This window comes from Dreissena polymorpha, chromosome 5, assembly GCF_020536995.1.
Source record: "Dreissena polymorpha isolate Duluth1 chromosome 5, UMN_Dpol_1.0, whole genome shotgun sequence".
Taxonomy (NCBI): domain Eukaryota; kingdom Metazoa; phylum Mollusca; class Bivalvia; order Myida; family Dreissenidae; genus Dreissena; species Dreissena polymorpha.
Window position 1 is genome coordinate 85,544,163 of NC_068359.1, and position 67,400 is coordinate 85,611,562.

General features: G+C 34.2%; 3 protein-coding genes and 1 long non-coding RNA gene across 4 annotated transcripts in view; 2 read left to right on the top strand and 2 right to left on the bottom strand.

Annotated features, from left to right (window-relative positions):
- LOC127881126 (uncharacterized) overlaps window positions 1-7,750 on the bottom strand; it is a 13,676-nt gene extending 5,926 nt beyond the window's left edge. The window contains exons 1-4 of the mRNA XM_052428821.1: window positions 7,384-7,750; window positions 6,787-6,959; window positions 6,433-6,570; window positions 5,854-6,083 (exon numbers count right to left, since the gene is read on the bottom strand). Coding sequence (XP_052284781.1) covers window positions 5,854-6,083; window positions 6,433-6,570; window positions 6,787-6,959; window positions 7,384-7,473 — 631 coding nt within the window. The 5' untranslated portion in view covers window positions 7,474-7,750. The remainder of the gene's footprint in view (window positions 1-5,853; window positions 6,084-6,432; window positions 6,571-6,786; window positions 6,960-7,383) is intronic.
- A 469-nt stretch (window positions 7,751-8,219) lies between these two features.
- Window positions 8,220-9,500, top strand: LOC127831419 (uncharacterized). Its single transcript, XM_052356404.1, has 2 exons — window positions 8,220-8,225; window positions 8,679-9,500. The coding sequence occupies exons 1-2, from the start codon at window positions 8,220-8,222 to the stop codon at window positions 9,498-9,500; spliced, it is 828 nt and encodes a 275-aa protein (XP_052212364.1).
- Window positions 9,501-20,802: 11,302 nt separating this feature from the next.
- LOC127881124 (gamma-aminobutyric acid type B receptor subunit 2-like) lies at window positions 20,803-32,062 on the bottom strand. The gene is made up of 6 exons (XM_052428819.1): window positions 31,941-32,062; window positions 31,404-31,539; window positions 30,081-30,188; window positions 22,959-23,078; window positions 22,010-22,345; window positions 20,803-21,196 (listed from the first exon to the last, which is right to left on the bottom strand). Exons 2-6 carry the CDS (start codon window positions 31,527-31,529, stop codon window positions 21,053-21,055), a joined length of 834 nt encoding a protein of 277 aa, XP_052284779.1. The 5' UTR covers window positions 31,530-31,539; window positions 31,941-32,062; the 3' UTR covers window positions 20,803-21,052.
- A 5,901-nt stretch (window positions 32,063-37,963) lies between these two features.
- LOC127881146 (uncharacterized) lies at window positions 37,964-49,814 on the top strand. The gene is made up of 3 exons (XR_008049930.1): window positions 37,964-38,076; window positions 49,119-49,164; window positions 49,568-49,814. It is a non-coding gene; the product is annotated as an uncharacterized LOC127881146 (long non-coding RNA).
- Window positions 49,815-67,400: the final 17,586 nt, after the last annotated feature.

The window sequence follows — 67,400 nt, forward strand, 5'->3', positions numbered from 1 at the left end:
GCACTTGGCGATAAAGGCACTGAAATTTAAATGCCTAAATTATGAATAAGGACTCAACAGAAAAATGTACACAATAAAGATAGCGCTCATATTTTACTAGCACGTAGTTCCGTAAAGCAAGTTAAAACGACTTTTAAGAGTACATCGGATTTACTTCAACATACCAATCACGCCTTCTATCTTCGTGTCTTTACCATCTCATTTCTTACAAGAATTTTCTAAGAAATAAACTTGCCAAAACAAGTGTGTGTGTGTGCGTGCGTGCGTCCGCGTGTGTGTATGTACATGTGTCTATGTTTGCGTTGTGTGTGGTCGTGTGTGAGTGTGTGCGGGTGTGCATGGATGTGTTATATGCCACGCTTTTCTATTGAATAACAAGTGTTCACTATATTGTTAGACTTGAATTTGTAAAAGTAAATACGCACCACATAGCCTGCCTGGTAGAATCGAGCTCCGACGGTTCTGCCTCCGCAACCGGATTGTAGAAGTAAGTTATTTTTTTCTCCAGATCGAGAACCTTAAAAAAACGTGATTCGAATATAATATCTCGTTATTTATATTACAAACAATATCGTTTTTCTTTTACAAACCTAAAAACTCGAAATTTGATGTTTAATATTTCATACATCGATTAACATTCATAAGAACAGTAAATGGAAGTCCAGATTTTAGTGGTGGAGGAAATTCCTTAATGGGTTGATAAATAATTACCCAGAGACATCAATACAAATACTAGTAAATAAATAAATATGCAAAGGATATGTGTTGCTTGTTGTATAGTATCACTTTAAGTTCACGAGTGAACATAACAATTAATATTTTACGAGTGGCGCAGTTACGATTGAAAATGTTTATTTTCTACGATAACGAGTGGATTAAGCGATTATCTACCACTAACAGAACAAATATTTTGATTGGATGGACTGAGCAAGTTCTTGATGTGAGCTATTTTTATCAACTTAGGTCCGTCGTCCGTCGTCGAGCGTCGAACTTTTAGCGCGTTGCCACTCAAGAGGCCACATTTTTAGTCCAATGTAGATTAAATTTTGTCAGAATGTTCAACTACACGATGTAAAGGCTCATCAAAATCTGAGTAACGTGCGTCAAAAAACTAGGTCAACACGCCAAATTTTAGGGATAAAAAAACGTGAGCAATAGTACAAAAACAACACTTTTGGACGATGCTGGAACAGCAGCGTCCAAGGTTTGATAATCAGTAAAAAAAATCTTCACAATCGCGCCCTATGTAAAAGACCGAGCCAGTCCGATTGAGATAACTCGATTTTTCAGTTACTTCCCTTGGCATTCGCCACTGCGTAGGAGATTGCTCGTTGATTTTCATTGATAACATTCTCCTAGCAGAGTTGTCGTTCGTGTTGATAAAGGTAAATATTAATAGAACAACATATCCTGGGGAAACAGATTCAATAAGTGAATTAAAACGTTAATTTCAAATAAAAATTTTACATCCATTTTATTTTTATGGACCAATGAAATAACTATTTATTTTCTCTATTTTGTTTGATATTTGTTCTCGATTTAGTAAATAAATTGCGAATAAAAACATGTAAAATTAACTTTTTACGTGATCACAAAACTAAAGAATGCGAACGATTTCGAACCTGCAAATTGTAAACGCTGCACTGCTATGATATATATAGATAAAACAACATTATGTTTGAGTAATTGTCCGTCCCGCTAGCGCGGTGGTAAGGACGTTCGCTTTTTCACCTTTACGACACCGGTTCGATTCCCGCTCCCGGCGCAATGTTATATTTTGTATGTTTTGTGGTCACCATTCCTGACAGTTGTTTATTCCGGAAAATCTCCCCCCCCCCGCAGCATTTGACCATATAAAAAATTAAAAAGTATTTCAGTACAAAACAAATAGCTGGAAATTGCAGCTATCATTCAAAATTCGTCCCAACTGTCGTCAATCTAATCGTATGAGGTAGTAGTGCTGGACACACTCCGGGTCCCAACATTATGCAGCCTCAGCGCGGAGGTAACTCATTATCTTGGAAAAACACAAATACACACACTGGGTGCAGCCTAGGCGCGTATAGACGCAAACAAGGCAACAAACTCAAGTGCGGGCACAATCATTTAAAATTTACATATTGAATACGATATTCTAACAGAAATTACACAACCACCTAAGTGTACATACCATGTTTGATATTTCGTTCGATTGTTAGATTTCAGCATATACATGTATAAGGTCATTTCGCTATTAGTTAACTTATCCATATGTTCGTGGGCGAACTCGGATAGTCAAGTGCTCATATGATTGAGCTCACATGGTCCGGCTATGTGCTCATACCTACTTTCGAGAATCATCATGAATGTATTGCCATCCTTAATGAACAAGAATGTGACCCGCCTCCCAGTTTCGCTCAATGGGTCAAGTTACCCACGGGTACTACTTCCCCGTACCCCTAAACTTTTTTTCGTACCAAAAATGTTTCGTACGCAAATTTTTTTCGAACCAAATTTTTTTCGTACCCAAAATTTTCGTTCCCAAATTTTTTATCGTACCCAAATGTTCGTATCAACATACACAATTGTGGTGATATAGATAAACTTAAATTGATGTTTTATATCCATCCTCTTCAAAAGCATCGTCACACCAGTACTGCCAGTACTTTGATTACCACAAGCGTCTAATGTGAACATCGAGTGTGTGCACCAACAACAAATTTATAGCCTTCCAACTGAAATTGAACAGCACCGTAACATAAACTGTCTACGTATATAATCGACTTAAGTCATTGAACTCGTTGCAAATAACGGGGAAACTTTCAATAAAAGTACGGCTGCTCGTCATTACATTTTTTTATTTTTTAGCATAAATACAATATCATAAAGGCGGATTACCAAAATTCTCTTGAAGTTTTATTTTAAGGCACCGTAAACTGCATGGTAAACACTCAATTATATCCCAATATACTGGTACTGTCATTTAAAACAAAGCACTTGCATATGAATTCTATACTATCTACGATATAATTCAATTCCGTATTTTGTTAATACACATACTTAACTTTCATTACAATGTTTATAAAGTCCCTTCACTCACTGCTCTACAAAGTAAATACTATACAAAATAGTCTGGGCACCTCGTAGGATGGTGTGCATTGTGGAGCTCACCAAGTGCAGGACTTTTACGCCTAGAGCGGCCAGTTCACAAACGAGGAGCTTAAGGTATGAGTCAATGACCTTAAACGAAAAACATGATTTATATTATAATATTGACGTTGTCAAATACTTCAATAGTCACATGTACTAAACTGTATTCTACTGTTAGTTTTTTTCGTTATCATTGATAGTCGACCAGACAGATGCGTCATAGATAAATTTGAATTATTAAGAAAGATATAAATATAAAATCAATATTATATAAGTGTATTATTGTTATTTGTTAACATTCGCAAATATATGGACTCATTAAACTTTTCATCGAGTCAATTATATTGGTTCTGAGATCAACTAGACATGGTTTAAAAAACGAGCTCAATAAGATCGCATATATCCGACCGTAATTGTAGCAGAAAAAAACTGACTTAATGATAAAATATTGGTGGGTAATCAAAGTTTATATCTTACATTGTCTGTAAGCCAGCCAGCTTCATCGAGTGACCGGATGTCGGTGTCGGTCACAAGTGTTCCGCACACCTTCGCGACGGGCACGTCACAATCCCCTGGCAAATTCCACAACAATTGGATGGCTTCAACTGTAATTATGTACAACACATATGAACTAGTTTCTTAGTGTAGATTTCAGCACAGTTGAATCGAAAACAAGTTATCATCATATGTTACGATAATATTTTTCATATATTTTAATTAAATAGCATTAAATTAAGATTTTAACTAAATAAAATAAAATGAACTAACATATACATGTATAAATATTACGTCTCTGCGAGCGAATTGTTCCCGTATTTAGAAATAATGAAGCACACGTGCTTGTTTTTAAATATCGCAGCCGATAGCACTACGATGATATTATAAAAGAGTGTGCTTTTGCATTTTGGTTAAAAAATATACCTTCTGCATTAACACTGCACTTTGGTTGCGTAAATGATCGCCCTTCGGTGTCGATTGGAGCATCGTGAACTCGCATGTCTTTGAAAATAAAGATATTATATTATTTAATTTGTTATTATACGATGTTATAACAGTTGCATATATAGACATTGTGTTATGAAAGCAAAACACTGCGCGTAAATCGATTGAATGTCTTTTTGTACGCAAATTTTAGCTTGTACTCTTATAATGAGAAGACAAACCAACCATACATATTGACGACAGAATCAAGTGGTATAATGGTATCACCTTTGGATATGGGTACCTCGCGCATGGGCCCCTCTGAGGATAGAAATCATTACATTATTCCTAACAATACTTGATGCTCAAATATAAACGATATAAAAAAAAATCACAATTTATTTTTCCATTTGCCTTCACTAAATATCAATCGACCGTTAAACACAATCCACAAAGAGAAATATCAAGCGTACAACATACCTTTATATATCTTCCTATTCTTTGTGGGTTTGCGACGCAATTTCAGACTTAAAGTCCTTTTAAGCACTGGTCTGTCGGTCAAGGTGCTTGATTTTGGAATAGCACTTATGACTTTATCAAAGTCATTGATGACATCTTCTAGGACGTTACGTTCTTGAATAATGTAGCTCTGTTCTTTAAGAACGTCCAATTTTTCCCGCAGTGACTTTTAGAGGGCATTTGTCGATACTTCTGCAATATATTAAATATTATCTGCATCCACTTATTATGCAGAAGTTCAAAGAGACTAGAGCGGTTTTGTTTATTTACCAAATAAAACAGGATATATATCAAACCAACGATATATACAGCGTTCAATCTAGGGTGTATATTTTATTATTTTAAAAGTGTTTTTCATTTCCAGGTGTAACTTGGTTAAAGCGTTATTTTCCGTCACTGTTATCGAGCAAATTTAACTTTGAAAAAGTGTGAATCAACAATGCGCAATAATTTTTAATTTGTAAATAATAACTATAAAATATTATAGTTGTTAATGCAAATAAGACCGACGGACAGACCGATAGTTAGCTAGTATACCTTTCTGGTGTACAGCAGTCTGTGAGGGGGCTTCTGAAGAGCTTGCATCATTCGTCCCATACAAGGATACTAATGCCGGCTTATCAGTTTTGTTCGTATAACATGCCGTGTCAACTGAAATATAAATTAATGTCAAACATGATACCAACCGTTAAAATGTTACATTAAAATGGTGATTAAAGCATCCGCGTTAAAATGGTGGAAATAATTCGGTTGATAGTTTTACGTTTTGGTCGTTTTAATCGCAAATGACACGTGGAAAATATACAGAGGGAAAGATATGTCAGTTTAAAATTGATACATGTAGTCGAAAAAGGAAAAGTAGTTCAGATGATATTAGATGATTACATTATATCAGATGATACAATACCAGGGGAATTAAAAATTGTAGTTTCCTTTTACAAACTCATTTTCGAGTTATAGGACATTACATGTATATTGTATATTAATCAGTCAGGTGATTAAATTTGTCAAATAAAAGTCATTGGCTGACAAGTTCCAAGTATGAAAAAAATTACAAAATACAATTTTCGTTTTGCGATACCGACGCTGTTATATAATATCTTTCAAATGGTATTTGTTTCAATTCAAAGACAAACATTGAAATAGACATATGCATGCTTGTGCAAAGAAAATTGTGTGATTTTTTACAATTTTAAATTGTTAGCTTCTGTGAACAGCAAAACTGGATCAAGGCTTACATATTGGTGAAACATAATTTGTTATTTAACATAACCTTAAACATACCTGCATTTGCGTAATCGACATTCAAAAAGGGTGATTCTCGGACGCTTGAGCCTAAAGCATCCCAGTTGTACGAATCGCCGGATCTCAATATAGAAAACATATGTTTGCATGGCAACATATTTTTCCCCCAGGCAAAACATGAACACTTTGCAAACTGTTTCGTGTCACCGAGGAAGACACTGTGTTTTCCTACAGAGAAGTAGCCCTCATCATTCCTCACGATATCAGTCCTAAAACACATCATATCGAACATTTAATCAGATGCTATATACTGTAAAGAAGTATGATACTATTAATCATACAATTTCAATAGCATTTTTGCGCTGTTATATTTGAAAATGCTTTGTTATTTATTCCGACTAATTGTATCATTTCATTTCCCAGCGCACTTTAGTATACATTGTGTACCAAAGTTGTTTTAAAGGGATCATATTAGGTAAATGAGATATGGACATATTAGTTAATTGCGTCGTTATATTCTGCTTCCGTATTTTAGCGCGTTGACCTTACTGATTATGCAGTTGATGCATACACATCGATTGATACATAGTAGTGTTTATCATTATAATAGAAACAAACTCTGGTATTTCCTTGGACATCTCCATCATCTCAAAACACGTCTTAATGACATGTGTAGGCCGTTTGTGCAGAAAATCTGGAATGTCCGGGTTAATACGACTGAAGGTGCCAATCATAGCCTGATTCTCTGCAACGTAACTGTAAAATGAAAAGAGCCCAAATGAGTCCTTTCGCACTTCATTTTACTTGATTAAAACATATCCGTACTTGGTGATCATGGGAGGTTTTATTAATTCAGTTATATAAGCATGCCAACACAGCAATTTATTTGTGAATACCTTTGCTTTTGAAACGATTTTATGTAATGGCATATTATATAAAATAGAAAAGTTTTGTACAGGAGTCTTCCATCACCTGCGATACTTATCCGGAAAGAACTGTTCTATGAGGGAATTAACAGTCCGGGACAGTGTGGTCTGAGTCTTTCCCTTGAGGTAAGAGCGCTTGAAGGACTGGTGTAACCTCTCTAATCCGTTGTTGGTGTGAACATTGATGTTGAGCTCAGCGCGGTAGCACCTAGCCCATCGCTGCATAATAGTCAAGTTTTAAATATACATGCATAAACATTTATATGCTGAAAAGCGAAAATAAGAGGAACGAACTTGTGTTTCGCTAATCTTTACAAAAAATCGCTATAAAAATGCTTGATGGATGAGCACCTAAATTAAATATTATTTTTATTTAACCACTTGCTCCCTTAACAAAAGTGTACGTTCTAAAACTACGTCCCTCAAAGACACCAAGTACTGGTTATTTGCCCAGGAAACGGACTCGAAAGCGTTTATATAAGCCTACGGCTTTCGATGCAATCGAGCTAAAATAAATAGGTTCAAACTTAACTAAAACTACTTTAAGGAACATCTCATAACTCAGTGTCGGTAGCTTGTAGTTTGAAAAGAGCAAATGATGTTGATTTGCATCAAATTCTATTTTACTACTGCAAGCAATCACCTCTTTCACTGGCAACCAAATCCTAGACATGTAAGAAGAAAATCTGACATTTCCCCAAAATGCTGATTCTTGCAATTTCCCCAATGCCATTTCAGACTTGATTTCAGATGTTGCTGGGGCTAAAGAATGCAGGTGTTTCAAAACACTGTCTGTATCCGAGACTTGGTTTTCTCTTTTCTTTAGCCACCGACTCCACGCTTGCTCCCGGTGGAAGTCGCAGATCAGCACTTTTGCATCTGTTGTGCAAAAGAAATAAAATGTTCTGAATGCATTAAGTTAAAGTTTCAAAATTACTTAACATTGAATCAACATGGTGATGTCAATCCATGGCTTTGTTAATAAGTCTGAAACAAATTATACATGTATATCTCATTGCTCTTTCTTTATGTTTTGAGCTATATAAGTATACGTACTAATTTGCGGGTATCATTAGCGAAAATTGAACACGTCATTTCGGTAATAAACGGTGCCGTACACAAATTGTATACCCAAGTGTATCGTAATTAAAAGCATTCATGCACGTCACATTTGTTTCGGACCTTTTGAGCTATATCTTTAAAATACATTCGGATTATAGTATGAACAATCCTAAAATAAATTTACTTATATATATTTTAAAATTGGCATTAGTAATACGCATTTTTATTTAAGATAAACCGACACCTAGATATATAACATTTAAACACAACATATTATGTAATATAACATGTTTTAGAAAGAAGAAGGGTATGAGGCGTTTTTATACGAAGAAAAACATTTACAAACATGAGCATGTTCCCTTGCCTGGATATAGATATTCCAGTGCTGAAATTTCTTTTTCGTCGAAGTCGGTCATTATGAAGGTAGGCACCCATTCAGAATTATTATCCTTAAGGATGCGAAGAGCTTCGCTTATGGATTTGGTCGTTTCATCTTCTGTAATAAAACAACCAACGACCTGAAGGTCCACGTTGGTCTTTACGGCCAGAACAAATAGCGGCAATGTGATCTTTGTTGTCCTGTAGGTAGCGTCCAATAGGGTGATGTAGCCCCCATACCTCTTTAGTAAACCCTTCAAGGAAAGGTCACAGGCACAATCACTTGGTCACGAAAACATGCAGCTGAAGAAATGCATTGAACGGTTGGAGACAGACAGGCAAATAGCCATCGCAGAGGCTAAGCAGCAAGTTCATGAAGAGAAGGAGAGAAAATAGCGAGAAATCTTAAGATTAAGGTCAGAGGCACAGTCACTCGGTCAGGAGAACACTCAACTGAAGGAACGCATTGAAAAGTAGGAGAAAGTTTCAACTAATCAGTTGGAGAAAGCCCGTGCAAATCAGTTGGCGAAAGCTCGTGCAATCTTCAAGCGTTTGAAAGCAGAGAAGTCGGAGGCGATTGCTAAGAGGAAGTCGAGACTGAAGGAGAACAAAATGAAAGTGGAGAAGGAGAACCTGCAGAAGCAGGGCAATGACTTCCAGAATATGGAACGAGAAGTTAACCAACTGCAAACGAGACTGGCACAAAGTGAGGAAATTTTCAGAAAGATGAATGAACAACACAACCACACAATTCTGAAGAGAAGTGAGTTGGATATGTTGATCCATCAGATGCAGGTTGAGGCTGATAGACAGAAGGAGGAATACGAGAGACCGGTAGGTGAAGCTGGTCACATGTCAGATGCTAGGCTTGCCCAGTTGGCTGCGTACCATGAGAAATACGAAGCTGAGATCCTGACCCAGCATCAGACCAGTTTGCTGGAGAAGGCTGAAGAACATGCAGCAGACCATCAGGAGGTAGTCAGTGGATACAAGGCTCAGAAAAAGGCTGCTTGTGAAGACCAAGCGAGGGTCAGTGAGTCAGCCAGTCAGGCCACTGAGTTACAGAAGGCTCCGGAATGGGGACAAGTGCAGATGGACAAACTCATCATCACACTGAACACTCCCAGAGTTGAGCAAGAGCTGGAGCAAAGTAGCATGATGTTCAGTACCAAGATGTTTAATCATAAGGCAGGAGCAAGGAACGGCAAACCTGATGCTTTGTGCAGGAAAAACATCGAGGATGATCGTAAAAAGTATAAACTTGGTCATGATTTGGAGGACATAGATGATGTGCTCCCCATTGGAAACAGTTTTGGATAAAGGGCATGAGAAGGCACGGGAAGTATGGGATCCGGGTATAGTCAATACGGAGGTGGTTATAAACAAGGTGGATGATCCGGTCTATGCTGGATACTTCACACTAGAAAGCGAAAAAACACAAACTTTCTGTGAGAGATCCGGTCTATATGCTGGATACTTCACACTAGAAAGCGAAATAACACAAACTATCTGTGGGTGATCCGGTCTATATGCTGGATATCGCGCACTAGAAAGCAAAATAACACATACTATCGGTTAAATGGGACGGACCGGGAATGGTGACACGGCTAATATCTCCTTATCTGTACATCATAATGCATAAGAATGTGGTCAAAATTAATCCCCAAAATGGGCAAGTTAAGAAATTAACCGACTGACTGGACAATTAGGTGTTGACAGTGATGAAACCTTTTATTGTATGTGTGTAGATAGCCAGATGACAGTTTTATGACCAAGTGCGATTGGTGAGATATTTGGTTTCATGGGAGATGTGTCGATGTGAGAGATGAGGAAGGTGTGAGGATGAAGTGTCCAAATTGTTTAAAAATGTAACTCACACTTTGGGCTGAAATATTTGAAAAAGTGGTTATTTGTTTTAGCATGTCTGACTCCGGCTCGGCAACTGATAGTCCTAAAAGAGGGTGGAGGGAGTATATGGAGAAGACTGCCCGGGTGGTACAGGAGATAGAACAGGCTAACGCAGAAGGCCGAATCCAGTATGGCAGGGCAAGATAGCTGGTGTTTGCATGCCCTGGGCCAAGTCCACTCTTCAAGGTTGGAGCAAGACAAGCGTCATGAGCTACTGAAAGGGCAATATGACATTGCAGTGAAGCAGCTGAAGTACCGTTTTGTTGCTGATCTACGCTACAGAGCGGATGTCATTTGCTCGAAGGAATTTGTTTCGAAAGCATTCGGCAAACCTGCGGCCAAGAAAAAGTATCTAGGATTGTCACTGAATGCGCGTCCAAGAGGTGGTAAGGTGTTGCAGACAGCTGGACGGCTGAGTACCTTCTCGAGTCTACAGTCCGGGTTTCCAGCCTTACCCACTACGGCATCAAAAGTCCCGGCAACTGTTTCGCTGGGAGAGATCAAGATAGAGAAGGCTTCTGGGGACGACGAAGTGCTGCCCATGGAAACCGAAGTCCTTTCGGTTATAGCGCAGGAAGAAGATGACCCGTCAACTACTTCTGTCTTCAATGCGTTGGACGAAGTGGGACAGTTCTCCGTCGTTGATGAAGTCGGGCAGTGTGAAGACACCCCGCTGATCATGACAGAAGTAATTTCTGTTTCAAGCGACTCTGATACAGAAGGACGTGCTCCGGTGGAGGGGACCCCGACCTTGGTTGGAGTCTCTAATACTGGGGTAACTAGGGTCCCGGTCGAGGCTGGGAACCTGGCACCATGGGTAATCTCAACACAGGTGTTCACCAATAGTTCCTATGTTGCGAGGGAGTGTATTCCGGCAAGGAAAGTACTAGAAACCATCGGTGTGGACCAGACTAGGAAGTCGCATGGAACAGACCACGCTAAAGAAACGTGCGTTCCGTTGTCCGTTGATGGGATGTACGTCAGATTCTCGCCATTTAAGCCGACATGTCTACCAGAGGCATCTTCCTGAGCGATTTCAGCTAGGTAATTTGGCGGATCCGGCTTGGCAGGTAGCTCGGTTGCGAGGGCTTAGATTGCTCGCTCTACAGCTCGTCGAAGACGATCGGCTTGGTATCCTGTTAGACTTTGCCCAGAATCATGACTTAGGAATCAACGCGGAGGTATCTCTATCTGAAGTGGATAGACAGTGGTTGTCAGAGTTCGCCCGTCAATCAGGATGGCCGGAAGTGGACTTCGACATTCAACGTCTGAACTCGCAGGCTCTTCTTGCCCATTGGCGTGTCCTTGTCGGTCTGCTGAAACACATTCCAAGGGATCGACAAGTTTACTTCTTCAACCTGGACAATCAGGGTACCTCTAGTACCGTCCCGGCTGTGGCTGGGTTACATGTTCAAATCCTGGACGTGGAGCATCAAAGTACCCCGACAACCCCGGTTGTGGCGGTGATTGAACCTGCAGGAAGTGGAACGGCTCATGTTGTTTCTAATGTATGGAACATGTCTGTCAGGGAGTATCTGCTAGTATCTGGACAGGCAAACCTCTCATTGGCTAGGGGGAAAACATCCCAGGCGTAAGTGCGACCAGTAACGACCAGGATTTCGGCCTTCGATTCCCATTTTCACCTGGACCGGTCTCTAGTGAAAATGGGTATGCCGTATTACTCTGATATCCGGACAGTACTGGATGCAGATGTAGGGATAAGACCCCAAGTTAAAGTGGATGTGGTAGGAGGTGTCTTGATCTATTGTGACCCCGAGACCTACCCTACATCTTTCCCGGCTCAGGCTGGGTTTGGTATTGCGGTGGGATTACCTCACCGGAAAGCGGCACGATTAAATCCTGAGCTCTTACGTCATTTAAAGCAGCTCCTGAGGAACGAGAGAGTAGTGGCAGTGGGAGAGGTTGGGTTGAACCGAACCGAGCCATCAGATACTTGGGAGCTACAGGAGGAAGTTATGATAAGGATACTAGAGTTGTCATCCCCTTGTCAACCAATCATCCTTCATATCCGGGATGGGGAGGATCGGCGGTCCGGAGTGCTGTATCTGGAATGTCTTGAATTGTTAAAGCCCAATGTTGCTCGGACGCAGAAAGTGGTGCTGCATTGTTTCACCGGCGCGCAAGAGGTTGTGGTTAGCTGGTGTAAGGCGTTCCCTTATTGTTTCTTAAGTTACTCAGGACAAGCCCGGCTTTTCACGGAGGCGCAGAAACAGGCAGTCCGGAGGGTCCCGGCGAACAGGCTGTTGATAGAAACTGACTCGCCATACTTTCGACCAGCTGGGGCTCGGATGTGCACTCCATCCTTTTTAGGGGACGTCGCCAACATTATTGCGTCATATCGGGACAGCGAGGTCAGGGACGTTTGCCAGCTGACCTTGAGGAATTCTACTCAACTGTTTGGGCTAGAAATAGCATAATGTATATGTCATTTGTTTGGCCAATTATCGAATTTTCAATGCGGAGTTTTAATATTTTAATGTCTAGGACAATAATTTTAATAGAAAGGAAACACAACTAAAGTGTATAGACAATGAATTGAAGTGGAAGTTTGGAAAAACTCCGTTGTTAAATATAAGTTTAAAGAAAAACTATATGCTGGGCCCAATTTACTAATCTATTCTGTTCTAGTGGACAATTAATGGAGCATTGCAGAATTGAATACAAAATAAAGTATCACCAGGGCCCGGAACTTTAGTGTAGGCCAAACTTTTGATGAAGTAACAAGTTACCAAGTTGATGACTGAAAAAGGACTCTATGTGTCTTCCCCGTTGGATAAAATGGGGGGGAGTGTGGTAAAATTTACTGGTATGTAACCGGAACAGTAGGCGGAGGCTAATCGATTGACCGGAAAACAATGCAGAGAATGGACAGTCATACTGCAGCCTTATTACAAGACGGACGTCTAATATTGAATCTGTATTCATCCTATGTTTTGTGTGTCTACGTTCCTGGCCTGAGGGATCCTGGAACAGATACATCTTTATTTCAGGTAAGTACTACCAGTATTTACTTCATCGGTTTGTGCTTTTAGTTACAACAGAACACACGACACCTATGACACTATTCACAACTCCATCTACGAACAGAGGCATTTTTTCTTCTCCATCGACGGAAACATCAGGAACCGATTTCGTTGTGCACAAAATCGATCACAATCTGCATTGAATGGGACAAGCGTATTTATATAAGAATGTCGTTGTGGTGATGTTTCTAGAGATTCATTTTTACTGCTTGTCTGCATTATAAGCACATGGTTAAGAGTTACAAAGAGATAAATGAGACGATCAACTGTGATATCGCAGTCCGTGCAATACTTGTTGTTTAAATGCTTCAAGCATGTTTTTGTATCGTTCTTCATTTAATCCCCTTTGTAAATATTATTCAAATAAATATTCGCAAGGCGTGTATAATTAGCACTTTCCATGTTTTGAGCAGGACATATTGAGCTGTGCCCGAGCAACGTCAAGCGTGACGTAAAATTATTCCACGGCTATCTGGGCCAATATTAGAATTTGTGTTTGGAGCTTGTTATGGTCAAGACACAGTGGCACAACGCTCAAAGACACTGTATGGTCGCCGGCCATGGGGATCTTGTTGATATTAGAGACCAATGGAAACAAGACTATGTTGTGCGATGTTCGGCCAATCACACAAATGTTCCATCCATCTGGCTCGGATTGACAGATAGCGAGAAAGAAGGGGCGACAGCCGAAGGACAAGTGACTTGGGTAACAGGCAGGTATAAGTGGGAACGGGCATATTACAGTCAATCTTGTGGATGCGACCACTTGTATTAAGCGACCTTTGTCTTATGCGACCAATTTGAAATCCCGCGGAGCTTTTTCGCTATGTAATGATATTGTATTAAGCGACTTTTGTCTTGCGCGACCAGCGACCACTGGTTTTTGTGTATTTTGATGTCCGAATCTTGAATTAAGCGACCACTAGGAGGTAAAAGTGGTAAATCTATTGATCTTTCAGGGACAAATCCGTGTTAATTGTTTATCTAAGCCGATAAGACGTACTGTTACACCTCTGCTTAAATATGTACACACAATTCATTTATAATCAATTATAATTTATAATAAGTGAAAAAATAAAACACATTATAAGTAAAATATTGTTTGTGAATTGTGTTTATATTCATTTTATTATAAAAGTTAAAATCATTGTGGACAAAAGAGATTATCCTTCATATAGATTAAAATTGAGGGTAAGCATTCTTCCAGAATGGCCTTTTTTATTTAAGGACCATTTTATTAAGAGACCACTTTTGATTACTCCCTTGAGTGGTCTCTTAATACAAGATTGATTGTATATGCTGGCGATTATGTATTTGTATTTGGATCGTCGTTATACCTTTACATGGGTGTGGCGGATTAAATATTTATATACGATTCATATATTTGTAATATAAGTAAGTAGTAAATTTAGTGTAAGCAAGTTGTATTGATATCAGGCCACAACTCAGGTCCATCAAGTTTATTAAGCATACGTAGTTTGGTATGCTTAGTATATAGTATTGACACCATGGAGAGACAGGTGGCAGCTAGGAAAGACTGGCATAGGGGTAAACTGTCCCAGCAAGTCAGTTTACGTTCTTCGTAAGAAGAAACCCGAGCAAGCTACAGAAAGACACCACAAGAAATACCCCCGAGGTCGTACGAGAGTGGGGGAGGATGATCGACCTACAAGCCATCAGGTAACGAACACGCCCGATCAACCGAAAACGAATCAGAATACGGACTGGACAAGAACATGTAGTTGTGGGAAGGTGTGTAAGAATAAGGTGGGACTGAAGATTCATCGCACAAAGATGGGATGCGCACCAATCCTAAATCTGTTGCAACGCGCAAGGCAACTTGGTGAGACGGAGGAGGAGCTGAATCAGGATGAACACCACCTATAAAGCGTTGCAACGCGAAACGATTGAATAATTTGGAGAGTTCTGTTGTTGTCGTTAAATTTTGTGAAACTACGAAGATTGCTGATATAATGCATAAAATACTTTAATTAAGTATGCTTGGCAGAATAGCCGAGCGGGCTTATGCGTTTTTACTCCAGGTTACTCCAGGACTCCGGGGGTCACTGGTTCGAGTCCAGCAGCGGCTACTTTTTTCTCCTATTTTAAATTTTATTCTTGATTTTTTACTGGAGCTTTTAAGACCCAATGTTGACATTTATCAATATAAAGCATTTAATGAATTATTTCAAAACATGCCAAAACTGTGAAAAGGCCCCTTTAAAGACTTTGATGTGTCAGTGTCACTTAAACTAAATTTTTATTTAACGAGGATACGAAAAGCCTTTGGCTAAAATAATTATTGACATCCGGTTCATCGGCTGCAGTAGTACCTTGTGTCTTGAGAAAGATATTGCAAACGCTTCTCTATAACGAGGATCTAACACCTTATCCACACACTTGTTTTATTGTTGTATTTCAGGCGTGACGTCGACGCGATTTAACATACTACAAGAACTTGGGTCAGCATTGATCGGATGAATAGTTTGATGTGAAATGACGACACGTGGTTTACCAAATAATGCAACTTAATTGTAATCGACAAGTTCATTTTTTAGCTTATATGAAAACGAACTTTACATGGATCGCTTCACATATTGAAAAATGAACATCAAAAAAGTATTTTCGTATATTGAAAAACATTATGATTAAGTGATAATTGAAAACATATGCATAAGAATTATCTTTTAAAATATAGTTTAATATAGTTTATGGAGTATCATCATTCGTAATCTGTAAAAAAATAAAGCGTCTGTTAAAGTGTGTGTATCTCTGTTGATCAATACATCTGGAATACTTTTGTTTATCAAACGAAATGTTTAAGATAAGCTCTTAAATTCAAAAGATTGAATGACCCAGTGGTAGCGCGTTAGATTTAATAAACGTTTACACTTTGGTATATTATATATATTTATTTATATATATACTATATTTTTTATATTCCGCTTCTGTTGTTTTCATTCGATTATGACGTACAGTAACGTCAATTTTTCTGGTAACTTTTATAAACTGCTTGTGGATAAATTGAAATTATATACAACAAAACTTAATGACACGTTATAGCCGTTACGTCGGTATCTAATTCAAATGTACAGTACATAACTTGTCAAAATAATCGAAAAGGATGCCAATTAGCGGCTTTATATTTCCAGATTTTTTGGTAGATTGTCCATGCATTTGTAAAATTGTTTTCACATTTATGAATGTAACCTTACTTGTTATTTCTGTGTCTATGCTAAACTTTGTTTTATGTTTTAAAGCACTTTCGCAGAAGTCTGAAAGCTTTACTCATGCGTGTCGCTAATTGTCTTCATTCGTAAATGACATGTATTGGAAATAATAAAAGAACGGCCTGACATCAGACACATATATATCCATAATCATTTTATTGTATAGTTTGAAATCTGCACGTTCTTATTTATCTTCTATGATGGTGCTGAACTGTTCGCATATAATATGGCATAGCACACAGTTGATTTCATTTCTTGCAAACACGTGCGGACGTAGTCTGTCAACAGACTGATTTTTGTTTCTTTTCTAATTTCACAATTTCTTCTTGAGATGTATTGCAATACAATATCAGAGCTCCTTTTCTTTTATGTCTGAATTATCATTTTAAGCAGATAAGAAAAGGTAACTCTGTATATTATAAGTATAGTACATGAAGACGGAGAGAGTTATCTCTATAAAAAATGATAAAATGATAATGCATGGCTGTTAACAGTCTAGTGGGGACGCTGTAAAATCCCTGTAAAATACATAAACAAATGTACGGCGTGCGTCTATTATGGCCATAATCTGACGTAAGTATTACATTGAGGCCTTGTTTTAAAGCAAATGATTTTTCCACCGCATCAAAAGATATTGCATGTGCGATTGTGTTCAGTACTCCGTTCGCACGTTCAAATCACAGGTGGTTAGCATGTGGTTATGATATAAATTAGTGAAAACATCATTTTGAATGGAAAATAATCAAATTGTAACGAAACATCAACTTGTCTGAAACTTTTGTTCCCCTATCACATGTATATATATATTTCGAAATGACAACATGGTGCATCGTTTTGAACAGCCATAACTGTGATAAAATGATTATTTTTCTTTCAAAATGATGTTTCCAGTAATGAATATCATAGCCACATGCTAACCATCTGTGGTTCAAACTTATGTTTGGAAATCAGCATTGACGCATACTTTAAATGATTCGAGACGGCTTTTGATCTAGGAGATGTAGATAATGTCACTAGTCACTTCCGTTCCATTGGCGATACACTCGGATGCTGCACGTGATGCAACGCAGGCTATGGACAATACATTCTAACTCAGTTCTATATTCTTGTTTAGTTGCAAATGCTTAATGAATAGATAACATCAACCTTATTTGGATCTTTAAATCGGGAGTTACGTACGCGTTCTATTTATCAAACCCTTTTATCATGTCTTTCATGATTTAAAAACTAATTTCTGCGTTAGATACTATCTTGTGATGGTTTCAATTAACGGCACTCGTTGATAATCTCTTTCCTACGTAATCCAGGCATGGCGTTTGTAGACAACCTAAGCCCGAGTTAACCATTTTGTAACTTTGTCTGCCATAGTATGGATTTCATTCAGCTTAATTTTCCCGCGAACAAATATACATTAGTATAGTATAGTATAGTATAGTATATAGACGCTAGTATTATGTAAGCAGTAGCGTGTTTAAAAATAAAATAGCCCTTGCGGACTGCGCAGTCTCATCTGGGAAGACACTTTACGCACACGTATTAAACCCCCTTTTCACAGAGCACGGCCCATTTATTAACCAGTAATCGGCATAAGGAATTTTATAGTGCCGTACTTGCCTGTGGTGAAACGCCACAGAAAGTCAATTAACAAAAATATGGGTTATAATTAAGCACGAAGAATTGTGTGTTGTTTATTTCTGTTAAATTACTTTCATACGATACGTTGGCCAATTTTTCTTCAATTTAAAATACACATGTATCCATTAAAAAGTCCAGAATTATCTCCCTTGAATTTGAGAAAATATGAAAATTCAGTTTTTTATGTGATAAAGTCTATATTTTTCATCCAATTCGTTGCAAACTTGCACAATTTTTTTGTACCAATAAGGAATCAAACCCTTTTTATTCCCCCCCCTTCGAAGAAGAGGAAGTATATTGTTTTGCACATGTCGTTCCGTCCGTCCGTCCACCAGATGGTATCCGGATGATAACTCAAGAACGCTAAGGCCAAGGATCATAAAACTTCATAGGTACATTGATCATGACTGGCAGATGACCCCTATTAATTTTCAGGTCACTAGGTCAAAGGTAAAGGTCACAGTGACTCGAAACAGTAAAATGGTTTCCGGATGATAACTCAAGAATGCTTACGCCTATGATCATGAAACTTCATAGGTATATTGATCATGACTGACAAATGACCCCTATTGATTTTAAGGTCACTAGGTTGAAGGTCAGGGTCACAGTGACTCGAAACAGTAAAATGGTTACCGGATGATAACTCAAGAACGCTTACGCCTAGGATTTTGAAATGTCATAGGTACATTGATCATGACTGGTAGATGACCCCTATTGATTTTTAGGTCAAAGGCCAATGTCACACTGACTTGAAACAGTAAAATGGTTTCCGGATGATAACTCAAGAATGCTTACGCCTAGGATCATGAAACTTCATAGGAACATTTATCATGACTGGCAGATGACCCCTGTTGATTTTCAAGTCACTATGTCAAAGGTCAAGGTCACAATGACTCGAAACAGTAAAATGGTTTTAGGATGATAACTCAAGAATGCTTGCGCCTAGCTAGGAAATTTCATAGGTAAATTGATAATGACTGGCAGATGACCCCTATTGATTTTCAGGTCACTAGGTCAAATATCAAGGTCACAGTGACCTGAAATAGTAAAGTGGTTTCCGGATGATAACTCAAGAATGCTTACGCCTAGGATCATGAAACTTTTTAGGTACTTTGATCATGACTGGCAGATGACCCCTATTAATTTTCAGGTCACTATGTCAAAGGTCAAGGTCACAGTGCCTCGAAACAGTAAAATGGTTTCCTGATGATAACTCAAGAATAATAAGGCCTAGGATCATGAAACTTCATAGGCACATTGATCATGACTGGCGGATGACCACTATTGATTTTCAGGTCACTAGGTTACAGATCAAGGTCACAGTGACTTGAAATAGTCAAATTGTTTCAAGATGATAACTCAAGAATGCTTACGTCTATGATCATGAAACTTCATAGGTACAATGATCATGACTGGCAGATGATCCCTATTGATTTTCAGGTCACTAGGTCAAAGGTCAAGATCACAGTGAAAAAAAACGTATTAACACAATGGCTGTCACTACAACTGACAGCCCATATGGGAGCATGCATGTTTTACAAACAGCCCTTGTTTAAAAAGAGAAATATCGAAACAATAAGACCAGAATAACTTCCCCTTGAATATGAGAAATTTTTGAAATCCCGCTTTTTACGCAATTTATTCCACAGTTTTCATCCAATTATTTCCAAATTCGCACAGTATCTTTATATCAATGAGGACTTGAACCCTATTGAATATGAGCAGTATCGAAGAAATAAGTACACAATAATCTCCCCTTGAATTTGAGTAAATTCTCCTTGTTTTGCGCGATTAAGTACACAGTTTCCATCTTATTCTTTCCAAACTTGCACAGTGTTTATAGCAATAAAGCGATTCAGGCCCTCAGGGGCCTCTTGTTTTGTTGTGTCGTATTGCAAATCATTATAGTTACAATTTATTTTGTATATGTACTTGTATGCAATTTCAAAATAAAATTTGTTGGAAAAAAACATTTATCGATTACAGCTTATTTTAATTGTATTTATATCTAAATTATAAGCTGTGTTAAATTGCGTTTAGAGCAAATAACACTTGCATTTATTAAAACAACTGTAAACAACTTTTATCTACGTATTTATACATACATTTTTTTATGTTATGCAAATTTAAATGCATATTCAACATTTGCTCATGTACACTACAGAAATGGTATGGTCATTTATGCTACTTCACACTTTTTATACATGTTGATTAAAAAAAAGTAGTATGATTGCCTTATCATGTTTACAAATTCTTTGTAAATGTATGTATTTAGACTATGTACTATTTACAAGTTTTGAATAAATGTCAGCTGACAGGGTCTGTCTGTAGGAATTTCTTACTTTGAGGATTTTATCAAAAGAGTATCTATCATGGTTCCTCTTTCTTATAATATATTATGTGTGTAGAGATAATTAGTTGATGTTTTTCAATAGTTCGTCTTTTTGAAATAGCTAAATCAACAATTTGTCAACACCCATTTAAATCGTGTAATACACCCTTCTGGTAAGCTAATTGCCAAATCCATCAATTGCGAATGTTACTATTCAAGTAACATATTTAAAACCACATATACCTTTTTTTTCAAGTGATTAAGAAAGCAGTGTAACAACGATACGTTTAAATGCAATAAATAACATAAACGGCGACAACAGCAACAAAATAGGACCATAGCTAAATGAAATAGCGAAAGAACCGCAACAGACACTAGAAATATAAAAGCAATATATCGTTTAAACGGTTAACACAACATCTATTTTATTCGTGTTGGTATGCACTTCGATCGTTCAAAATTAAACGACTGGGATTGTTTTGGTAACTTAAAAAAAATTGATATGTCAATCCAAAGGCATTCACATGTCAATTTGATTAATTTATTGCCAAAAATACTTGGAATATATAGTTTATAGTGGATTTCTTAACAGGAGAAATAGACCATCATTTGGAATGAGATAAACGACGAATCATCAATTATCTGTCTTGATACTGAAGATCCATCGAATGTTAGTTGAAAATTGAATCTCGATTTGAATTTGTTGAAACGTTTTGCCGCTTTCTACATGTGTGATGAATCCATGCTGGTTCCCGGTAATACTACATTCAGATTTGACGGATGCCCGGAACATGCACAGTTTTTAGTGCTAAGTGCCGTCGCTGGTTTCGTCAACATTCTTTCTCGCACCTTGTTGCGATTATGAATCTACAAAGCACACACATATATAAATTAAACAAGAAATGCTTTGCAAGTTTAAAAAAATTAAAAATAACAAGGCTATTGTCAAGCAATATGGTCCCTAACCGGCTCCACCATTGTCAGAAATCCCACCATTTTCAGAATATTTTTTTTTGTTGCCGTAGCAAGTCCAATTTTTGACGAAGAAACAAAATGAAATGACGTGCATAATGTCCATATAGCCATCTATATATGTTTTAAGTTTCATGAAAAAATATCAAGAACTTTTCAAGTTATCGCAGGATCCAGAAAAGTGTGACAGACTCACAGACTCACGGACGGACACACAGAGCGCAAACCATAAGTCCCCTTCGGTGAAACCGGTAGGGGACAATAAACACATATGGTTCAGGTTAAAACTTTAGTCTTTTTACTTTTAATTAAGTGTTTTGCTTATTTAGTTTGTTTGTGCATTCGTCTGTTCGTGCGTTCGTTTGTTGAATAAATGTTTATGCATTTTTGCGTTCATTCTCTAGAGCCATTTAACAGCAAATTAAAGATAAAGGGAAGATTAGTGAAATAAATTGGATTAAACAACAACAACACATATATTAAAATTCGTTCAGACGTGAGGGTATATAAGGTTCTTCTAAGGTGATGACGCTGACTACTGTACATGTTGTGTGTATTGTGTGTACTGTCTACTACATTTTTGTAAAGGCACCGGTCTCGAAGAAAAAAAAGCAGAACTGTTTCTTATTTTGCGATACATTATGTGAGGTTTTTGAGTTTGTGTAAATTTCACCAGTTGCTATTAAAGTATTAAAAACAGTTACGAACCTTCGGTAGGAAAATAACACAAGCGCAAGTCGTAGTGCTGAACAACAAAATACAGGTCTCCAAGACGTAGGCCGGGTTTATCTGGTCTGTAGGCAGGATATGCTGAAGGGGTACACCGATCAGGCAGACGACAACGACGCTGTAGATGCACGCGCCAATGTTCCTCGAGTCGTTCAGCTCTTCTACTGTCACGTTGCGCGTTTCCCAGGCAAGAAACGTACCAAAGGCGAGGAGCAATCCTTTGTATACGTACATCGTTATGAACCAGTACACCTGCTTGGTGTTGTGGCAATACACTATAACCTCGGCATCAATCAGGTTATTATCCAGTGTATCCTGCAAAACAAAAGTACAGTGCCAATACTGGCCATAATGAAATGTTCCGTCATTGGTATCTTTATGCTGGAAACAAAACACAAGAATACAGAAGATTACATGTACATGTATACAAGTTTGATTTTTTTAAATATTAGGCACCAGCCTCATAACACACGTAAAAACTTTGTTATTGACACGCATTATCCGAGTATACAACTCAAACATGGATACAGCACGGGCCTTTCCAATGGTCGGTGTTCCATTCACTTAACCGTGTTTCGATTCAGCTTTCCTATCAACATTTAAAGGTAAAGTTTATGTTGATATGATTATTAATATTACACATTTCTTGTTTTCCTTAGAATGTATGTTTAGACCATAGCTATCTTAAAACGTGCATTAAGAATTAAATGCATGCATCAGTCACACAAACAATTTACACATATATGACACAAATATGGGACAATCTGTTCTTTATCTGAAAATATATATGTATAGGAAAATGTTGCATATAAGCGAAGATTTTTATGATATCACACATAATTAAAGACAAATTTACAAAAAGAACAAAAGAAAAAAAATATTACATAGGGGCAGAGAACTTCGCAAAGTATGTTAGACATTGGGTTACCATCATTTTAATCTGTTTTTCGCTGCTGAATGGGAATACTGTTGTCCAGGGAATAAGGATAATGAAGTCGATGATTAGAAGGATTCCGACCACGATGAAAAGGTGATGGTCTTTGATAGGCTGTAATAAAGCAAATTTGTAATTGCTGGTGATGCACATATGATCGCCAACTTCTGAGATAATTATATTTTAATGGCTTTGATCAGTGTCGTATATCAATATCAAAGTTAATCACTATATTCAACCATACGCTGTTTGACAAATTTAATAAATACGCTTGGATTTGCAAGCTTTGAAAAACGCATAATTATGTAGTCATATCCTCATATCATAACCCCATTATGGTATACAATACCGCAAATTAGTTTACAAGGACACTAAAAGAATGTAATCATCGCCAGTTTATGACATTGCCGTTCTATGGTGCAATAAAGTAGAGCCACTGATAGTTATGTTCCAATGTGTCTTTGGTAATTGATTCAACCTTGATTATATGTTCCTTTTCGTATACTATCTTAAAAGTATCGACTTCTGGTTTAAAAAGAGTTTCATAATCTATAACACTTAACAGCTACAGCAGAAATTACGTTATAAGGTTCGGCCGTGTCAACAGTGAAAACGAAAATTATACCAATAATAGTATTTTAAACGGAGGTGTGTCGATACCTCAAACAAATCAGAAAGAATAAAGGCTTCACAACGAAGCTGCGTAGTTCAAAATTGATCATAAATATAAAGTTAAATATATACTTGTTCAAGCTAGAAATGCATGCACGCTAACCAACACACTTTTTTGCACAATCTTCCATCTAAAGTTCAAGTAACTTTGCGCACAATATGTCAATTTTAATTTACAATTAACTTTACTCTAAAGCCTGATGTGATCAAAACTGCAATTCTAAGATAGGTCTGCACATTAGCTACCAAATATAACAACCTTAAAACAGTAAAAACAGTGAAACATATTATATTTAAGTTTTCCTTCTATTTTGTAAAAAAAACAGTGATCTTGACATGACATCTCTTAGATGGTAACACAAGTTGGTTTTGCATGTCAGCTACCTTTATATACAAAGACATCTCTTAGATTGTATATAAAGTTGGGTATGCATGTCAGCTACTAATTTATACAAAACAGCGTAGTATCACAATTCAAGAAACTTATTTAAACAATGAAAATATTTCAATTCCAGCTCACGTCATTGTTTTTGTCTGCTTTAGATACAGAAACCTCAATCCAAACGCTAGTCACTCACAATATTCTAGCTTTAGAATCAGGGACATTGACCTTAACCTTAATTGACGCATTAAATTTCTAATATAATTGTTTAAGGGTTACAATTATATTTTATGAGCACGGCTGACTGATCAGCGTTCGGACATACCGAGCCCGAGGTTCTGATAACCTTAGCGTCCTCATGAGTAAGAGAATTTATCCCTGTGCCATCGAAGCAAATTACGCTATGGACAGAAGATGCGATGTCGCATAAGAATTATTTGAGTAGTTCGATTAGGAGCAAAGACCTGAATTTTGAAGTATACCGATACGTGTTCTTATATTATGAATGCATATATATAAAAGTCTGCCCTGTCATATTTGCGCATTTTTACAAGTGCACAGGTCAAACATGTCAATAAATCTATGCCCAACGGCAAAACTATAGTGCTAAAGATGAGGTTTATGAAACCATGATTTGAACAGGTACGTCTATCATTACCCATTACTCTAGGTCAATAAAGTGGCGCGCGCCTGTCAAAAATTTACTGGCTGCACGTGCGTAAAATGACAGCCTAAGGCGGTACACAGGTCATATTAAGTAAATGGCTCGTCAGATGTCAAACTGTCATGTACTTATCCGAAGTATGTTTTGAGGAATTGACTAATATTTTTTCGTTGTAAAGATTTTTTTTTTTTTAAAATAAGATATCACATAAAGTTGTCATGACGATATTTAACAATAACTAAGGGGATATTTATAAATGTTTGCCATGATTTTGAACAACTGATACTTGTATCACCACGACGCAGATAAAAATATCGAGATTTGAAGACAACGCCGAAGAAGAGCGACTTCGCGAGACAACGCCTTCCACAACGAATAGAAGAAACAAACAACATAATTAGAATGGAACATCACGGCGTTTACTCTCAAAGTGAATACCTGGTTCTATCGCTAAAAGAAGACCAACGCCAGAAGATTTCGAAGGACAACAAGTGACGCAACACTGGACACAATACTTGTGACGTTAAACACTATAGAGTAGATGCAGCCGTTCAACTGTTTGACGTGCGTAGATAACGCATTTGGAATGATACTTCCGAGGCCTAAGACATCAAGGAGAACACTGCTATAGTTAATACCTCGTGAGCATTATGGCCAATAGAAGATCTTAATGTCCCAAGAGAAATGAAGACGCTGGAACCAAGAACAAAAGTACAATCAACAACAACAGAAACAACAATGCGATCACTAAGGTTTTAACATACGTCACAATTGATAAGCAACGCGGTACGCATCAACACCATATCCAGAGACAATATCACGATGGATTCAACAACAGAAACAACGACGTGATGACGGCTGGTTCAGCGACAAAAACAACAGAAACCACGATGACATATCCAGCCTCGATGTGAACCTCGATACGCAGATGAGTGCAACCGACCACGTGCGATTTGCCTACACAGCTTGGCGATAGATAGAGCTTCTTCACGACAGCAATGGTAGATAACATCACCCATGAATCAACATAGACAGAAAACAACAAACCAAGACATCTACATGACCGCAACAGGTACATATTCAACCCGGGCAATACCTACTTCGAATGGACAGCACAGGAGGTCACTAGTCAAACAACGCCTGTAGTGTTACGTGGACAATCGATCAACGTCATTTAACACTGATACATGATATTGTAAGACACTTGTCATTCAGGATTTGATCTTTCTAAAGATTTTAAATCATAAAATATAAAATCTTTCTTTAATGAAAATGAGGTGTGTCGCATAATTGGTGTATTTCATGTATATTCCTTGTTCGGTGTAACTGAAACATAATATATGTCTTCATGAAGAAATGCATAAATGGGCATCATATTTCATCGTCAAATTAGACGAGAAAAAATGCACCAAGTTATGGCCCATGGCTGGGTTCACTAATTTGTTATGTCTATTGTAAGCACATGCAGCACTGTTAATTTGTGTATATTTTCATGTTAAATGACAGGTGACAGTTAAACAAACGTGGTCTCGCTTAATTATTGGCATATATATGCACAAGATATGTAAGTCACACATAAAGCCATCCCGTATCAGGTAATTCAACTCATGTTAAAGTCAATCATCCAGACAGCCGTCACCCAATTTATTTGTCCATTATTGTATAAATTGGCATCTGCGTTGTATGAAATGGAGTCTTACTTAAACGGCCGAACATACAAGTCGCATTATTGCTGGCTTTCGCGGGATGGGCCCATTGCGGGCTTCGCATGTATCTAGTATTTGACAAACATTTTGGAAACGTTGTGTTGTGTTAATAAGCAGAAATAAAACGCAAAGAAATCAGAAATGAACTTTGTTGGTTACTGTGTCTTTTCCACGAACGATACGTAATTACGTGACACTTTAATTTTGAGTCAAACTCTGCAGTAAACATCTCTTTCTATATTATTCTTCATATAGAACATTTTGTTAATGACATAAGCACCAGAGGAGGCCTGTATATATTCAAACACTGAACACATTTTTCTAGGTTCTAAGTCTATTCTTTATTCTTAAGTCTAAGAATCGGTTGGTGAATACGGACCCTGGTCTACATGCAAGCTTGAAGAATTTCAAGGAAATTTGTTTTATATATGTTAATGTGCGGACACTGGTTTTCAATTCTTTGTAACAGCAAATTTGACTTAGATGTGAAGCGCTCCTTATATATGTTTAAGATACGTGACAAGGCATGAGCGGTGCTATACTTAAAGTGTGATACACGATTTTGTCAAATATTTATGAATTTATATAAAACTTATTATACAAATATTTCAATATAAATTAAAATAAAAGCTAAAGAAGAACATGTGTCGAAAAATGAGAAATAAGCCAGATATTTAATTCTAAAATCGAAAATGTTTGTACAGTCGAATTCGTCAGCATGCATGTACAATTCGAATTTAAATTTAGTTTTATTGCAGATTCGTTCATACGACACAAAGACACAATTTTGAATTACGAATCATTTAAATTTCCTGCAACAATATCTATTCATCTACACACGAAGAAGAAGAATGCTTGGGTTATTGTAGGAAAATATGTACGAAATATCTGCGTCACAATCATCTCTGGGCGCTAATTAGTCTTTTGTGCATTTATGAAATTCTTCTTCAATGTATTTTTTCTTGCCCATTTTGTGTTATTTTAACATATTTTTATCAATATATTAACATTTAACAAATATAAAAATCGTGCATACACACTTTGAAGGTTTATTAAGATTTATAAATGCAAACTCAAGTAATCGACCGAAAACTAGTACGCCCGTGATCCGCCATACCACAATCGTATAACCTTGATTTGTCAATTCATCATTTATTGGCGAATCGGCATATTTGCCTTTGGCCATTAACAATCTATTTGAGGTTAATTATGGCCAAGACATACCAAAATGCAACATATAAGCGTACAATACAATACAATAATAATAAACATAGCATTGGATTACCGGTAATACAGAGCAAGTGGAATCAGTTGTAGAGTATATTTGCCAGATAAAAGGGAAAGACAGAGTAACTGTTATAGGAAGCAGCATACACAATCGGAAGAATAGGAACTTCCTAGAGAGCAATGCATATCATATCATATTTCCTAATGGGTTATGTTTCCTCTGAAATTAGCGCCTAATGCGAAAACGAAAATTAGGATCTAACAAAGGACAATAGAGGCATACCTTGACATGAAAAAAATAGTTTAGAAGAAAAACAAAAAAACAAAATTAATTAATTAATTAATTAAAGAAAAAAAATTAACATGGATCGTAAACAATTTACAAAAAACATTCTAGAAGTCAAAGCATACAATATTATCGAATGAGTTATGTTTCCTCTGTAATTAGTGCCTAGTGCGAAAACGAAAAATTAGGAGCTAACAAAGAACAATAGAAGCAAAACTAAACGAAAAAAAATTATAGAAGGAAAAAAAAAGTTAATTGCATATAAATTAATAAAATGGAACGATTACAATTAACACAGAACTTAACATATATAGAACGAAACATTATTAACATTTACTTCAGCTATCGTTTAATGGAGTGTAGCATTTCAGTCTTTACGGGTTTAGAAATAAAATAATACAATCCAATCAATCAGCTCTTAGATTAGACGCCGCTTGGTGTTTGGTGCTCGATGGACGTTGTGAGGATTAGTTAGTATAACGGGATCTTATCGGGTGTATAACGTTTTGATTTGCGTGGAATTTGTAAGATTATATGAATTTCTATCTGCCTTAATGTATGGCTTGTTTAGAGCAGTGAGTGGAAGCATTTCTTTTGCTTTGAAATGATGTGTTTTCCTCTGATTTGGGTCATGAATGATTTAAAATTATGATTTAATCGATTTTGAATATTGTTTTTATTTATTTCGTGTTTTCATGTGATGCTTGATGGTGCTTGGTCTGTTCGACGTGTATGAATGATCAGACCAAAGGTTTAATAGCCTTTAGTAATCCTGTAGTTGAGCTTCTGTATCATTTATCTGATCGTTTAGTAATTTTTAAGGTGTATGGTTATTGAAAAGCCTTAAGGCGTTTTTCATTTTCTGTTTCCAGTTGGGGTATGTCAAAGGATGAACTATGTACTTAAGCGTCAGAGGTTAAAGGGACATGTGGCAGGGGAACAGTGAATACAGCATCGATATAACTTCTGGCAAGCAACGAGGACCGTGTTTTAGACATCTATACCATCTACGTTCACAAATCATTCGTAGCTAACAGTTCTGATTTAAAGAGACAACATTATACAAGAAAAAGTGAAATAAAATAAAGGAAAAAAAGAGAAAAAACAAAGATAAAAATGGAACAAATACAATGTACAATTGATCATACACAGTTCCATACATACAATATGATAACAAGGTGAGGACAAAAAACACTACGATTCTAACTTGTTTTTTATAAGTTTCATAGCATTGTATATGAATTTTGCTGTATTTCGTACTTTACTTACTTTATTTTCAGACATAATGTATTTGAATTTCATAATATTTGGCCAGTTTGATGAAATGTCATAATCTTTTCTCAGATCTGAATAGACAGTACAACATAATAAAAAGTGGTATTCTGATTAAACAACATTTTGCATACAAAGTTTACATATTCTGTTTGACCTTTCTATATTGTTATATCTACCAGTTTCAATCTAAAGGGAATGTGATGAAAGTCTAAATCGGGTTAGTTCCTTACGATGGTTTTCATTTTTTTATTAACTAGATAATTTTCAAACTCGAAATCTTCTTTAAATTTACAAAAGTATTCCATTATAGGTTGTACTGCTAGTGCTTCGTGCCATGACTGAATGTATTGGTCTTTTAGTCTTTGCGAAAACTAAAAGTGAATAATCGCTCATAGTAAAATCTAAAAGTTGATTACCAAAACCAAGCTTGTTAAGCAAAGTAGATAGGGAAGAAAACCACAAACTATTCAAATCACTAATGCGATTCACTTGAGCAAATTTAAGTTTTTTCATCAAAGTTTCATGCATTAAAGAGTTTGGTGAGTTGAAAATCTTTAGCCATTGCTTAATTGATTTTTCTTTACAAATGGTTGTTAACGGAAATCTTTCAATCTCACCAAGGACAGCAGCATTTGCGGTTTGTTGTTTTACGCCTAGAACATATTTACAGAATTTGATATGCAGTTTGTCTAAGTCAGTAAAATTGTAAATTCCCAAAACTTCCGCTCCATATAGCAAAATAGGGACTACAAGTGCATCAAAAAGTGAAAGCTTTATATTAATATATAAGGATACTCTACTAAAAATCGACAGCAAGTGGTTGTACGTGAATGGTAGAAAATTAGGATAACCATTAGACACGGTAAACGTTGCAATCACCATGGTTTATATTTTTGGATCTTACCTTTCTCTTCACCGTGGTGTTCTTAAATATGATATACACTCTGTATGTCTTCGCAAACATTCCACCAAACATCAATGTATATCCAATAGCAATAAGCCATGTCTTAGCCTGAAAATAACCGTATATTGATTTTAAGTTGTATTGGTCGCTGCAGATGCTGATATGTTGATATGTGTTGGCATTTAATGAGGATTTAAATGGACGGAATAATGGGGTTTTCTTCGTAATTTATGTATTATTCTTTGCGGGGTTTCCTTTAAGTTCTAGTGCCGTCAATGTGAATACATTAGAATCTGAAATGGTAATATTTTAAGCTACATATAGCACTTCAGTACAATGTAACATACGTGCATGCAAGTCATTTACGCATACTCCTATTATAGACTCATCTTCACATATACCACAATTGTATTTTTATCATGATTCACTTTCTCTCATTGCAAATCACTCAAAAAGCAATGCATTTCCAATTAACATTAATCGTGTCATTTGATTTTATCTACAATATTGTCATGTTTGAATGACAGGCTGAAATACACACACGCACACACACACACACACGCACGCACGCACGCACGAACGCACGCATGCACGCACACCCGCACACACACACACGCACACCCGCACACACACACACACACACACACACACACACACACACACACACACACACACACACACAGACACACACACACACACACACACACACACACACACACACACACACACACACACACACACACACACACACACACACACACACACACACACACACACACACACACACACACACACACACACACACACACACACACACACACACACACACACACACACACACACACACACACACACACACACACACACACACACACACACACACACACACACACACACACACACACACACACACACACCACACACACACACACACACACACACACACACACACACACACCCACACACACACACACACACACGCACGCACGCACGCACGCACGCACGCACGAACGCACGCACGCACGCACGCACACACACACACATATCTTTATACCTTTGATACTATCTTAACCAATCGACCATGTTTGCTTAAAATACAGAATACACCCCCCGTTCTGTGGTAACTTACTTTCAATATTTTCTTTTCGTTTACCGTTCTTAGGCGGCGATTCAAATTGAAATGTGTTTGTGTTCATATAAATTGTTCTATTATAAAAGAAGTGGATAAAAGGAGGAACATACTTATCAAACTTATCGATGATTCCTTTGTCCACTTACTATACATTTAAACAAGCACAGATATTTTATTTAAGTTTTGCTTACCATACATACAGACCCTTTCGTCCCGTCCTCGTACCGTTGCAGGTATTCCACTGTACTCACGTAAACTACCACATACATGCACAGGCAGCCAATCAGGATGACACTGTTCACATGGGGTGAAGACATGCGTATTGACCTGCCAAAGCCATAAGAAGACTTTAATTGTTTATTTATTTTTCTGAATTCAGATAATTCATTTTATAATATATAATAATATCACTGTTACAGATAAGCATAATATTATCTTCAAAAGTATGCGGACTTTCTACGAAAAATCACGTTAAAATACTCACGAGATAATATTAAATATAGTATTTTTATCATGTTTTATATATGTAAAATGTTTAAGTATTTAAAAATCATAACTGTTTAATATAAAACATGGGTGTGCATTCTACAGTGCAATAATAACAATAACAATGCAAATAATAGGAAAGAGTCTATGATTACACAGATGAAATAACCCAAAACCTTTAAATAATGCCTTGTGTATTTCCACCAAATGCTTGATTGCTGATATCTTATAAACGATCTTACCATTTATGTCGAAATATGATATTAAAGGCCAGGAATCCTATACATATCAAACAACCAAAACTGTTGACAGTTGCGATGGAAACAGCTAGTGGCACGTTGGGGTTTGTCGGGTGTTCTTTGTAGATAAAGTCGTCTTTAGGTATGTTTCCATCTACGCAAAAACACCCACTTTATTTTAATGCATTTTCTACCATAATGTACTATATCATGTATTGTTTTGTAAAGATACTCATATATATCGTAAAACGATAGTTTTATTGAAATGTTTTTACATTTCATACGTTTTAATTATTTGTGTCTTGTTCTGATAAAACTGGGCATAATACATGTGCGTAAAGTGTCGTCCAAGATTTGCCTGTGCAGTCCGCACATGCTAATCAAGGACGACACATTCCGCCTAAATTCCTTGAAACTAAAAATACCATTCGAGCGGAAAGTGTCGTCCCTGATTAGCCTGTGCGGAATGCACAGGCTCATCTGGGACGGCACTTTACGCACAAGCATTAAGCCCAGTTTTCTCAGAACACGACTGATATCCTTACATGGTTAGCCTCTGTTTAATAGTTAGTTGTTGTCAATAGTTAGCTGTTGTCAATAGTTAGTTGTTGTCAATAGCGGAAACACATGACCATTTTCAAATAATCAGGAAAATACCTGGACTTACCGGACCAAATTAAGGAAGGTTCAATGTTCCACGTTAAGCTGTCGGATATCTGGTCATATGTAACAATTGTATTCTCGTCGCTCTCTACAAAATAATTTGTGCTTGTACGAACTGTGTCTGTGATCATATATCCCTAATAAATAAGTTATTACAAATCAAAAACGCGTTTTGCAACACGTCTTTTATATTCGCCTTTAGATTGAATTTCTAAAGAAAAACTGTATGACTAAAATTAAAGTGTTTATACTGTATATCATATATGTATTATTGAGTTTTCTTCATCAGTAATCAATAAGCAGACAGACAGGGAAGGGTGCAGTGTACCATTGATACACTAACTGAGAGAAAACCGGACATCCCTCGGATGAGGCCTTTTACCAAGGTTCAAATGTGCTGACCTAACGTGTTAATATCAAACAGATATTAAAAACAAAATGATGTCTCACCGTTAATGCTACGCTGCAGGTAGGTCAAGCCGATGCGGTTGTTTGTGTTGTCAAATGAGAAAGGACCCTGGATTAAAATAAGATTGAATTTAATATGTTTAATGTTTTCAGCTATTCTTTGTCTTGTATTAAAGTTATATAACTTAATATATAAATGCATATATATAATCTGGAACGACACTTTACGCACATGCATTATGCCCAGTTTTCTCAGAACACGACTCATATATATATATATATATATATATATATATATATATATATATATATATATATATAAATACTATTGCCACCTTAGGGCGAAGTGCGCAAAAACACAGCACTTTGGCGATTTTTTTTAACTTCTTTAAACTCAGTTTATGTTTAATAAAAATCTCATAATTAAATAATTTAAGAGAAAAACATTGTAAAACTATGAAAAAATATTTTAAATTTTGCACAATTATATGTTAAATTTCTAAATTTTCATTTTCGACTTAATTCTATTTCTACCTAATGCCAAAAAACCCATATAGAAATTTCACTTTACCTCTTCAATGCACTTGGGAGAAGGGAACTTAATACCGAAAACATACTAATTTACGCTCTACTTCTCTAAGACTGTTGATAAATTTAGCAAAAATAAATATTTAGATAATAAATAATAAATAAAAATATATTATGCCGATACACGTCTGTAAACGTAACAGCATAATTTTATTATGCGTTTATGATACTTTTCTTACAATTTAATATAATATTTAATATTTATAATATTTATGTATTATCCGCGTGCTGATTTTTCTCTGATCTAAAAATAGAACACATACACTAAGTAAATGTTAGGAATTAGGGTGCACTCAGATATATACGTTTATTTGTTGAGATTCAATTGCTCTGTTCGATCACGACCTCGGCGATGCATTAAATTCATCCAAGTATTGTGTGCTTTTTGTTGGTTACTTCAGACATTTGTGGAACATTCAAGATCTTACATTTATTTCGACTCACCTATGGTCGGTGTTGTGCTAAACCGTTACGACATTGCTTTGCACGAATGAATCAGTGTACGCCTTTTACTTCTGCTTAGTTATTTGTTTACAGTTTAGTGCTTGCATTTATTGCGCCTAATTTACGTCACATTTACTATCACGTGATGCTTCGAATAGCCAATTACCTTGATGGTTAATATTCTTATCAATGTAAGTGTAATTACAAATATTATATAAATTCTAATTTTGATAACTGAATTAGTTCTCTGGTGGATTTTGATTAGCGTCTCTATAATGATGGCCAGCTAATGGTTAAAACAAAAACAAAACGAAACAACGTAAAAAACGACATTGAATAAAAGTGTGGTCATCTGCTTCGAACGTTCATTAAATACATAGCATTGCGAATTTAAAACTATTTGAGAGATCCCGAACCTCACACTTAGCCCAGCGATATAAAACACACATAAGTGTGAATAATCTTTTGTAATACAAATTGAAAGGCAATAAAAGAGAGCTTATAAATAATTTAATAACGGCTGGATTAATCAATGGTTAGAAGAAACCAAAGCAACAGAGTTATAGTTTTCTGGGGCACGATGCAATGAACGAAATAACAAGTATCAATTTTTCTTTTCGTTTGAACAAAAAAAAAACACAAATAAAACGCGTCTGCTAATTTATTTGATGCATGTATTTGGTTTTCACTTACGCCAGTATTGTATCGAAGTATATGACAACGCATTCTCTTACTGTCGTAAAAATAAGACCTCTCGATATAAGATTTAACGATATGAAATAAATGTATACTTTATTATTATACTTTAAGAAGAAGAAAAAACAGACAAACAAACATAACAGTGCACTCACACATATTGTGTATTAACTATTATACATAATACGGGTTCGATACATACAATATTCTCATTTGTACGAAATATTTGTTCTGATATCGCATAATTGGTATGCAATTGTCAAAAAATGTACGCCTGAATATTCATATACGGCTATAAATAAGCATGTTGCAATATACATATATTTTGCCATACAAGTTTTATAATTTCGCTTGCATCTTTCTATTTCTATGCATTTCCAGCATTTGAAGGGACTTTTAAATACAGCACTGACCGCAGTTGTATCTGATATTTTGTGATGCTATGCAATGTAGGACCATAGGCGGATCCCCTAAAATCGCCAAAGTAAAGTCAATTCATTTGATGTTTAACACTTAACTAGATCTTAATCACCTATTTAAGCATGTCAAAGCATTCAACATCACTATAATCGTGGCGCTTCTGGGGAGCTTTGCCCCCCTGGACCCCCAAAACGATAAACTATGCACTTTTTTGGCTTTAAAAGAAGGTACTTTGATGAAAGTATATAAGGCGTGACATGTTCGAGAAGTGGTTGTCAAAGCCTTCAAAATCACTAAAATCGTGGAGCTTAGGGGGGGGGGGGGGGGGGGGGCTTCGCTCCCCTGGACCCCTATCACTATGCCCTGCACCCACCAGAGGTTCTAGCGGCCCCCCTGGACCACCGGCAAAACTTTGAATATCCCGCCCCCCCCCACCCCAAACCAGATATTCCGGAGCCGCCCCTGTGGACGGGTTGTTGTTTTGAAAATCTTTCTAGGGAAGCATATTTGTTGTAATGTATATACCCTGTATTGTTCGTACCCAAATGTTTTTTCGTACCCAATTTTGTTTTGGCATACTTTGTTTGTACCCTGAAGTTTTGTGTTTTGTTACCGTTTTCTAAAATATGTATCTTGGTGGATTTGAGCACTTAATACAAGTAAATGTCCAGCGTAAAGAAGCCTGTACGTCAGGTATACCCTTAACACAGTATTGAGTCGAGGTACCTGACAGCTTTCATGTTTGTCGTCGGATAATTGACGTTCAATTTATATAAAGTAAATAGTCTATAAAATTGATCTTGGCAACAAAAATGTTCACACCTTAAAAAGGCACTTCACCATTTAAACTGATGTTAAATTTAATCCCAACTGCTTAGTTGAAGTAGTTTATTAATATTTATGTTGAGTCATATTAATACTGAAATAACTTTGCATAAAAATAAATCAGTTTCTTAAACACATGTTTTCTCTTATAATCACATGTGTAAACACGTATGTCCGAAAAAAGCATTGTCAGCAATCTTGTTCATTTTTAGATCGGCTTATTCATTCTTAGAAAGATATTTAATTATTTTGTATTTTTATATACATTTCCAGCATAAAGTTGCATTTTCCTCAGTGTGCAATTGCTGGAAGAATAAAAAAGCAACGTATGAATACAAAGTGTTGTGTTTTCATTTCATTATATTAAGGAATTTTTGCAGCAATATGAAACACTTTTTAGCTTCTGATTATTTGCCGTAAGAATGTATTTTGTTTTCTACGCAAACAGTATTATGTCGAAGTATATGAACGCATTCTCGTTATGGTGTCAGATTAAATATCGTCATATAAAATGTAACGACATATAATAAATGTAAATTTTATGATAATTTTTAATATAAAAATAGAACAAACGTAAAACATATTCACGCAAAGTGTAAATTGACTTGATTCACTACTTATTTCTCAATAAATAGTAACATCTTAGAATTGTTGCTCTCATTTGTACGAAATCTATCGCCCTGTTCTTATGTAATATGCATACACTATACGCCTGAACACATATATGGTAGTCAAAAAAAAATGCATGTAGGAATATATACATTTTATTATAATAGTTTATTATTTTGCTTGCATGAACAAACGGATACTTTCTATGTGTGAGTATTTCCAACATTAGGGGGAATTTTTAACAAAGCGCTTTTTAGAACATATTCTGTGGTTGCATAATTTTTCTATTCGTTTATACCCTGTAATCTGTTCAGGACCATGTTTTATGATCAGAATGCATATACCGTTTTCTAAATATGCATTCATTATATAATATTATTGCATAAACTCTATCTATAATGCCCTCTGGCGGGGTGCAGAAACTTGGCAAATAGATGGCTTGAACGGGAGAAATCGTGTATTAACAATACGATTCACGTGCCGTTCAAGCGCTGTTATGTGTTTTACATATCCATAATCTGGTCTACGCGCAGTTACTTCCCTTCTCCAGCCTTCGACGACTTTCCAAGCATAATTGGGGAACTGAATAAGCACCAGTTTCCTCATGCATGCAGGGATAATGACGATTTCAATCCACTTTTCAAGTAACTTGTATACCATCTGCACTCTCTTGACATCAGCTTTATTGTATTGGCAACGTCATTGAAGTTAAGGTTATTTACTCAACACTTTCAAAAGACTATGCTCAAAATGTAAGTGTTTATGTACCTTCAACGTTCCTGCTGTAAATTCCAAAATAATTCCTCATTTCTTACTTTACGCTGCTGCATTTCAACTTTGCATTAATCCACTGTTTAAACACATTTTAAATCGAAAGCTGCCTATCCGAAAGTAAAGCCTCGTCATTTCGGATGATCACCGAGTGAGGCATATCTAAAACACAACCTTGAACTGTATTTAAATAATCGAATTATTTTGTCGATGTCGAATGAACAAAATATTGTTTTCAATGTTATTTAAAATTATTTTGGTATGTGTGATTTGTTTATGCAATAATAGCGAAAATACACATTTCTCGGACATGATCATCTGCCGGCGCTCTCAAAATCCGTTCCTGCCCTCGTGCCTGCGGGCGCTCTCAAAATCCGTTCCTGCCCTCGTGCTGCGCACTCGGGCAGGAACGGATTTTTTGAGCGCCCGCAGATGATCATGCCCTTGAAAACGTGTATTATCCCTATAGTAAAACTCTAGTTGCTCCAGCATTTATTAAGGATAGAAATGTAATATTTTAAAGTACATGTAATCTAAGTGATCATAAACGTTAACACAATTCCAATAGTTGTTACATCTTTTGCATATTTTATTTCAGTTTTCGTGAATGAATAATTATGCATCATGATGGATTTCAACATAGCATACAACATCGTTTGTCCAACGAAAAGGAGTCTGTACTATGGGGATGCCCTTAATACAGCATTAAATCGAAGTACGTGAAAGCTTTTATTTTTGTCGTCGGATGATTTAAGTTCAACTTATATAAATACATTAGTCTATTACAATGCATTTAGAAATAAAAACATTCAACCTGAAATAGAACATCACCATTTAACTAGATTTTAAATTAAAAATCCAACTGCTAAGATGAAATAGTTTATTATTTTTTATGTTTCGTCATATTAATACTGAAATAAATTTGCATAAAATTAATCTTTTTCTTAAACAAAGTTTTTTTTATAATCACATCTGATTATTCATTCTCAGACATCTAGTTTTATTATTATGTACTTTTATATACTTTCCCAGCATTAAGTTGCATTTTATACAGTGTGCAATGTTATGTTTGGTTTTATAAATTCATACTGACATACTGAAGAAAAACAACATATGAAAACAAGAATTTGTGTTGTCATTTTAGTATATTAAGGGCTTGTAGCAGCAATGTGATCACAATTTTAGCTTCTGCTAATTTCTGACGCATTTATTTGGTTTTCTTCTGAAACAGTATTATGTTGAAGAATATGAACGCATTCTCTTTATGGAGTCAAATTATAATAGCTGGACATGACAATTAACGATATATATAAATGTAGATTTTATGATTTTATTAAACACCCAACAGAAAACAAACATCAACATATTCAACACATATTGTAAATTGTCTTCATTCACTACTTACATGTTCTCCATAAATAATTTCATCATAGCATTGTAACTCTCATTTAAACAAAATACTGATTCTGTTATCGAACTACTCTTATGTGATATGCATAATAGTTACGCCTGAATATACATACATGTACATGGAAGGCAAGTAAATAAACTTGTAGGAATATATACATTTTACCGTAATAGTTTAATTATTATGATTGCATGTAATTTACACACTCACTCTGTCTATGTCTGTGTACATCCAGCATTAGTGGGATTTTTAAACAAAGTGTTTTGTGAAGTATACTAATGTAAAACTTCCGCTGCTCCAGCAGCTCAGCATTCCCATCAATAACTTTTAAAACATATTATGGGGTTGCATACTTTATGTTTACACATGTACACCCTGTAATCCATTCAGGACCATGTTTTTTGTTCAGCATGCCTATAACGTTTCTCTCAACATGCTTTCATTATGTAAGAGTAAAAGTCTAGTTGCTTCAGCGTTTATTTAGGATAGACATGTTATGATTTAATGTACATGCAATTTTTGATAATATGCGTTAACATAAATTCAAAAGTTGTGATATCTTTAATTATATTTATTACCGTTTTCTTGCATGTTTAATTATGTACCATGATGGTGTTCAGCATAGCATACAAGTATTTCTCCAACGAAAAGGAGCCTGAACTATGGGTATGGCCTTAAATCAGCATTAAGTGGAAGTACATGAAAGCTTTTATTTGTGTCGTCTTTCAAAACATTTTCGTGGGGTTTTATAACTTTTGTGCGGTCGTGTATACCCTGTAATCCCTTCAGGACCATGTTTTATGTTCAGCATGCATTTAACGTTTTTTAAATATGCCATCATTATATAAGAGTACAACTCTAGTTTCTCCAGCCTGTATAAAGGATACAAATGTTATATTTTAAAGTACATGTTATTTCTGATCATGTACGATAACACAAATCAACAGATTTGATAACTTTTATATATTGTATTACTGTTTTTGTGAATGTATATTTACGTACCATGCTGGGTTTAAGCATAACATACAAGTACAGTCCAACGTAAAGGAGGCCTTACTATGGGTTAGCCCTTTAATCAGCATTAAGTCGAAGTACCCGAAAACTTTTTTGTTTGTCGACGGGATAATTTATGTTCATGTTATAAAAAGAAATAAATCTAAAACAATAATTTTGGCTTCAAAAACGTGTACACCTTACATTGCACATTTCCATATAAAAAGATGCAAAATTAAAAATCCAACTGCTGTTATTTTTATGTTCAGCATGCCTATATCGTTTTCGCAATATGCGTTAATTAAAAAGGGTAAAACTCTTATTGCTCCAGCGTTTATTTAGGAAAGAAATATAATGTTTTAAAGTACATGTAATTTCTGATTATGTATGTTAACAAAATCCAAAATGTTGTTATATCCTTTATTTATCTTTTAACTGTTTTCGTGAATGTATAATTATGTACCATGATGGATTTCAGCACAGCATACACGTATTTGTGCAAAACGGAGCCTGTACTATGGATATGCCCTTAACTCGGCATTAAGCAGAATAATATAAAAGCTTTCATTGTTAAAGATCTCAATAATTCAGGGTTGATTTATACATAAACATATATATATAACAACTATTTGTGGCAACAACACCGAATACAAAACATAAAGCATTTCAACATTTGAAGATATGTCAAATTAAAATCCGATTACAAAGCTGTTTGTTTATTTTAATGTTTCGTCTAATGCAAACTAAAATTAATTTGCAAGCATTATTTTTTCAACAAATGCTTTCTATTACAATCATATTTGTAATCACAGATGTCGGGAAGACAGCATCGCCAAGTATCTAGTTCATAATTAGATCTGATAAGTCATACTCAGACGGATAACTTTTTGTATATATTTTGCAGAGTTTTCAGAATTAAGTTGCAGTTTTACCTAGTGTACAATGTTAGGCTTGGTTTGTTCATACGGACTTGCTTGAGGAAAACAATATCCTTACACAATTTTTTTACCGACAATATTATAGAGTAAGCACGTGTTTCAGCAACGTGATCAAAGTTTTAGAGTCTGCAAATTGAATTGATGTATTTAATTTGGTTTCCCCTAAACCAGTATTTTGTCGAAGTATATGAACGCATGCGCCTATATTGTCAAAAATCAATTGATGTTACATTATCGATATATGATGAATGTACATTTTGATTTATGATGTTATGTTTAGTAACAGACAACACACATGCACACGTTTACGCATATTTCAAATGGACTTGAAACAATACTTATTTTTTTACTACTTTAATAATATCGCTTCAATGGATGCATTTCTTTTATCTATTTTTATTCATGTTAAGTATTGGGAGGGAATTTTAAATAAAGCGCTGATGAAAGTTTTGCTCCAATTTTGTCTCGTATTTTGTAATGTTTACATCGCAGCTTTCTGTTCAGGATTTTGGTCTATTACAGTGGAGAGCCAGCTCATTCGTGAGAGTTTTCTAAAGGTATCATGATCTTTTAAAAAACATAAGTATTTTTCAGTAAAGTGCAACCGCGCTTTTGTAATATGAAGTCCCCACACTGATCCGACATTTGTCTAGCCGTTCAAACGCGCGATTGCACTTTACTGAAAAAATACTTATTTGTTTAAAAAGATCATAAAACCTATAGAAAACTCTCACGAATGAGCGGGCTCTCCACTTTATCCCATTAAAAATGGTGAAATATTTAAAAAGAGATCCTTAAAAATAATAACTGGGTCGCGCTTTATTCTCCCAACACAGATCCGAAAGAGTCACGTGGTATAGGCACTGTGTTAATGCTATTTAAGCGTCATACTGATACAACACATATTAAGATTTATTTCGTTAATATCAATAAAGTCATTTAAACATTTACATTCATGATATTTATTCCTGTATTTAAGGATATACATTAAATGTTTATAATTAATTTTTGAAAATGTGGGTCAACAATATTCTAAATGTTTATGATTTGTTACCGTTAACGTAAAAGTATTTGCCCAACAAAAAGAAGCCTGTGCTGTGAGTATGGCCTTAAAACATAATTAAATCCTAGAATCTGAAAGCTTTCATTTTTGTCGTCCGAATAATGCAAGGTCAATTCGCATCAAGAAATCAAAAAATATAAGAACGATTGTGGGAAAAGGACCGAACAGAAGTAAAATAGCACTAAACAATTTAAACAGATGTAAATTTAAAATCCAACCGTAAAGTCGAAATAGTTTTCTTTGTTTCGTCTTATGCATGTTTACATAACTTTACAACCAAACCTTTCTTATTTGTATTTTCTATTTGTACAAAATATTGGTTTTGATATCACCTTATTCTTATGCAATAAGAATTGAATAACCGGCAAGGTTATACAAACGCATGTTGAAAAATATATACTGCCTTACTAGTTTAATAATTTCGCTTGTATGGACGCACTGCTTCTTTCTATGTTTATGCATTTAAAACATTTGGAAAAAAAACTAAACAAAGCGCTTGCTGCAGTTTACTGCAGTTTTGTCGTGTAATTGTAATGTTTTGCATTTCAGCTTTCTGGTCAGGCAATTTATCACTTCCCTCACACGGACTAGTTACAATGAAGTAGGGATTGGTGTTCTGAAAATATTTCTAGGGAGGCATAATATTTGTTTACACGTTTATACCCTATAATACAGTCTGGACCAAATGTAAGGTCCAGTATGCGTTATAACAAATTTAAACTACCACTCTCTAGTTGCTCTAGCGTTTATTTATGATTGTCATGTTATGTTTAAAAGTACATGTAATTTCGTATCATGTACGTTAGCAAAATTCTAAAAGTTGTGAATTTTGTTTAATATATGTATAACCATTTTCGTGAACGTTAAATAATGTACCATGATAGATTTCAGCATAGCATAACAGTATTTGTCGAACGAAACGGAGCCTGTACTATGGGTATGCCCTTAAATCAGCATTAAGTCGAAGTACCTGAAAGCTTTAATATTTGTCGTCGGATAATTTAAGTTTAATTTATATAAAAAAATTAGTCAATAAAAAATAATTCGGCAAATCATATGATCACACCTTCAATATCACATTACCATTTAAACAGATGCAAAATTTAAAATCCAATGGCTTAGTTGAACTAGTTCATAATGTTTAATGTTTCCATATATTAATATTGAAATAACTTTGCATAAAAATAAATCCTTTTCTTAAACAAATGCTTTCTCTTATAATCACACGTGAAACACCGATGTTGGGAAAATAGCATTGTCAACAATCTATGTCATAATTTGATCTGATTATTTATTCTTGGAGAGATAGCTTTATTTTTATGTATTTTTATATACATTTCCAGAATTAGGTTACCTTTTCCACATTGTGCAATGCTATGTTTGGTTAAATTCAGTCAAACTTGCAGGAAGAAAAAAGTATCAATACAAAGTGTTGTGTTGGAATTTTATTATATTAAGCGCTTGTCGCAGCAATTTGATCTACGTTTTAGCTGCTGCTTATTTCTATGATGCATTTAATTGGTTTTGTACTAAAACAGCATTATGTCAAAGAATATGAACGCATTCTCGTATTGGTGTCAAACTAAAATATATCGATATAACAATTAACGATATATAATAATGTAGATGTTATGATGTATGTTGTATAAAAAGAGAAAATCATCAACATATTCACGCATATTGTAAATTGACTTGAAACACTTCTAATGTGTTTTCGAAAAATATTAACCTCATAACAGTGTAACTCTCGTTTGTACGAGAATCTGATCCTGACATCGCCGTATTCTTATGTAATTTGCATACAGTGTATGCCTGAATAAACATATAAGGTATTGACATAACAACGCATGTTAGAATATATACATTTTACCATTATTGTTTATTGTTTGCTAGCGTATACTCTGTTATCCATTCAGGACCATGCTTTATGTTCAGCATGCCTTTAACGTTGTTATGTTTTACCGCACATGTAATTTCTGATCATGGACGTTAGCAAAATTCACCAGTTGTGATATCTTTCATACTATTATATTTCATTACCGTTTTGTGAATGTATATGTATGTACCATGCCGGGTTTCAGCGTAGCATACAAGTACTTGTCCAACGAAAAGGAGGCTGTACTATGGGTATGTCCTAAAAACAGCATTAAGTCGAAGTACCTGAAAGCTTGTTAATCGTCTGATAAAATTTATATAAAAATAAGTCCTCAGCAATGATTTAGGCAACAAAAAGTACATACTTTAAATAGTACATCACCATTTAAACACATGCAATAGTTAATCAATGTTTATGTTGAGGCATATGAATACTGAAATTACTTTGCATAACCATACATCCTTATCTTTAACAAATATTTTCTCATATAATAACATGTGTACACACAGATGTTGGGAAAGTAGAATTGCCAACAATCTAGTTTATAATATTATCTGATTCTTTTATACTTAGACGGATCGCTTCAATTTTATGTATTTTATATACATTTTCAGCATTAGGTTGCATTACTCACACTGTGCAAAGCTATGTTTGGTTTTATTCATTCGGACTTGCTGGAACAAAAAAAAAGTATCAATAAAAAATTGTGTTGGCATTTAGGGCTTGTTGCAGCAACGTGATCAAGGGTTTAGCTTCTGATAATTTCTTTTATTGATATATTTTTATCTGAAACAGTATAATGTCGAAGTATATACACGCATAATCTAAATATGTCAAACTCAATATCTTCATATAAAATATAACGATATATAAAGAATGTAGATTTTATTATGTATTTTTTTATAAAAACACAAACAAAAAATGGTTAACATATTGACCTATATTTAAAATAGACTTGACTCACTACTTCTGTGTTCTGGATAAATATTAACCTTATAGCTGAGCATTGTAACTCTCATTGCGCGAAATAATGATTTTGATATCGCCTTATTGGTAAGTAATGTGCATACAGTGTACGCTTGGATATGCATACATGTTAAGCAAATAAAAAACGTATGTAGGAAAATATATTCATTTTAGCATAATATTTTAATTATTTTGCTTGCATGGACAAACTGATTATTTCCATGCGTGTGTATTTCCAGCACTTGGGGATTTTAAACACAGACCTTTTTTAAAACACATGCCAGGGGTTGCATAACTTTTGTTTATACGTGTTTACCATGCAATCCATTCAGGGCCATGTTTTATGTTCAGCATGGCTATATCGTTTTCTAAATATGCGTTCATTATATCAGAGTAAAACTCTGGTGCTCCAGCGTTTATTTATGATAGAAATTAGTACATGTAATTTCTGATCATGTAAAGATTCCTAAAGATGTGATATGTTATATTTATTTTATTACCGTTTTCGTTAATGTATACTTATGTACCATGATATTGTCAGCATAGCATACACGTAATTGCCCAACGAAATGGAGGCTGTACTATTGGTTAGCCCTAAAATCAGCGTTTTGTCGAAGTACCTTAAAAATAATTCAAAATACAAATCCAACTGCTTAGATGAAATATTTTATTAATATGTATGTTTTGTCATATACATACTGTAATAACTAAGCATAACAATAAATCCTATTCTTAAACAAATGCTTTCTAGTATAATCACATTTGTAAATACATATGTTGGAAAAGTAGCCTTGCAAACAATATAGTGCATAATTGTATCTGTTTCTTTATACTTAGCAGTATATTTATTAATGTATTTTATATATATTTTCATGTTTGGTTTATTCATTCGGACTTGCTGGAAGAAAAGAAAGTATAAATAAAAAGTTGTGTTATGTCTTTTTGTATAATAAAGGCTTGTTGCAGGAACGTGATCAAAGTTTGAGCTTCTGATAATTTATTTTATGCATTTAATTTGTTTTCTACTAAAACAGTATTATGTCGAAATATCAGTACGTATTCTCTTGATGGTGTCAGATTAAATATCTTCATATAAGATTTAACGGTATATAATACATGTAGATGTAATGATGATTTTTTTAAAATAAAAATCAAACAGAAGAAAACGTGGCATATTCACGCATATTGTAAATTGACTTGATTCACTGCTGATGTGTTTTCTATAAATATTAGCCTTATAGCATTGTAACTCTCATTTGTACGAAATACTGATTCTGATATCGCCTTATTCTTATGTAATATGCATACAATGTACGCCGGAATACACATATATTGCAGTCAAATAGAACCGTTGTAGGAATATATACATTTCACCATAATAATTTATTATTTCGCTTGTATTGACAAACGGATTCTTTCGATGTGTGTGTATTTCCATCATCAGGTTGATTTTTAAACAAAGCGCTTTTTACAACATATTCTGGGCTTCATAATTTACGTTAACACGTGTATACCCTGTAATCCATTCATGTTTTATGTTCAGTATGCCTATATCGTTTTCTAAATATGCGTTTATTATATAAGAGAGAGAAAAACTCTTGCTCCAGCGTTTATTTAGGATAGAAATGTTGTCGTTTTAAGTACATTATTAGATCTGCTTATTCATTCATAGAAAGATATTTTTATTATGTATTTGTATATACATTTCCAGCAATAGGTTGCATTTCCACAGTGTGCCATTGCTGGAAGAAAAAACAACAACAAATGAATACAACGTTTTGTGCTTTCATTTATTTGTATTAAGGGCTTTTTGCAGCAATATTTTAGCTTCTGATTATTTGCCGTTAGAATGTATGTTGCTTTCTACGCAAACAGTTTAATGTCGAAGTATATGAACGCATTCTCTTTATGGTGTCAGATTAAATATCTTCATATAAAATGTAACGACATATAATAAATTTAAATTGTATGATGTTTTTTTTAAATAAAAAAAACAGAACAACGTAAACATATTCACGCATATTGTCAATTGACTTGATTCACTACTTATATCTCGATAAATAGTAACCTCTTAGCATTGTTACTCTCATTTGTACGAAATATATCACCCTGTTATTATGTAATATGCATACAATGTACGCCTTAACACGTATATGGTAGTCAAATAAAAATACATGTAGGAATATATATATTTTACCACAATAGCTTATTATTTCGCGGGTATGAACAAACGGATTCTTTGTATGTGTGAGTATTTCCAGCAATAGGGGGAATTTTAAGCAAAGCACTTTTTCGAACATATTCTGCGGTTGCATAATTTGTCTACTCGTTTATACCATGTAATCCATTCAGGACCATGTTTTATGATCAGCATGCATATACCGTTTTCTAAATATGCATTCATTATATAAGAGTAAAACTCTAGTTGCCCCAGCATTTATTTATGATAGAAATGTCATGTTTTAAAGTGCATGTAATCTATGTGATCATGAACGTTAACACAATTTCATAAGTTTTGATATCTTTAAGGGGGCCTTTTCACAGATTTTGGCATGTTTTGAAGTTTGTCATTAAATGCTTTATATTGATAAATGTAAACATTAAATTTTAAAAGCTCCAGTAAAAAATCAAAAATAAAATTTAAAAAAGGAAACAAAAGTAGCCCGCAGCAGGGCTCGAACCAGTGACCCCTGGAATCCGTAAGTAAAAATGCATTAGCCAACTGAGCTATCCTGCCAATCATACATAATATGCGTATTTTATACCTTATATAAGCAATCTTCGTAGTTTTACAAATTTAAACGACAACAAGAGACCTCTCCAAATTATTCAATCGTTTCGCGTTGCAACGCTTTATAATTTTAAGGTTTTTAAATCGTCAAAAGATGCATATTATGGCTATATTGGACCGTGGCAAATGTTCAGTAATACTGTTTCCTCACAAATATCATAACTTAACCGAACATTTGCGAATCTGAAACAACTTTTTTCAATTTTGTCAATTTACCAAACCGTGAAAAGATCCCTTTAATATATTTAATTTCAGTGTTCGTGAATTTATAATTAAGAACCATGATGGATTTCAGCAAAGCATACAATTATTTGTCCAACGAAAAAGCGTCTGTACTATGGGTATGCCATTTACACAACATTAAGTCGAAGTACGTAGAAGCTTTTATTTTTGTCGTCGGATGATTTAAGTTCAATTTATATAAATAAATAAGTCTATAACAATGCATTTAGAAACAAAAACATTCAACCTGAAATAGAACATCATCATTAAACTAGATGTTAGATTAAAAATCCAACTGCTTAGATGAAATAGTTTATTAATTTTTATGTTTCGTCATATTATTACTGAAATAACTATGCCTACATATTTATTTATTTTCTAAACATTTTTTATCTCTATTATCACAGGTGTATCACAGGTGTAAACACAGATGTCAAGAAAATAGCATTGTAAACAATCTAGTTCATAATTACATCTGATTATTCATTCTTAGACAGTTTTATTAATAAGTTCTTTTATATACTTTCCCACATTTTTATCACAGTGTGCAATTCTATGTTTGGTTTTATAAATTCATACTGACTGGAAGAAAAACAACATATAAATACAAAGTGTTGCGTTGTCATTTTATTACATTAAGGGCTTGTAGAAACAATGTTATCACAATTTTAGCTTCTGCTAATTTCTATAACGCATTTATTAGGTTTTCTACTTAAACAGTATTATGTCGAAGAATATTTACGCATTCTCTTTATGATGTCAAATTATAGCTGGATATGACATTGAATGATATTTATAAATGTAGAATGTATGATTTTATTGAAAAAAAAACAACAGAAAACAAACGTTAACATATTCACGCATATTTTAAATTGTCTTCATTCACTTCTTACATGATCTCGATAAATAATTTCCTTATAGCATTGTAACTCTCATTTGAACGGAATACTTATTCTGATATCGCCCTACTATTATGTAATATGCATAACGGGTACGCCTGAATATACATTCATGTACATGGTAGGCAAATAAAACACCTGTAGGAGTATATAAATTTAATTATTATGCTTGCATGTAATGTACGCACTGACTTTGTCTATGCCTGTGTTTATCCAGCATTAGTGGTAATTTTAAACAAAGTGTTTTGTGAAGTATACTAATGTAAAACTTCCGCTGCTCCAGCAGCACAGCATTCCCATCAATAACTATTTAAACTTATTCTGGGGCTGCATACTTTATGTTTACACGTGTACACCATGTAATCCATTCAGGACCATGTTTTTTGTTCTGCATGCCTATAGCATTTTCTAAATATGCGTTCATTATATAAGAATACAACTCTAGCTGCTCCAACGTTTATTTAGGATAGACATGTTATGATTTAATGGACATGTAACTTCTATTAATGTACGTTAACAAAATTCTTAAAGTTTTGATATCTTTAATTATATTTATTACCGTTTTCGTGCATGTTTAATTATGTACCATGGTGGTTTTCAGCATAGCATACAAGTATTTGTCCGACGAAAAGGAGCCTGCACTATGGGTATGCACTTAAATCAGCATTAAGTCGAAGTACCTGAAAGCTTTTATTTTTGTCGTCGGATGATTTAAGTTGAATATATATATATATATATATTAATTAGTCTATTACAATGAATATGGCAACGAATATGTACAAACCTTCAATATCACATCACCATTTAAACAGATGCACAATTTTAAAATCCAACTGCTTCGTTGAAGTAGTTTATTATTTTTTATATTTCGTCATATTAATAATGAAATAACTTTTCATACAAATTAATATTTTCCTTAACCAAGTGCTTTCTCTTATAATCACATGTGTAAACACACATGTTGAGAAAGTAGTATTGTCAACAATCTAGTTCATAATTAGATCTGAGTATTCATTCTTTGACTGATTACTTTATTTTTATGTATTGTAGATACATTGCCAGAATTAGGTTGCATTTTCCAAAGTGTGCAATGTTTTGTTCAATACATTCGGACTTGCAGGAGGAAAAAAAGTATCAATACAAATTGTTGTGGTGTTATTGAGCTTTACTAAGCGCTTGTTGCAGCAATGTGATCAACGATTTAGCTGCTGCTTATTTCTATGATGCATTTATTTGGTTTTCTACAAAAACAGTATTATGTCGAAGAATATGAACGCATTCTCGTTATGGTGTCAAATTAACATATCCTGATAAAACATTTAACGATATATAATACATGTAGATGTTATGATGTATTTTGTATAAAAACAGAAAAAAACATCAACATATTTATGCATATTGTAAATTTAGTTGATTCACTTCTTATTTGTTCTTGATAGATATTAACCTCATAACATTGTAACTCTCATTTGTACGAAAAACTGATTCTGATATCGCCGTATTCTTATATAATATGCATACAGTGTATACCTGAATATACATACATGGTATTGAAACAAAAACGCATGTAGGGATATATACAAATTCCATAAAAATTAAATTATTTCGCGTGCATGTACAAACTGATTATTTCTATGTGTGTTCATTTTTGCATTTCAAGCATTAGGGGGAATTGAAAACAAAGCGCTATTTAAAACATATTCTAGGGGTTGCATAATACGTTGATTATAGGGTAAAACTCTAGTTGCTCCAGCGTTTATTTAGGATAGAAATATAATGTTTTAAAGTATATGCAATTTCTGATCATGTACGTTTTTCAAAATTCAAAATGCTGTGATATACTTTATATATTTTATTGCCGTTTTTGTGAATGTATAATTATATACCAAATGCGATTTCAGCATAACATACAAGTATTTGTCCAACGAAAACGAGCCTGTACCATAGGTATGCCCTTAAATCAGCATTAAGCAGAACAATGGCTGTTTGTAAAACATGCATGCCCCCCATATGGGCTGTCCGTTGTAGTGGCAGCCATTGTGTGAATACGGTTTTTGTCACTGTGACCTTGACCTTTGACCTAGTGACCTGAAAATCAATAGGGGTCATCTGCGGGTCACGATCAATGAACCTATGAAGTGTCATGATCCTAGGCAAAAGCGTTCTTGAGTTATCATCCGAAAATCATTTTACTATTTCGGGTCACCGTGACCTTGACCTTTGACCTTGTGACCTCAAAATCAATAGGGGTCATCTGCAAGTCATGATCAATCTACCTATGAAGTTTCATGATCCTAGGTGTATGCGTTCTTGAGTTATCATCCGAAAACCATTTTACTATTTCGGGTCACCGTGACCTTGACCTTTGACCTAGTGACCTCAAAATCAATAGGGGTCATCTGCGAGTCATGATCAATCTACCCATGAAGTTTCATGATTCTAGGCGTATGCGTTCTTGAGTTATCATCCGGAAACTATTTTACTATTTCGGGTCACCGTGACCTTGACCTTTGACCTAGTGACCTCAAAATCAATAGGGGTCATCTGCAAGTCATGATCAATCTACCCATGAAGTTTCATGATTCTAGGCGTATGCGTTCTTGAGTTATCATTCAAAAACCATTTTACTATTTCTGGTCACCGTGACCTTGACCTTTGACCTAGTGACCTCAAAATCAATAGGGGTCATCTGCGAGTCATGATCAATGTACCTATGAAGTTTCATGATCCTAGGCCCAAGCGTTCTTGAGTTATCGTCTGACAACCACCTGGGGGACGGACCGACAGACCGACAGACCGACCGACCGACAGACCGACAGACCGACATGAGCAAAGCAATATACCCCCTCTTCTTCGAAGGGGGGCATAAAAATATGAAAGCTTTCATTGTTTGACGTCCCAATAATGCGGGGTCAATTTATACATAAACATAAATATATTTCAACGTTTTTTTGGCAACACATCGAACACTAAATAAATATTATTTCAATACTTGAAGATATGTACAATTAAAATTCCGATAACAAAGATGTTTTTTATTTTAATTTTAATGTTTCGTCTAATGCAAACTTAAATAAATTTGCAAGCATGAACTGTGTATATAACTCTAATATTTAAGCAAATTACGAAACAGATAACTCTTAATATCATTTTAGCGTCATACTGATACAACACATATTAAGATTTATTTCGTTACTATCAATAAAGTCATTTTAACATTTACATTTATGATATGTGTCCATGTATTTTTGAATATAGATTAAACGTTTTAAATTAACTTCCAAACATGTTTGTCAACAATATTCTAAATGTTTATAATTTGTTACCGTTTACGTAAAAGTATTTGTCCTGCAAAAAGAAGCCTGTGCTTTGAGTATGGCCATAAAGCATCATTACATGGAAGAATCTGAACGTTTTAATTTTTATCGTCTGAATAATTCAAGGTAAATTCACATCAAGAAATCAAAAATATAAGTACGATTGTGGAAAAAGGACCTAAGAGAAGTAAAATATCACTTAACAATTTAAACAGATGTAATTTAAAAATCCAACTGTAAAGCCGAAATAGGTTTCATGCATTCTTAAATAACTTTACAACCAAACCTTTCTTATTTGTATTTTGTATTTGGACAAAATATTGGTTCTGATATCGCCTTATTCTTATGCTATAAGAATTGAAACGAGGGTAAGCTTATAAATCCGCATGTTGGAATATATATTTATTGCCTTACTAGTTTAATAATTTCGCTTGTATGGACGTACTGCTTCTTTCTATTTTTATGCATTTTAATCATTTGGAACAAAAATAAACAAAGCGCTTGCCGCAGTTTTCTGCAGTTTTGTTTTGTAATTGTAATTCATTGTTGTACTTTGCATGCCAGCTTTCTGTTCAGGTAATTTGTCACTTTCCTCACAACGACAAATTAAAATGTTATAGGGATTGTTGTTCTAAAATTATTTCTAGGAAGGCATAATATTTGTTTATACGTGTATACCATGTTATACAGTCTGGACCTTATTCAAATTCCAGTAAGCCAGATAATCAATTTTAACTACCAATCTCTAGTTGTTTCAGCATTTATTTATGATTGAAATGTAATGTTTTAAAGTGCATGTAATTTTGTATCATGTACGTTTACAATTTCCGAAAGTTGTTATATATCTTACATATATTTTATTACCATTTTCTTTAATGTAAAAGTATGTACCATGATAGAGTTCAGCATTGCATACAAGGACTTGTCCAACGAAAAGGAAGCTGTACTATGGGTTTGCCCTTAAATCAGCATTAAGTCGACGTACCTGAAAGCTTTCCTTTTTGTCGTCGGGTAATTTAAGTTCAATATTTATAAAGAAATATGTCGTCTGCAATGTTTTGGCAACAAAAACGTTTACACCTTAAATAGCACATCACTATTTCAACAGATGATAAATAGAAATAATACTGCTTAGTTGAAACAGTTTATTAATTTTGAAGTTTCGTTAATTTAATACTGAAATAACTTTGCTTAAAAATGAATCTGTTTCTTAAACAAAACTTTCTCTTATAATCACATGTGTAAACACAGATGTTGGGAAAATAGCATTGTAAACAATCTAGTTCATAATACATTGTATAATTATATCTGATTTCTCATACTTAGACGGATAGCTTTATTATCATGTCTTTATATATTAATTTTCAGAATTAGATTGCATTTTCCACTGTGTCAAATGTTATGTTTGGTTTCATTCATTCGGACTTGCTGGAAGAAAAAAGTACCGGTTTCAATAAAAAATGTGTGTTGTCGTGTTGTTATATTAAGGGCTTCTTGCAGAAATGTGCTCAAAATATTAGATTCTGATAATTTCTGTAATGCATCTATATTGTTTTCTACTAAAACAGTATTATATCGAAGAATATGAACGCATTCTCTTGATGGGGTTAACTTAAATGTCTTCATATACAAGTTAACAATACATAGTTATGTAGATTTTATGTTGTACTTTTTATATAGAAAAAACATCAACATATTCACGCATATTCCATATTGACTTGATTCACCACTTATGTGTTCTGAATAAATATTAACCTCACACCATTGAAACTCTCATTCGTACGAATAACTGATTTTGATATCGCCATATTCTTTTATAATATGCATAGAGTGTACGCCTGAATACACATATATGGTAGTCAAATATAAACGCATGTAGAAATAAATACATTTAACCATAATAGTTTAATTATTTCGCTTGCATGGACAAACTTGTTATTTTTATATTTGCGTATGTCCAGCATTAGGTGGAATTTTGAACAAATCGATTTTAAAAACGTATTCATGGAGTTTCATAACTTTTGTTTGCTCGTGGATATCCTGTTATCCCTTCAGAACCATGTTTTATGTTAAGCATGCCTTTAACGCTTTTTAAATATGCGATTATTCTATAAGAGTAAAACTCTATTTGATCCTGCCTGTATTAAGGATACAAATTTTATGCTTTAAAGTACAGGTAATTTCTGATCATGGACGTTAATAAAAATCCAACATCTGTGATATATTTTATTTCAATTTTATATTTTATTTTTATTACATTATATTTATTAATGTATATTTACGTACCATGCTGGGTTTCAGCATAGCATACACGTACTTGTCCAACGAAAAAGAGGCTTTACTATGGGTTAGCCCTTTAATCAGCATTAAGTCGAAGAACCTGAAAGCTTTAATGTTTGTCGTCGGATAATTTAAGTTCAATTTATGTAAAGAAAATACGTCTATAACAATTATTTTGGCAGCAAAAACGTTCACACCTTAAATAAAACAACGCCATTAAAAAATTGCAAAATTAAAAAGCCAACTGCTAAGATGAAATAGATTATAAATGTTTATGTTTCGTCATATTAATACTGAAATTATTTAAAATGAATCTGTTTCTCAAACAAGTGCTTTCTCTTATAATCACATGTGCAAACACAGATGTAAGGAAAGTAGCATTGCCAACAAACTAGATCATAATTCTATCTGATTCTTCATACTTAGACGGATATTTTTATTTTTATGTATTTTATATACATTTTCATATTTGCTTTTATTCATTCCGACTTGCTGGTAGAAAAGAAAGAATCAATAAAACGTTTTGTGTTGTCATTTTGTAGATTAAGGGCTTGTTGAAGCAACGTAATCAAAGTTTAAGCTTCTGATAATATATTTTACGCATTTTTTTTTTAATAAAAGAGTATTATGTATATGAACGTATTCACTTTATGGTGTCCGATTAAATATCTTCATATACAAATTAACTATAAATAATGAATGTAGATGTTATGATTATTTTTAAAATAAAAAAAAGGAAAAGGTAAGCACAGTCACGCATATTGTAAATTGACTTTATTCACTACTTATATGTTCTCAATAAATATAAACCTCATAGTATTCTAACTCTCGTTTGTACCAAATCATGATTCTGATATGGCCTTATTCTTATGCAATATGCATACACTGTACGCCTGAATACACATATATGGTAGTCAAATAACAACGCTTGTAGGAATATATACATTTTTCCATAACAATTTATTATCTCGCTTGCATTGGCTAACGATATTTTTCTATGTGTGTGCATTTCCAGCATAAGGAGGAATTTTAAACAAAGCGCTATTTAAAACAAGTCTGGGGTTGCAGAATTTATGTTTACACGTGCACACCCAATAATCCATTCAGGACCATGTTTTATGTTAAGTATGCATATAGAGTTTTCTAAATATGCGATCATTATAAAAGAGTACAATTCTAGTTTTCCGGCACTTATTTAAGATAGAAATCTTATTCTTTTAAGTACATGTAATTTCTGATCATGTACGTTCACAAAATTCCAAAGAATTTGATATTCTTTTATATATTTATTCCCTTTTTCGTGAATGTTAATTTATGTACCATGATGGATTTCAGCATAGCATACAAGTATTTGTCCAACGAAAAGGAGCCTGTACAATGGGTATGTCCTTAAATCAGCATAATGTCGAAGTACCTGAAAGTTTTTATAATTGTCGTCGGATAATGTAAGTTCAAATTATATAAATAAATTAGTATATAACAATGAATTTGGCAAAAAATATGGTGTCACCTTCAATATAACATCACCATTCAAACAGATGTAAGATTTAAAAACCAACTGCTTAGTTGAAATATTGTATTATTTTTTATGTTTCGTCATATAAATACTGAAATAACTTTGCATAAAAATGAATCCTTTTCTTAAACAAATGCTTTCTCTTATAATCACATGTGAAAACACAGATGTCGGAAAAGTAGCATTGTCAACAATTTAGTTTATAATTAGATCTGATTATTCGCTGTTGGACAAAAATATTTATTATTATGTATTTTTATATAAATTTCCAGAATTAGGTTGCACTTTCCACAGTGTGCAATGTTATGTTTGGTTTAATTCATTCGGACTTGCAGGAAGAAAAAAAGTATCAATAAAAAGTGTTGTGTTTTCATTTTATTATATAAAGCGCTTATTGCAGCAATGTGATCAACGATTTAGATGCCTCTTATTTCCATGATGTTTTTATTTGGTTTTCTATTAAAGCAGTATTATGTCGAACAAAAAGAACGCATTCTCGTAATGGTGTCAAATTAAAATTATCTTGATATAACATTTAACGATATACAATAAATGTAGATGTTATGATGTATTTTGTATAAACACAGAAAAACATCAACATATTAAACATATTGTAAATTGACTTATTCACAACTAATGAGTTGTCGATAAATATTATTGTAAATCTCTTTTGTACAAAAACTGATTCTAATATCGATGTATTTATATGTTAATACGTACAGTGTTTGCCTGAATATATGTATATTAACTTAACATTAAAACGCATGTTGGAATGGGTACATTTTACCATAATAGTTTAATTATTTCGCTTGATGTGCATTTATATTCTTTATATGTGTGCATTAGGGAGAATTTAAACCAAAGCGCTTTTTAAAACATATTCCAGGTGTTGCAAAATGCGTTGATTATATAAGGGTAAAACTCTAGTTGCTCCAGCGTTTATTTAGGATAAAAATGTAATGTTTTAATTTACATGCAATTTCTGATCATTTACGCTAACAAAATTCAAAATGTTGTCATATCTTTTATTTATTTTATTACCGTTTTCGTGAATGTATAATTATGTACCATTATCGATAACAGTATAGCACACAAGTATTTGTCCAACGAAAACGAGCCTGTACTATGGGTATGCCCTTAAATCAGCAATAAGCCCAAGAATCTGAAAAATTTCATTGTTTTACGTCTAAATAGTGCAGGGTCAATTTGTACATAAACATAAATATATAACAACGATTTTTTTACATCAACACCGAAAAAAAAATTCAACACTTGAAGATATGTACAATTAAAATCCGATAACAAAGATATATCTTTTAATTTTATGTTTCGTCTTATACAAACTAAAATAACATTGTAAGCATGAACTGTGTATATGACCCTTATATTTTCGCAAATTACGAAACAAATAACGCGTTATTTCATTTTAGCGTCATACTTATACAACAAATATTAAGAGTTCTTTTGTTACTATCACTACCGTCATTTTAACATTTAGATATATGAGTTTTGTTCATGTATTTTTGGATATAGATTACATGTTTTACACTAATTTCTGGACATGTATTTAAACAACATTCTAAATGTTTATAATTTTTTACCGTTAACGTAACCGAAATTTGTCCAACAAAAAGAAGCATTGGTTGTGAGTATGGCATAAAGTCATCATTAAATCGAAGATTCTGAAATCTTTCATTTTTGGCGTCCAAATAATGCAAGTCAATTTACATCAAGAAATAAAAAATAAATTAAAAATCAAACTGTAAAGCCGAATAAGTTTTTTTAATGTTTAGTCTTATCCATAATCAAATAACTTTACAACCAAACCTTTCTTAATTGTATTTGGACACAAACTCTGAAAAATTGACTTGATTCACTACTAACGTGTTGTCGACAAATATTAACCTTACAGCATTGTAACTCTTATTTGTACGAATAACTGATTTTGATATCGCCATATGCTTATGTAATATGCATAGAGTGTACGCCTTAATACACATACACTGTATATGATATTAAAATAAAATGCAGAAATATATATTTTTAACCATAATAGTTTAATTACTTCGCTTGCATGTACAAACTGATTCTTTCTATATGTGTGTATGTCCAGCATTAGGTGGATTTTTGAACAAAACGCTTTTTAAAACATATTCCTGGGGTTGCATAACTTTTGTTTGCTCGTGTATACACAGGATACAAATGTTATGTTTTAAAGTACATGTAATTTCTGATCATAGACGTTAACAAAAATCCAACAGTTGTGATATATTTTATATATTTTATTACCGTTTTTGTGAATGTATATTTACGTACCATGCTGAGATTTAGCATATAATACAAGTAGTTGTCCAACGAAAACGAGGCTTTATTATGGGTTAGCCCTTAAATCAGCATTAAGTCGAAGTACCTGAAAGCTTTCATGTATGTCGTCGGATAATTTAATTTCAATTTATATAAAGAAATAAGTCTATAACAATGATTTTGGCAACACAACCCTTAAAAAGAACATCGCCATTTAAAAAGATGCAAAATTAAAAAGCCAACTGCTAAAATAAAATAGTTTATGTTTCATCATTCTAATACTAAAATAACTTTATGTTTCATCATTCTAATACTAAAATAACTTTGCATAAAAATGAATCTGTTTCTCAAACAAATGCTTTCTCTTATAATCACATGTATAAACACAGACGTAAGGAAAGTAGCATTGCTAACAATCAAGATCATAATTTTATCTGATTCCTCATTCTTAGGCGGATATATTTATTTTTATATATGTTATATACATTTTCATATTTTGTTTTTTTTCATTCCGACTTGCTGGAAGAAAAGTAAGTATCAATAAAACGTTTTGTGTTGTCATTTTGTATATTAAGGGCTTGTTGCAGCAACGTGATCAAAGTACATGTAATTTCTGATCATGTACGTTTACAAAATTCCAAAATGTTTGATATTTTTTAAATATATTTATTACCTTTTTCGCGAATGTTAATTGATGTACCATGATGGATTTCAGCACAGCATACAATTATTTGTCCAACGAAAAAGAGCCTGTACAATGGGTATGATCTTAAATCATTATGAACAAGATAGTTGACGATGCTACCTCTCAACATTTGTGTTTATCCATTTCATTGTAACAAAAAGCATATGTTGAAAAAATGCTTCCATGGTTATTTAAGTAAGCATTAGACGATACATTAAAAAATCAGGTTTGTCAGAAATTACATTTATTTTCAAACATTACATTTATATACGAAATGAACGCTGGAGCTACTAAAGTTTCACTCTTAAAAATGAACTCATATTTATAAAACTTAATATAGGCATGCTGAACACAAAACATAATCCTTAATGGGTTTAAGGATATACATGTTTAATTCAACTATTAAGGTAAAATGTTTATATTCAAACATGCATTTGAATTTCCATACCATGTTTGTATATTCAGGCGTACGATTTATGCATATTACATAAGAAAAAGGCGATATTAGAATCAACATTTTGTCTAAATGTGAGTAATAATGCTAAGAGGTAAATTGTGTATCGAGAAACCGTTTTGAATCAAGTTAATTTACGAAATGCGCGAATATGTTGACGTTGTGTGTTCCGTTTGTCATTATTTCAGAAAGCAGCACAGTACCCCAGTCGTAAACCAAGATTTGATCCATTCATCCGGTTAGAGTTATTCGGATTACAAAGTGTAACCGTCCTTTAACTTTTATCTATGTCATGCACGATCGGTTACAGTTGCCTACTTATCAAATTGATCCCTGATCTATCTTTTGGCGACATCCACTTGTTCTACGTGAATTTATTAACAACAGCAAGGGCTCATGAATAATTATGTGATAAAAACAATATCTCACACAATTTTGCAGCAACACAATTACCTAATAATACACATTCATTTAATTTAAAGAAGGCACACGTCACAGAACTTGTACATGGCACGTTTAGTAGCCAAAACACTCCAATACATTGGGTGACACTTTGTTTCCCATAATTGCTTCACACAATTAAGCTAAAAACATAACTCGTTTTGCATTGGGTGAGACTTGCGATCAGTTAATTGGCAACATACATTCACGAATATTACATTTCCGTAATATATCAAAATCAAGTATGATAACATGACAGTACAACTTTATAAATTTATTACACAATACAACTATGATTTTTATACATCAATTATATTCTCTTTCCTTAAAAGATGTTTCCAAGGCCAGATTAACAAGAAACCGTCGGAGACGGGTGATGCTGTCCAAAGGTTTTTGACTGAGACCTTTGTCACAATATTGCACTATATATTCAGATAAAAGGAAACGTCTTGAGGGTTATAAATTTGGACAAAATAACACGATGGATGGTTTAGCAACTTAAACATTTCAAAGGGCCATAACTCTCTAAACAAATCATCTAACCAGAACCCACAAATAGCATGCGCATCTCCTCAAGGTAGTTAAGCTTCCCATAAAGCTTCATTGAATTCCAGTTAGTAGTTGGGGAGAAATGGCCCGGACAAGAATTGCACTATATGTACAGTTTATAGAAAATTTCAAAGGGCCATAACTCTGTGAAAAATCATCCGACCATAACCGGCTGATAATATGCACATCTCCTGTTGGTAGTGAAGCTTCCCAAAAAGTTTCATTGAATTCCCGTAATAAGTTGCATAGAAATAGCTCGGACAAGAATTGCACTATATGTACAATGAAAAATTTCAAAGGGCCATAACTCTGTTAAAAATCATCCGACGAGAACCGGCTGATAATATGCACATCTCCTCTTGGTAGTGAAGCTTCCCATAAAGTTTCATTGAATTCCAGTCATTAGTTGCTGAGAAATAGCCCGGACAAGAATTGCACTATATGCACAATGGAAAAAATTCAAAGGGCCATAACTCCGTGAAAAAATCATCCGATGAGAACCGGCTGATTATATGCACATCTCCTCTTGGTAGTGAAGTTCCCATAAAGTTTCATTGAACTCCATTCATAAGTTGCTGAGAAATAGCCCGGACAAAAATTGTGCACGGACGGACACATCGAAACACGGACGGACACACGAAGCGGCGACTATATGCTCCTCTCAAAATAAATTTTGAGGGAGCATAAAAACCAGAGATAAAACTTGATCAGAAATCATCAGATGCTCAATGTAAAATAACTCTGGAAAACTGTACCCGAAAACAATCAATATTAACATGTAACTGTGGACATTGTGTAACTCAAACATAACGGGTCATTTTAGCCAACTAATATATGCGGTTCGAGTTTTAAAAAGTAAAAGTTTACTGATCGAAGGATAGCGTAGAACTGACCAAACAATGAAAACTCCGTGCACATTACCGCCTATGTCCGCCTGAGTGACCATCACTCACGTGACAACCATACGCATGAACGAACCGCACATATACCTGTTTTGTGCAGTGCGTTATGTTTAGACCGGCGTTCTGTGCTATACTCCGTAACGCAGTGCTATACTCCGTAACGCACAGAACTAAAAATTCCATTCACTGATGTCGCGTCTCAGCGACAACCTGGATATTGTCCTAGTTCTGGACGATAGCGATGCATCCATGCAATGGCCGCTATCTACGGGTTTAGGCCCGACGATTAAACGGACGTCTTACCGTCGAGTCGTGTACAATTGGTTAATGTAACCTGAACGTTTTCTGTGGTCGCCCGCAACAGATTTACAGCCCTTCTATTAATACACATTCATTTTGTTGCAAGAAGGCAAACGTCACAGCACTTTACACGACACGTTAAGTAGCAGAACCACTCAAACTATTGGTTGACACTTTGTTTCCGGTAATCTCCATTCACTGATGTCGCGTCTCGGCAATATACTAGATATGGACCTAGTTCTAGACGATAGCGATGTATCCAAGTCATGGCGCCGCTGCTATCCACGGTTTGAGCCCCGACGATTAAACCGACGTCTTACCGACGAGTCGACTACAGTTGGTGAATTATTCCGTGGTCGCCCGCAAGAGATTGACAGCCATTCTGTAATAAATATCTCGGCAGTACATTTTAACATTACAAAAAGGTATTACATAATCAACAGCAATCTCTTTAGGCGGGTGGGTGTGGTTTCTCAGTCAAAGCTATTTCGCAAAAAGAACGAGCTACGTGAAACTCGAGCATATGTACCGTATTAGTGACGTTTGACAGTCACTACTAAAATCGATTTCACGCATGGTTTATTGTCGTCTGCTTGTATCTAATGATTTATACGAGATTTAAACCTTTATCTATCGGAGACATGCATTCGCTTCTTCAAATTAAAGAAATTAATTTTTAAAGAAATTAATTTTTAATAAAAGACAACATCACTACATGTACATTTATTATATATCGCTAACTTTATATCAAGATATTATAATGTGACGACATGAAGAGAATGCGTTCCTATACTTTATTGATTTTAACGAAAGACTTCTTAATATGTGTTGTATCAGTATGACGCTAAAATGATATAACGGGCTAACTGTTTCGTAATTCGCGAAAATATGGAGGATATATATACATGTACACAGTTCATGCGTGTGAGGGTAACAGGACGTACTACTCTCCAAGCCTTAGAACGGTCAATGCAAAGCATTAGTTGTTTAAATCGGTAAAATGCAATTCTGAGGCTTAAACTTGGTCCAGACTGGATAACAGGGTAAACACGTGTTACCCAAACTGATGTGACCCTAGAAATATCTTTAGAACAGCAATCCGTATAACGTAGGAGCTAGTATTTTAGAGGTAAGAGACCAATTGCCTGAACAAAAAGCTACGATGTAAATATGACAAAATGCAAGACAAAAATGTAGCAAAACTTTGATCAGCGCTGTATTTAAAATTCCCTCCCAATACTTAAAATGCATATAAATCGCAAGAAGAAGTGCGTCCATGGAAGCGAATTTATAAAAATGAAAAACACATTAGTATTGTATAAAGTTCATTTAAAATATGCGTACACATTTTCATGTGTTTTGTCTTTTTCAAAACGAAACACCTTAAATCAAAATATACTTTAATCATAATATGTTATATCGTTAAATTTTACATCAAGAGATTGTTGACGTTATTAAGCGTATGCGTTCATATACTTCGACCAAATACTGGTTTAAGAGAAACCCAATTAAATGCATCAATGCAATTAGCAAATTCTAAAACTTTCATCACATTGCTGAAACACGTGTTTACGATAATATATTGTCAGTACACATTTTTGTAATGATACTTTTTTTCCTCAAGCAAGTCCGTATGAATAAAACCAAACCTAACATTGTACACGAGGGAAAACAAAAAGAAAGTTATCCGTCTGAGTATGACTTATCAGATCTAATTTTGAACGAGGTTGTTGGCAATGGTGTTTTCTCAACATCTGTGTTTACAAATATGATTGTAAGAGAAATTATTTGTAAAAAAATGCTTGCAAAGTTATTTTTGTTTGCATTTAACGGAACATTGAAATAAAAAACGGATTTGTAATCGTTTTTTTTTAATTTTACATATCTTCAAATGCTGAAAGGCTATTTAATTTGTGTTGTTGCAAAAAATCGTCCTTATAAATGTATGTTTATATATAAATTGACCTTGCATTATTGTAACGTCCAACACTAAAAGAATTCAGATTCTTCGACTTAATGCTGATTTAAGGGGATTCCCATAGTACAGGCTCCTTTTCGTTGGACAAATACGTGTATGCTATGCTGAAATCCATCTTGGTACATAAATAAACATTCAAAAAACGATAATAACATGTATAAAAGATATCACAACTTTTGGAAGTTTGTTAACGTGCATGATCAGAAATTACATGTACGTTACAAAAATTACATTTCTATCCAAAATAAACGCTTGAGCAACAAGGGTTTTACTCTTATATATTGAACGCATATTGAGAAAACGTTATAAGCATGCTAAACATAAAACATGGCCCTGAATGGATCACGGTGTATAAACGTGTAAACAAAAATTATGAAACCCCACGAATATGTTGTAAAAAAACGCTTTATTTAAAATCCCCCCCTAATGCTTTAAAATACACACACATAGAAATAATCAGTGTGTACATGCAAGCGGAATAATTAAATTATTATGGTAAAAAGTATATATTCATACATGCGTGTTTTATTTGACTACCATATATGTGTATGCAGGCGTACACTGTATGTATATTACATCAGAGTAAAGCGATATCAGAATCAGTATTTCATACAAATGATAGTTACAATGCTTTGAGGTTAATATTAATCGAAACATTTAAGTAGTGAATCAAGTCAATTTACAATATGTGTGAATATGTTTATGTTTTTCTATTTTTATAAAACAAATACATCATAACATCTGCATTTGTTATATATATATTTATATATATATCGTTAAAGTTTATATTAAGATATTAAAGTTGACACCAAAAGGAGATTTCGTTCATATACTTCGACATAATGCTTGTTTAGTAGAAAACAAAATAAATGTATAAAATCAATTACCAGAAGCTTAAACATCGATCACATTGCACCAACAAGACCTTTATATAATGAAATGACAACACAACACTTTTTACTCATCATCATCATCATCATTTATTGGCGAATCGGCATATTTGCCTTTGGCCATTTACAATCTTTTTGAGTTAAATTATGGCCAAGACATAAAGGAATACAACATTTAAGCGTACAATACAATACAATACAATACAATAATAACAACTATAGCATTGGATTATAACAGCGCAAGTGAAATCAGTTGTAGAGCATATTTGCCAGATAAAACGGAAAAAATAGAGTAATTGTAATAGGAAGCAGCATACACAATCGAAGGAATAGGTACTTCCTAGAAGTCAATGCATATCATATTCACTAATGGGTTATGTTTCCTCTGGAATTAGCGCCTAATGCGAAAACGAAAATTAGGAGCTAACAAAGGACAATAGAAGCACAACTTGACTGGAAAAAAATAGAGAAGAGAAAAAATAATAATAACAAAATAAATAAATTAAGTAAAGAAAAAAAAATAGAATTGAACGTAATCAATTTACAAAGAACATCCTAGAAGTCAAAGCATACAATATTATCAAATGAGTTATGTTTCCTCTGTAATTAGCGCCTAGTGCGAAAACGAAAATTAGGAGCTAACAAGGGACAGTTGAAGCAAAACTAAACGGGAAAAATTAGAGAAGAAAAACATAAAATAAACAAGTTAATTGAATAAAAATAAATAAAATGGAACATATACAATGAGCACAGAACTCAACAAATGAACCTTTCGAGTAACGTCAACATATATTGAAGGTAGAGCGGATAATCATTTTAATATGAGCAATACAGTACGTAGATGTATACGCGAGGCGAGTACGTATGCAATAAAAAGATAAATTACACAACATATGATATAATTTCTTAATAAGATAAAAAAAACATTAAGATTCTAATTTGTTTTTTCTTAGTTTCATAGCATTGTATATGTATTTTGCTGTATTTCGTACTTTACTTTCTTTCTTTTCAGACATAATGTATTTGAATTTCGTAATATTTGGCCAGTTCGATGAAATGTTATAATCTTTTCTCAGATCTGAATAGGCTGTACAACATAATAAAAAGTGGTATTCCGATTCAACAACATTTTGCGTACAAAGTTTACATATTCTGTTTGACCTTTCTATATTGTTATATCTACCAGTTTCAATCTCAAGGGAATGTGATGAAAGCCTGAAACGGGTTAGTTCCTTACGATGTTTTTCATTTTTTATATTTACTAGATAATGTTCAAACTCGAAATCTTCTTTAAATTTACAATAGTATTCCATTTTAGGTTGTACTGATAGTGTTTCGTGCCACGACTGAATGTATTGGTCTTTTAGTCTTTGGGAAAACATAGGAAGTAAATACTCGCTCATAGTAAAATCTACAAGATTACCAAAACCAAGCTTGTTAAGCAAAGTTGATAGGGAAGAAAACCACAAACTATTCAAATCATTAATACGATTATCATGAGCAAACTGAATTTGTTTCATCAAAGTTTCATGCATTAAAGAGTTTGGTGAGTTGATAATCTTTAGCCAGTATTTAATAGATTTTTCTTTACAAACGGTTGTTAACGGAAATCTTCCAAGCTCACCAAATACAGCAGCATTTGAGGTCTGTTGTTTTACGCCTAGAACATGTTTACAGAATTTGATATGCAGTTTGTCCAAGTCAGTAAAAGTGTATATTCCCCAAACTTCAGCTCCATATAACAAGATAGGGACTACAAGTGCATCAAAAAGTGAAAGTTTTGTTTTAATATCTAAGGAAACTTTACTAAAAATCGACAGCAAGTGGTTGTACGCCTTCAATGCCTGATCATTCAACATTTTTACTGCATGATTAAATTTACCATTTGACGAGAAATTAATGCCTAGATAGCAGAAGTTATCGACCACTTCAAGAATCTCATTGTTAATAGTCCATCGAAAGTTACAAATGCTTTTCCTTTTTTCGAAGATGCATATTTTTGTTTTGCTTGAATTAATCTTTAAATCCCATTTACATGAATATTGATATAGAGAATTGAGTTGATTTTGTAGACTGCCAGGATCAGTGGTAAATAAGGCAATGTCGTCCGCAAATAATAACATAAAAACCGATAAGATATCTAAGTCATTCTGCGTTAGGTTATTATATTCAATTATCTCTGTGACGTCATTAATGAACAGAATAAACAGAAGAGGAGATAATGGCTCTCCTTGTTTGACACCGAGTGAGATTTCAAAAAAAAATTGAATACGACATATCAGAAGAGTTTTTAATACACGCTTTTACATTACTATAAATAGATTTCATCATATTAATCATCTTAGAACTTATTCCTGATTGTATTAACTTACCCATAATGCATCATGGATTACTGTATCGAAAGCCTTTTCATAGTCAACAAATGCACAGTATAACTTATGTTTTTTTAAAAGTGTAATTTGTATGATGAATGAAGTATATAAATACAGTCAGCCGTGCTGCGATTTGTTCTAAATCCATACTGAGGCTGTGTTAAAATGTCTGATTATTTTCGCAACCATTTATCAATCCTGTTTCTAAGAGCAAGAGAGAAAATTTTTGCAACTATATTTATAAGAGTGATTCCCCTATAATTTGCTGGGTTAGTAATATCTCCTTTTTTAAAAATCGGTACAATTGCCCCCTTGCACCAAGATTCTGGATATACACCTTTCCAAATATAAAATTAAAAATGTGAGTAAGATAAGGAGCAATAAACGTATTTGAATCGATAAAAAATCGGCAACAATATGTGGTAAATCACTACTTTTATTACGTTTGAGACTTGAAATGACTTTACTTATCTCGTCCACTGAAAAATCGCGATCGAGTTCATCGATCCTTATATTGGCGTCGCCAAGTGAGAAATCATTTGCATCAAAATTGCTAAGATTTTGTGTATTAGATAAATTTTTGAAATGGCGAATGAACTCGTCGACATCAAATTGTTAGGTTTTGCTTTGTGTTATTTTTAAATTTGTTGATGTATTTCCAGAATTTACGGGTATCTGTTTTACTTATCCTAGATAAGTTTTGTTTTCTTTTGCAAAATAATCTCGCTTTGCTTATTTTTTAATATTTGAATAATCGTTTCTGGCTTTCAAATAGAGCCCTATTTTCATTTTTATTGTTATTGATTAAACGCCGTTTACAACAATAGAATTCGTTTTTGTAATATTGCATGTATTATCGAACCATGGTATTTGTTTTCTCGCGTTTGGGAGGTTT

Coding starts and splice junctions, on each gene's coding strand:
- LOC127881124 (XM_052428819.1), bottom strand. CDS start 31,529: ATGTCTTCACCCCATGTGAACAGTGTCATCCTGATTGGCTGCCTGTGC. Junction 23,079..30,080: donor ACACCACGGTGAAGAGAAAG/GTAAGATCCAAA, acceptor GCTTTATTACAG/CCTATCAAAGACCATCACCT. Junction 21,197..22,009: donor GTGTTATTTTCCTACCGAAG/GTTCGTAACTGT, acceptor TGTGCTTTGTAG/ATTCATAATCGCAACAAGGT.